The following is a 69320-nucleotide window of genomic DNA, read 5'->3' as shown; positions in this document are numbered from 1 at the left end:
GTCGTCGATGAAAATGATGGCAGACACGTCCAGAAACTCCTGAAAAACGTTGTTCATCAATCTCATAAATGCTGCTGGCGCGTTAGTCAAACCAAACGGCATCACCACAAACTCATAATGCCCATACCTCGTCCTGAATGCAGTCTTCCTCACATCTGCCTTATCTATCAGAATCTGATGATATCCCGACGCTAGATCTATCTTGGAGAACCAAGTAGCACCTCTCAACTTATCCAACAACTCATCGATCTTGGGAAGAGGGTACTTGTTCTCCACAATGACCCGGTTCAAACCCCGATAATAAATACACAAGCGGAAACTCTCATCCTTCTTCTTAACAAATAACACCGGCGCTCCCCACGGTGACACATTAGGACGGATTGTTCAACAAATCCTCTAACTGCTTCTTCAGCTCTGCCAACTCTGATGGAGCCATCTTGTAATGAGCCTTAGATAACGGCGTCATCCCCGGTTCCAGTTCAATCGTGAAAGGATCATACCGAGATGGTGGTAACCCCTGTAACAACTGGAACACATCCTCAAACTCCTCAACCACCTGAATACCGCTAACAGTAGACTATCCCACTGACTTTGGCATTGATATAGTAACCAAATAAGCCTCACGGCCCTTCTTGATCATCTTCCCATCCTGCATGGCCGAGATCACGAGACTCCCGGAAGTCGGTCTAATCCCCTGAAAAACCAACTTCCCTCCTAGACGCTCAAACTCCACTCTACCCCGATGGCAATCAAGGTGTACCATATGCCGATGTAACCAATCCATCCCAAGAATAACATCATACAACTCCACTAGACTGATAAGCAAGTCCACTGGCTACGACTCTCCCGCGATTTGAATATCAACACCCCTCGCTCGTCCAATGACTCTCAGAAACTTGCCTCCAGCAACTCTGACAACGCTCGCTCGCTCCTCGGGATCTTCTTTGATATCAGCACTCTCTGCGCACTCTGAAGTAATGAAGCTATGAGTAGCTCCAGAATCAAACATAACGTGGGACTTAAACCTGCCCATCAACAAGGTCCCTACACAAACCTTATGTGTTGAGAACTTAACACTTTAACACAAGCAAAAGATAAAATCTGAACCTACTGAAATTCACAAGTTCAGTACCAAAAATTATACATGTGATCGCCCCGGCACTGGTTCCACCAGTCTCGACAGTCGTGTAAACTCGTGGCGCCTGCTCAAGTCGTGTAAACTCGTGGCACTCTAGGCTGCACCACATGTTGCACCCCTCACTGCCATATGCTGCAACTTGGGGCACTGGGGCTTGATGTGCCCAGGTTTCCTGCAATGATAGCATACACGAACCGCTGCCTGAGCCACCGGCGCTGCACTCCTATGGGGACAGCTAGCTGCCATGTGCTCCAAACTACTACACTTGTAGCACCCTGCACCACTCGGTTTCTGCGTAGCTTCCCACTTCCTCTTGGTTCCCTGCGCAGGCTTGCCGCCCTTGCCAGAACCCCCATTGTTATGAGCCTTCTTAGGCTGCACCGCAGGACTAACCATCACTGCCTGTGCCCGGATGTTCTCCTCAATCTCTGCCGCAGTCTCAACCAGCTCTGCACGCGTAGCATAACCTCGACCTCTATAGTGAACCCTCAAGTCGTCACGTAGGGCCCTCATAAACCTCCTGATCTGAGCATCCTTAGACTCCATCGCCCGACCCCCATACATCAGAAGTCGACTGAACACCAAGTCAAGCTCCCGCACTGACCGAGTCACCTAAGATAACTGAAGGAGCTGCACCTCCAACCAATCTAGTGCCTCTCTAGGAAAATACTTGCGGTTGAACTTCAAGACGAAGTATGCCCAAGACATCTCCCTCTACACTCTCCTAACAGCCACTGCTCTCCACCACAACTGAGCATCACTAACCAGGTTGTGGACCGTTATATCCACCCAAAACTCCTCAGGACATTTGAGAGACTGGAAGTTATGTTCCACTCTCGTCCTCCACGCATCAGCTACAATAGGATAAGTACCTCCCGAAAACCGCTCGGTACCAATATAGTTCATCTCCCTCAGCATTCTGACATAACGAGAATGAACCCCTACTTCCACAGTCACTGGCTGCTGCACCCCCGCCGCGCTGGTGGTACTACATGTGCGTGAGCCGGACCCACTCCCGGTATCCGCTCCAACAGCTGTGTCAACAAGCCCGCCAGGTCAACACCTCCTACAAAGACTCCACCCGCTGGGACTCCCACATCCGGAACCCTAGCATCACCGGCCACTCGAGGACCAACACTGCCCCCACCGGTCACACTCGTGGATCCCTCTTGAAGAGCCTGTGACTCGCAAACACCCTCAGCTTTCACACTTTGGTCCACAATGTCACTAACTGCTGGGATTCTGCCCCTACCACGACCACGATCGCGTCCACGACCACAACCACGTCCTCGACCACGAGCAGCAACAGAATCCTCTCTAACAATCTGCACTACCATGAACAGAAGGCTAAGCACGCAATTAAGCATAACACAAAAACATAAACTCACTATGGAATCACATTGTAGGCTCGAAGAGGATGTTCTAGGACTCTATACCACATACAATTGATTAACTCACATAATTAATCAAGACATGCAAATCCCAAACATCTACGGCACAAAGCCTAGTGAACCCAAACCTAGAACCGTAAGGGTTCTGATACCAAACTGAACCGACCCGACCCGTTTTTTTTTAATAAATAATAAATACTCTAAACTAGTGTTCCAATATCCACTAGCTACCTAACCACAACCAACCCAAACAGCAGAAAATAATCAACACCAATATTCAATAAATAGCCAATATTCAAATATCCAATACTAAAAGATAACAAATATCCAATAACCAAACAATATGAAACATAGAACCAGCAACCTAGCAATGTTCTAATGACCCAATTCTAACAACCTAGCAATGCCAGACAATAACCAATGCCAGACAACAACCGTTCGAGTCCCAAGAACAACCTCCTCTTCATTGCCTTGATTCCACGATCACACTTTGCCTTTACCTGCACCTGCACCACAAACACAAATTGAGATGCATGAGTATTTTATAAACACTCAGTGAGGCAATCCTCCCATCTACTGGGCTATACACACAATCAACTGAGATTCCTATTTCCAAAACAATCAACAAACAAAACATACAAACTAGGAAGCAAGTATTGTCTCGCTAGAAGGGAGGTGTCGACCAACACCAACCAAGTGTCGACCGACACTGGCACTTGGTGTCGACCGAAACTACCAAACAGTGTCGATCGATGCTGCTCACTTGTTTTGATAACAGGATTTTTCACCCAGGGTATCAATTCCCTATGCAGTTGTAGTACAAAGGGTTATCAATCCAAATGGTTGTTATGCTAGCAGATAAGATATGATCAGAAGCAAACAAGTCAAGCCAAGCAATAATTGGGGTTTAATCTAACAATCCTAAAATAATCAAAAGAAAATAAAAAGGCAAGAACCACACGACCTAAGCACTCGATGCAAGCATTCGAGTATAGGATCGGGTGGAGTGATCGGATTGAGAAGTCAAGGATGAACAGCTCGAAGGTGTACACTAAGCTGGTGATCGGGTACCAGTTCGGGTAAGGGATCAAGTTATAGAATAAAGTTAAACAACAGATATAAGAAAGCTCCTAAGGATGGGGTAATCGATTCATATAAGAAATCTTCAAACCATTGATGGTCTTACCATGCCACTTGTTCCACTTTTGGAGAAGTGTCACCCTCTTGGCTGTTTCTCTCACTCCTCTACTATCTCTTGGTTGGGGCTCATATTCTTCAAAGTAGAACTGCTCCTCTCCTTCTGTCATCTCCACATCTTCAGCTTGGTTATCTCCAAATAGAGCTGTTCCATCAAACAATAACTCAGCTGCTGGCCAGAAATCAATGTTAAGCCCATCTCTTATGGCTGTTGCTTCTTCATTGGGAATAACAAACTGAGCTTTTCCCACTGTTGGGTGATCAAAGTTGAAGAGATGTCTCACTTGGTGCTTCTCTTTGGCTAGGATTAGGGCAGTGGTGAGGTATGACACATCAATCAACCTTGGCTTGGTCTTCTCAGATTAGAGTGGTACATTGGCAGCTACAAGGATTGGAGTGATGATACCTCCAATGCATAGAACTCCAGATGAGCCCTTCTTGTACAACTTGCTAACTCAGCTTCTATAATATGTCATTTGGTTAATGAGGACCATGGCAAAGTCAGTTGGTAGTCTACTTCCACAAATTGTAACCCCATCTCTTGTTTGGTTCATGACACCATAGAGTACCATGTCTATCACTTTGAGCTCTCCCTCATTCAAATTTCCAGTCTCTTTCCTAGCAAAAAGAGTGTTTGCTAGAGCTTTGTGAAAGTACCTTAGGACTGGGCTTCTAATCTTGGAGCTCTTCATCTTGGAGGATTAGTATGGCCTATCCTCACCAATAGTTTGCCATAGAGAATGAAGCTCTTCCTTTGGTATCACAATGTTGAACTCAGTTTCTGTTTCAAACTCATAGAGTGATGCTAACTTCAAGAGTGACAGCTCATAGTTCTTGCCCTTGATGGTGAAAGTGATGAAGCCAGCTCCTCTCTCTAGATCAACCATATCTGTAAAGTAATGCATTTGGAGAGTGGCTAAGAACTCACAGCTTTATTCTCTATAACCCTCCATATTCATACCCATGAACTTGCTTAGGATGCAATTTTCAAAGAGGAGCTCCACATATTCAGCAATACCAAACTTCTCCATGGTTTCCTTGTATGGATATCTCGTCCCTTGGAACTTCATGGTCATGAAAGCTTCATAGAGCTGGCTTGGTGTTAAAACACCAGAATCTGCCTCATCTTCACTTTCACTTTCTTCTTGTTGAACATCAGCTACTGGCCTCTTTCCACTTGCTATGTTCCTCCTATGCTCTTCATAGTCAACCTCCATCTCTTCATCACTTTCAGTTCTCTCCAAATCTTCCTCAACAGGTTGGTTCTTCCTCTTCGGCTTGCCACTCGACCTAGCACTCGACCGTTTACGTGGTCGAGTGGCCTCTGAACCTTGGTTTTCTTCTATTCCAGCCTTTGTCTGCTTCACTGGTTGCACTCTATCCCTCTTCAGCTCATTTACATGCTCCTTGGTGTCCAAATCACCTGTTTAAACATGAAACAATGCAAATACAATGCAATCCTACGCTAATGCACAAACATGGCTTAAACTACAAAATAATGACAATACTAGCTAGTAAACCATGCAAAAGATGTAAATAAACTATGGTGAAACATGGTAAAATATATGCATATCAGTGGCCTTTGTGGTGGTCTTTTGAGACATTTGTGTGGCCTTTGTGATTGTATTTTGACACATTTATGTGGCCTTTGTGGCGGTCTTTAGAGACATTTGTGTGGCTTTTGTGGCGGTCCTTCGGGATGCGTGTTATGGGCTTAGTGTCGTTGTATCTTACTTTTCATTATGTATTTTTGTTAAGGATGTAACGATTATGACATTTTATGATTAATAAGATGAGTATTTTTTTAATTAGACTTGTGATGTCTTGGAAGAGGGATTAGCTCGGGGTTCCTATAAATGGAAAGTTTTATGGGAATTAGAACTTTGAAACATATCTTTTTTGGGTGTTAGTGTGAATGATACTTATGCAATGTGGAATGATCAGGTGGAATGCAAGAGGTTTCAATTACTCTTATGTTGTTGTAATATAAGAGATGTCAATCCATAATGAGTAAGATGCAAGCAATCAGGATGTGAATACTTATTTAAGTTAAGCCAAGTATGAAAATGGTTTTATTCTAACAACCTAGTGATAATGATAAAATGCAGAATGTAAAATTACTAAGATAAGAGACCAAATGCAATAATTGAAACAAGATTTATGTTGTGGTGTGAATGATGATGTATGCAATGGTGAAATATGAATGGAATGATGGATGGGTGTTTCAATTCCCCTTATGCTATTGCAGTACAAGAGATATCAATCCTAAATGAGTGTTTGTGAACAATTAAGATATGCATATGAATCTAAGTTAAGACAAATGTAAAGATTGTTTGTCACTAACAATCCTAGGAAGAAAATGTAAAATGCAGAAAATAAACTACAAGAACTAACAACTAGATGCAAATGAAACTGAATGATTGAAACAGTGATAAAGCAAGAACAGAAACAGAGACTACTACTAATGAACTAATGCAAGATAAGTATTGAACTGAAAACTAAATGTATGCAACTAGAATGAAACAGGAATGAAACAAGACAAACACAAATCATAGACACAGAGTTCTGGGGATGAACTCGAGCAGCACTCGACCGAGTGTAGGTCGAGTGGGTGGTCGAGCTAGACCAGACGCAGAAACAGAGCAATGCAATAAAAACAGAGTAATGCTAAATCCAATCAAACAACAAGCAAGCAACAGGATTAAGACTAAGATTTCAATAAACAAAGAAGGTCCTGAGGATGGATTCATGGGATGGACTAATCATTGTGGTTATCTAACTTGGTCAACAAATCTCAAGCAAACTTTGAGCTAACCTCTAGACATATTAATCTAAGACAAGTTTCTCCCACTCTCATGGTCAAGAAACAATCAAACCTATGCAATTCTAGACTTGTTCTCACACAGTAAAGAATCTACACAAGCAGGCATTAAGCAATACATCTCAAACCAAACAAGACCTCTAATCTCTTAGCAAGCCTAATGGTAAGCTCTAGATCTAGCCTTATCTATGCTTCCTAAACATTGGTGTGATGCTAAGAAGCTTGAAATCAGACTCTACCCTCTCAGATATAGAATCAGCATTAAGATCATCTACCCTAGAAGAGATCTACAACAATCAAGCTTGACCAAGTCACACAAACCACAAGATCAATCCATCCTAACCCATCCTCAAGATCCTAAGGAAACTACTCACAACAATACATGATGATCAAAGTCAAAAACCCAGAAAATATTGAAACTTGCATTATTAGAAAGATTAAACAAAGATCTTCAATATTGATGAAAGGATGAAACTCAAATTCTCAATATCTTGAAAGTTATAGAACCAACAAAATATAAGAATCTAGTCTTCTTTTTAAGGAAGTACAAGTTCTTAAAAATAAAAATGCAAAAGGAATAAAACTAAAAAAGGTAAAAACTAGGTTTAGGGAATATCTAAAAAGTTGCACACTTTGGTGGCTGCAGGTAAAAGGTCTTATATAGGTGAGGAGGTGGAAGCCCTAAAAATAGAAAAAGTCAAAGTAGTCAACGGCTCGGTCAACTCGACCAGTGCTCGGTCGAGGCCATGGTCGAGCTGGCTTCTCTCGTGCACACTCCACTCGGTCGAGTCCATCTACCCACTCGGTCGAGTCCATCTACCCACTCGGTCGAGTGCTTGGTCGAGTTGGACTCTGGACCTTGATTCTTCAGCCTTAACTCTCTTGCTTTCCCTTCAAGATTGCTTCACTTCTCCTCAGGATTGTTTCCATGCTCCTTAAGCTCCAAAATCACCTGTTTATGCATGAAAAGATGCAAATGCAATGCAACTAAACTCTAATGCATGATTAGTCCTAAAGCTACACAATAATGATGAAAATGGCTAGCAAAAGATGCAAAAGATGTGAATAAACTAAGGGAAAACATGGTAAAATATATGAACATCAACACCCCCAAACTTAGTCTTTGCTTGCCCTCAAGCAAATAAACAAGACATAAGAAGGTAGATGAGGTTTGAAAGTGGGATCTCAGCTCCTAAAGCTTGCAAATAGACCATCTAGAATCAATGTCCAAGTTACTAGTACTATGATGCAAGTTGAATGAGCTATACTTAAAGACTTTAGACAAGCATATCACAACCTTCACTGATTTGAGCCTTAGACATCCACATGCATTCAAATCAACCATTTCCTTTAACATTCATTAATCAAGAACATGAATCAATTCTATGCAATGCTTAAACTCATTTGGCTTGGCAGTAAAAGGTTTAGAGACAATGATGGTCTCTTTTTAGAGTAGGGCTTATCAATATCAAGGTTCTCTCACAAAAAATGGATTGAGCTTTAGAAGAATGCTAAAGGTAAGAACACTTAGACACATACAAGAATAAAGCCTTGTCTACCCAAAGGTACCCAAAGTGTTTATCCTATCAATCTAAACCCAAATGATCCTAGTGCTACCCTTTAACTTCTTTTCTTCTTTTTCACCCTTTTCTCTTTTGGTTTTAAAGTCTTAGGAGAGGTTTCTTAATTGATCTTTCTAGTGGAATGGGAATTTTTTTTTTTTTTTTTTTTTTCTTATTGCTATGGTTCTCTTTTCTTCTTATTCTTAAGACATATAAGCTTTTTGCTAAACTTCACTTTGCTTTCTTTTCTTTTCTTTAACTAGAACCATCTTAGATAACCTTATTCTTCCCATTCTTTCACTAGACTTTAAATTTACTTAAACACATTCCCCTCCTAAAGACTCTAACCTTTTCTTTCTCTTTTTCCTCTTTCCTTTTCATGACAGCCAAGTCCCAAACCCAACAAGTGAACCACCTAGTCCTATCTAGTTTGAAAAATGCAAACTAGAACTACACAAGGTTTTACTCTTGTCAGTTCAAACCTAACACTTTCTACCAAGCTCAATCCCAAAAATAGGCCTCACACACACAAGAATAAACATGGCTTGAAAGAAGGTTTGGTTAGGGGTAGGGAAACTGATTTAAAAGTGAAATCAGCTACTTGGATCAACAAGAGTGGTAAAAAGGAAGAATATGATCCAAATATGTATATGGTATCCATGAGTTTAAAGCAATGCACACATTGATAATTGAAAGTCAATATTAGGTTCTTATAGATAGGAAATGGCATCAAATCACAACATGCTTCAGTTAAGACCAAATGCAATTCAGGAATTCAAGGCTTGGTTCAATCTTATGCTTCTAACCACTCAACTAGCATCAAAGTACTATTAACTTGGGCATTGATCCTAGTCTAGTGAATTAAGCAAGCTAACAAGGAAAAACTCATCATAGATCCCTAATGCAAACAGTCCTATATGATAAACAAAATACTTAATTATGCAATGCAAACTACATGAACACTCTTTTTTTATAAAGATTTTTGCAAAAAAATTTCAAATTTTTATGGTTTTCCTATGCCTTAGATGATTATGCAAGTGCTAACATGATGATGATAAAAATTTGAAATAAGAAAACAAAACACAACATCAAATGCTATCTCAAACCCTCCCCCAAACTTAAATCACACAGTCCCTTGTGTGAAAGAAATTTGCTTGAGGATTCAAGACTTAAAACAAAACACAACATATGAAATGCTATGGTATGTACAATGGTAAGGTGATAATGTTACCTCAAGGATTGGAGAAGAAGCTGTCCACATCCTCCTGCATACTATCAAAGTTGTAGCTGGGGTCCTGCTGGTGACTGGAGGAAGGTGATTCGGGCAGCTCGACAATGCCAATCGACCGTGACTCGGTCGAGTGCATGTCCGAGTGGGGTGGTCGAGCTGGACCGCGAGTCTCCATATCTTGAGTCTGGTACTGCTGGTACTGATGGTATTGTGCTGGATCCATAAAGTAGTGGGGTGGTATGGGGGGGTAACCTGGATAGCCTGGATAAGCAGCTGGAGGTGGGAAGCCAAATGGTGGTCTAGGCTGGAACTCGGTCGAGTGGCTCCAAGGTGCTCGGTCGAGTGGGTGCTCGAGTGACCCGGTCGAGTGCCTCGAAAACTGTTGTTCTCGGGTACTTGAGCTCCTCTTCCTCTGATTTGGCTCATACATTGAAGCCCTAGCTGGTTCCACAGGGTTTGCAACTCTTGAAAGTGCTCTAGTTGAGCCACTCCTCCTCAAAGGGCTTGATGGAGTTGGTGAAGAGTTTCCACTCTTCAAGTCAGCAACTTCCTTCTTCAGGCCTCTAATGGACTTAGCCATGTTGGTCACCTTCTTCTTGAGCTTGTCAAACCTCTTCCCATGCCATTTGTTCCACTTTTGCAGCAATGTCAACCTCTTGCTATGCTCTCTCACTCCTCTACTATCCCTTGGATTGGGCTCATAGTTCTCAAAGTAGAACTGCTCCTCTCCATCACCCATTTCTACATCTCCAGCTGCATCAACTCTATGATGTACTACTCCATCAAATAAGTACTCATCAGCTGGCCAAAAATCAATGTTGGCTCCTTCTTGAATGGTAGTAAGCTCTTTGTTTGGTAGGATCACTTGTTTCTTCCCAACTGTTGGCAGCTCAAAGTTAAAGATATGGTTTCCTTGATGCATCTCCTTGGCTAGGATGAGTGCAGAGGTTAGGTAGCTGGAATCAATCCATCTTGGTGAGACCCCTTCTCCTCTAAGTGGAATGTTAGCAGCTTGAAGAATTGGAGTAATGATGCCTCCAATGGTAAGTGCTCCTCTTGAACCTTTGTTCTCAAGCTTGCCTACCCAACTTCTCAAATATATCATATGGTCTATCAGCACCATTGCAAGATCAGTCTCCACAGTGCTACCAAGGATGATGGTTCCATTTCTTGCTTGAAGAAGAACTCCATTGAGAGCCAAGTCAATCATCTTTAGCTCTCCCTCATTGATGTTTCCAGTTTCCTTCCTAGCAAAGAAGGTGTTGGCAAGAGCTTTGTGGTAGTACCTCAAGACTGGGCTCCTAATCCTTGAGCTCTTGGAGTTGGAGGATGAGTAGAGCTTGTTATCCCCAATGGTTTCCCACACAGCATACAGTTCTTTTCTTGGAACCATCAAGCTCCTATTGCTCCCAACCTCAAAACCAAACACATCAGCCAGCTTCTTCATTGAGAGCTCATGCTTCTTCCCTTTGATTGTGAAAGAAATGTGACCAGCTCCTACTACAGCATCCTTCCTCACATATGTGTGCAGCTTGACAATGGCTAGGAACTCACAGCTTTCCTCTCTATACCCCTCCATACAAAGCCCCATGAACTTGGTAAGGCTGCTCTTCTCAAAGAGACACTCCACATCTTCATCAATGGCAAGCTTCTCCATGGTCTCCTTATGTGGATATCTGGTTCCCAAGAACTCCATCCTCATGAAAGCATCATAAAGCTGCTTCTTTGACAATCCACAAGACTCAGCTTCTCCATCATCCATTAGTTCTTCTTCCTCACTTTCTTCTTCCTCACTCTCACTTTCACTCCCCTCTTGTTCAACCTCAACAGCTGGCCTCTTTCCTTTGGCCCTTGCTCTCCTCATAAACTCATTGAGTGTTGGCTCCCTTTCCTCCTCTGATTCAGTTCTCTCAGGATCTTCCTCAACAGCTGGGTTTCTGGAACTCGCACGCTGGCTCGGTCGATCACTCGGACGGCCACTCGATCGAGTACATGCTCGAGTGGGACGTCGAGTGGACCTTCTAGCACCCTCTCTTGATTCTAAATCAACATCATGACGACCCTTAGAGATTGCAGCTGCTTGCTTGGACTTCTTAGTGATCTTGGAAGACATTTTTGAACAAAAACTGAGAGGAATAAACTCAAAGCTTAAGGTTAATAGGTTAGTGACCCAAAAACTAGAAAGAACTAAGCTTTGAGCAAAAGATGAACTTGAGAGAGACTTTAAAGCTTGAATTTAGATATTTTGAGCAAATGAGAGAGTGTGAGAGGTATGATCTCGTGCTAGGAGTATATAAAGAAGCTAAGGGGACAAGGAGACAAGGGTGGAGCGTCCATACCATTCAAAATTGAAATGGGAATCTTTGACCTGCTTTTTGGCTACCACTCGACCCCACACTCGACCAGCACGTGGTCGAGCTCCTTGACCAATTTGAAGTTTCAAAATTTTTCTTCCTTTTCTCCCTCCACTCGATCGTCCTAGAGGCTTTGGAAACCAAATGGGCCTTAATCCTTACCCAGCTCGATCGAGTACTTCTCGTGGCCTGGTCGAGTGGGCTTGCGAACCTCTTGCCCAAGTCCAAATCTCTTCTTACCCAACTACATTCTTAATAAAAAGCCTGTCCAACAAAAACATAAAAGAAAACACATCAAAACTACTAACAAATTAAACCTTATTTACAAAGGATACCTTAGGGACTTCCTCCCTAGTGAGCTTGTTTAAAGTCACTAAGCTTGACTTTGATTTCCTTCTTAGACTTGATCTAGATACCAAGGAGGTGATGAAATCCTCCCTGGAACCTCTTGGTCACTGTGAAGTTGATCCTTGATCACCTCACCCTTAGCACACAAACCATATTTCTTCTTGATTTTGAGCCTTGGTCTTGCTTTCCTCAAAGACCTCTTGTTCAGCTTTACTTGAAGATCCTCAACCATAATAGTCAACTCTTGAACTGACCTCTTAAGCTTTTCCACAGAATCCTCTTGAAGTGGGAGCTCAGCTTTTGGAGTTGCCTTATCACTTAACCCTTCTTGACCACCTTTGTCCTTGATAGTAAAAGGCTGGTCATCAATGGTGGGAAGGTTGGTTGGATTGTAGATATTGAACTTCATAACTACATCTTCAGCAATGTTCAAGGTCACAAGACCTTCCTTGACATCAATAACTGCTCCAACAGTAGCTAAGAATGGCCTCCCTAGTAAGATTGGATCTTCAGGCTCCTTGTCCATCTCTATCACCACAAAGTCAGTGTGGATCCTTGCTCTTCCTATCTTGATTGGGACATTCTCTAACCTCCCAACTACCTCTCTATTTGTCCCATCAGCTAGGCACACATGGAGTCTAGTAGATTTGAAGTCAGTTCTCCCAAGCTTTTGAGCTATGGAATATGGCATGACACTTGTTGAAGCTCCCAAATCACAAAGGCATTGGTTGTAGTGAAGATAGCTAAGTGTGCAAGGCAGATAGAATGGACCTGGATCCTTAAGCTTGATTGGAATGATAACTCCTCCAAGGTCCTCAAGATCCTTCTCATCTTGAGCTTCAGCCTTCTTCTTTGACAAGTCAAGCAAAAAGTCTTTGTAGAGAGGATATGGATCATACTGTTCCAAGGCAGGTCCTCTCTCTTCTTCTTGGTAAGCAATGGTGATCTCTTGTATGGCCAACACTTCCTCAACCACAGCTTCTTCCTTTAAAACCCTCTCTTCTTCTTGTTGCCTAGCCATCATCTCCTTTCTCTCAATGATTTCCCTAAGCTCCTTAATCTTTTGTGCTTTGAAACATCCTGGGAAAGGTAGTGGAGGCTTGTAGGCAGGAGGAATGTACTTGGCAGGTTTGTCAGCCTCGGACTGTCCAGCTCGATCGACCACTCGACCACGCACTCGGTCGAGTGGCTGCTCGAGTCCATGGTCGAGCTCAGGTGCGAGCTCCAATTGCTTGTTACAAACATCACTTGGGGCTTCAGTAACTAATGAATTCCCCCTAACTTGAACTGCACTGTCGTCAGTGGCTTCTTCCTCATGAACCTGAATGGCTTTGGCTGTGAACTCCCTTGGATTTTGGACAGCTTTTCCAGGGAGTTGGTTGGGTTTTGGAGCTGAAGAAGAGGCTATGTTACTCTCCATGTACTTGACTCTGGAATTCAGACCCTCAAACTTCATATTCAGATCATTGTATTGAGATGTGAGCCTTTGGTTTAGCTCAGCAAACTGTTTGGCTTCCTCTATCTTCCCTTGTGTTTGACCAATCAACAGCTGTTGTACCATGGCTCTAAGGTCTTGTTCCTGGCCTTGGTTAGTCTGAAACCCTGGTGGGGGACACAACTGGGGCTGGAACACCTGTTGTTGTTGTTTGGGGACATAGTTTTGGTGCTGTTGAGGCTGTTGAGGAGGGTAGACTTGATCTTGTGGGTTGGCCACATTTGTGCTCCTATAGGACAGATTATTGTTCCTAAACCCTCCTTGGTTATAACCCTTGAAACCTCCTTGGTTTTGCATATAGCATAACTCAGTAAACTCATTCTCTCCCTCTTGAGCTGGAGGCTCCTCTTCACTAACAAAGTGAATAGACTTTTGCTGACTTAGCAAGATCCTATCAAGCTTTTCATTCACCATTTTCAGATCCTTCTTGTACTTGTCTTCTTGATCAGTTGATGATGACCTTATGGTTCTGTCATAGTCCTCATTGTAGTTCCCATCAGACTGTGCAAGGTTCTCTACTAACTCCCAGCCTTCTTCCACATTCTTGTTGAGGAAGTTTCCATTGGAGGCTGTGTCAAGAAGCATTCTGAACTTGGGAAGCACTCCTCTATACAATGTGCTCAACAAAGACTCCACACTGAAACCATGGTGAGGACACTGAGTTTGGTATCCCTTGAATCTCTCCCAAGCTTCACAAAAGCTTTCATTACTCCGTTGAGCAAATCCAGAGATCTCATTCCTTAGTCTTGCTGTCCTAGCATTGGAGAAAAACTTGGCCAAGAAAGCCTTCTTGCATGCATCCCAAGTAGTGATTGCACCAGTAGGGAGAGTCTTTTCCCATAAATGAGCCTTGTCCCCAAGTGAGAAAGGGAACAACCTCAGCTTGAAACCATCTTCACTTACTCCATTGATCTTGGTAAGACCACAGATTCTGTCAAACTCATCAAGATGATCTAGTGGATCCTCCATAGGCAATCCATGGAATTTATTGGCCTGAATCATTGAGATCAATCCACTCTTGATCTCAAAGTTGTTGTTGGCAACAGTTGGTGGCACAATGCCAGCTCTTTGGTTGTGAGTGTTGGGTGCATCTCCAGCACCAATGTTCCTTGGTCTCTGAATCTGATCCTGGTGATCCATAGCTACTATAACCTCTTGTTGTTGCTGAACAACTCTCCTTTGCTTAGCTCCTAAACTCTTGGTCTTGTTGTTGATGTTGTCAATAGGCCTAAGAAGATTGTCCTTTCCTTTAGACCTTGTGTGCATTAACAGACACAAACGATTTTTGCTAGGCAAGCGACTGAGCACAGGCTCAAGTAGGAGGTCAAGTCGACTGGAAAATGATGGTTATAGAGATCCGGCTTCTGGCTCGAGCAAGTGCTCGATCACGACTCGGTCGAGTGGTGGTCGAGTGACTGGTCGAGTGGTACCTGAAATGGAACTTCAACCCAGAAACAGAAGATTCGAGTACAGCAACCTCACAAGCGTATAAAAGAACTTAATCTTAGACTAATATGGATCCTAAATGTCACAAAAACACACTCAAATGGGCAACGGCGCCAAATTGAAACAAGATTTATGTTGTGGTGTGAATGATGATGTATGCAATGGTGAGATATGAATGGAATGATGGATGGGTGTTTCAATTCCCCTTATGCTATTGCAGTACAAGAGGTATCAATCCTAAATGAGTGTTTGTGAACAATTAAGATATGCATATGAATCTAAGTTAAGACAAATGTAAAGATTGTTTGTCACTAACAATCCTAGGAAGAAAATGTAAAATGCAGAAAATAAACTACAAGAACTAACAACTAGATGCAAATGAAACTGAATGATTGAAACAGTGATAAAGCAAGAACAGAAACAGAGACTACTACTAATGAACTAATGCAAGATAAGTATTGAACTGAAAACTAAATGTATGCAACTAGAATGAAACAGGAATGAAACAAGACAAACACAAATCATAGACACAGAGTTCTGGGGATGAACTCGAGCAGCACTCGACCGAGTGTAGGTCGAGTGGGTGGTCGAGCTAGACCAGACGCAGAAACAGAGCAATGCAATAAAAACAGAGTAATGCTAAATCCAATCAAACAACAAGCAAGCAACAGGATTAAGACTAAGATTTCAATAAACAAAGAAGGTCCTGAGGATGGATTCATGGGATGGACTAATCATTGTGGTTATCTAACTTGGTCAACAAATCTCAAGCAAACTTTGAGCTAACCTCTAGACATATTAATCTAAGACAAGTTTCTCCCACTCTCATGGTCAAGAAACAATCAAACCTATGCAATTCTAGACTTGTTCTCACACAGTAAAGAATCTACACAAGCAGGCATTAAGCAATACATCTCAAACCAAACAAGACCTCTAATCTCTTAGCAAGCCTAATGGTAAGCTCTAGATCTAGCCTTATCTATGCTTCCTAAACATTGGTGTGATGCTAAGAAGCTTGAAATCAGACTCTACCCTCTCAGATATAGAATCAGCATTAAGATCATCTACCCTAGAAGAGATCTAAAACAATCAAGCTTGACCAAGTCACACAAACCACAAGATCAATCCATCCTAACCCATCCTCAAGATCCTAAGGAAACTACTCACAACAATACATGATGATCAAAGTCAAAAACCCAGAAAATATTGAAACTTGCATTATTAGAAAGATTAAACAAAGATCTTCAATATTGATGAAAGGATGAAACTCAAATTCTCAATATCTTGAAAGTTATAGAACCAACAAAATATAAGAATCTAGTCTTCTTTTTAAGGAAGTACAAGATCTTAAAAATAAAAATGCAAAAGGAATAAAACTAAAAAAGGTAAAAACTAGGTTTAGGGAATATCTAAAAAGTTGCACACTTTGGTGGCTGCAGGTACAAGGCCTTATATAGGTGAGGAGGTGGAAGCCCTAAAAATAGAAAAAGTCAAAGTAGTCAACGGCTCGGTCAACTCGACCAGTGCTCGGTCGAGTCCATGGTCGAGCTGGCTTCTCTCGTGCACACTCCACTCGGTCGAGTCCATCTACCCACTCGGTCGAGTCCATCTACCCACTCGGTCGAGTGCTTGGTCGAGTTGGACTCTGGACCTTGATTCTTCAGCCTTAACTCTCTTGCTTTCCCTTCAAGATTGCTTCACTTCTCCTCAGGATTGTTTCCATGCTCCTTAAGCTCCAAAATCACCTGTTTATGCATGAAAAGATGCAAATGCAATGCAACTAAACTCTAATGCATGATTAGTCCTAAAGCTACACAATAATGATGAAAATGGCTAGCAAAAGATGCAAAAGATGTGAATAAACTAAGGGAAAACATGGTAAAATATATGAACATCAATAATCAAATAGAGAAATCAATAAACAAAGAAGGCTCCTAGGGATAGATTTATGGGTTGGACTCAAGCTATAATTACCTAAACAGATCAACAAATCTCAATCAACAGTGCGTTGTCACTAGACAATGATCTTCTAATACTTGTTAATCCATTCTCATGACAATAACAATCAAGCTTAGATACTCCTAGACCTAGTTCTCACTACCTAAGACATATAAAAGCAGGCATTAAAGATTCAGATCATCAATGTCAAAAATCACCTTAAACATCCAATCTCTCAGGTTAAGTATGATAATCTCTAGCATTAGCTTTATATAACAACTTAAACATTGGTGTGATGCTAAGAAGCTTAAGATCTATCCTTACCCTCTCAGATATAAGAATAGCATAGAGCATATCTAATCTAGAAGAGATATTTAAACAATCAATCTTGATCAGTCTAAGCAACCATAACTCTTATCCAGCCTTATCCATCCCTAAGATCCTAACATACTACTCAGAATCACTAAACATGATGAACAAAATCATAAATCCAGAAATTAATGAAACTTGCATGATTGGAAAGATAAGACAAAGATCTACAATATTGAACAAGGAAGCAAACTCAAATTCTTAATACTTTGAATGTTATGGAACCAACAAGTATCAAAAATCTAGAGAAAAACATAAGAAAAAGGTGGCTGATGATGTAAAAAAAAAGCATAAATTCCCAAAAGGGTAAAAAACTAGGTTTCAGATATTTTTCTCCCTAAAAGTGGCTTCTGGGCGGCCATAGAGTACAATAGGTTTATATAGGAAGGAAGGGAAGCCCTAAAATGGCTAGAAGACAAAATAGAGAGGCGGCTCGGTCAACTTGACCATGTGCTCGGTCGAGTGCATGGTCGAGTGACCTCTTCTTCTGCTTCTTCCAACGGTCGATTCCCTCTCCTCACACGGTCGAGTGTCTGGTCGAGTGTGGTAGTCTAGTGGACTTCCGGACGTTGGTTCTCTTTTGCTCTAGCTCCTTTGTCTGCTTCACTTGATGGCTCCACTCTCCTTCAGCACTTCTCCATGTTCCTTTGGGTCCTAAATCACCTGATTATGCAAGAAAAAATGCAATGCAATGCAAACCTACTCTAATGCATAAACAGTCTTAAAATTACTCAATAATGGCTAAACAAGCAAGTAAATCATGCAAAAGGTGTAAATAACTAAGGTAAAACAAGGTGAAATATATGAACATCAACACCCCCAAACTTAGTCTTTGCTTGCCCTCAAGCAAAAACAAGACATAAGTAGGGAAGTGAGGTTTAAAAGTGGGATCTCAGAACCTAAAAACTTGCTAATAAACTAGCTAGAATCAATATCCCCCAAATACTATGAACTTACTAATACTATGATGCAAGTTGAATGAGTTGTACTTAAAAAAATTTAGACAAGCCTATCACAACCTTAACTGATTTAAGCCTTAGACATCCACATGCATACAAATCAACCATTTTCTTTAACATTCATTAAACAAGAACATGAATCAACTTATGCAATGCTTAAACTCATTTGGCTTAGTAGCAAAAGGTTTAGAAACAATGATGGTCTCTCTTTAGAGTGGGGCTTATCAATATCAAGGTTCTCTCATAAAAAATGGATTGAGCTTTAGAAGAAGGCTAAAGATAAGAACACTTAAACGCATACAAGAACAAAACCCTGTCTACCCAAAGGCACCCAAAGTGTTTGCTCCTAACATTTTAACCCCATAATGTTCTAGTTCTACCCTTTAACTTCATCTTTTCCCTTTTGCCCTTTTTCTCTTTTGCTTTTCGGTCCTAGGAGAGGTTTCTTAATTGATTTCTCTAGTGGAATGGGGGTTACTTTCTTAATTGCTAAGGCTTTTTTTTTCTTATTTGTTTCCCAAGTTATAAATTTTTTTACTAGACTCTTCTTTTCTTTCTTTCTTTTCTTTGACCAAAACCTTAATTAAAACTTTTACAATACCCCATCCTTTCACTTAGAGCTTGAATTTACTGAAAAACACTTCCCTCCAAAAGACTTTATCCTTTTTCTTTTTCTTTTCCCTCTTTTCTTTTTATTTTTCAAACACACCAAGTCCCAAACCCATAATTTAAATCCTACTCCTATCTAGTTTGAAAAATGCAAACTAGAAGTACACAAGGCTTAATTCTTGTCAATTCAAACCTAACACTTTCTACCAAGCTCAATCCCAAAATAGGCCTCACACACTCAAGAATAAACATGGCTTGAAAGAAAGGTTGGTTAAGGGTAGGGAAAACTGATTTAAAAGTGAAATCAGCTACTTTGATCAACAAGAGTGTTAAAAAAGGGAAAAGATGATCCAAATATGTATAAAGTATCCATGAGTTTAAAAAAATGCCCAAACTGATAATTAATAATCAATATTAGATTCTTATAAATAGGAAATGGCATCATATCACAACATGCTTCAATTTAGACCAAAATGCAATGTAGGAATTTAAGGTTTTGGTCAATCTTATGTTTCTTGCTACTCAACTAGCATCAAAGTACTATTAACTCGGGCATTGATCCTAGTATAGTGAATTTAAACAAGCTAACAAGGCAAAACTCATCATTAATCCCTAATGCAAATTATGAAACAGTCCTACATGAAACATTCTAACAAGATCCTAATATGAAATGTAAACTACATGAACACTCTGTTTTTTAAAGATTTTTGTGAAAATTTTCAAAAACATTTTGTTTTTTCTATGCCTTAGATGCAATGCAAGTACTAATATGATTAATGCTAAAAATTAAAATAAGAAAATAGAAAACAGTGTTAGATGTTGTCTTAAACTCTCCCCCAAACTTAAATTACACAGTCTCTTGTGTAATAAAATTTTGAAAGAGAATTTAAGAACTTAAACAAATAAATCATGCAACTAAATGGTATAAACAATGGATAAGGTGATGTTGGTACCTCAAGGGTTGTGGAAGAAGATATCCACATCATCAGACATGCTGTCATATGTGTAGCTTGAGCCTGGGGCTTGATTTTGGCTTGCTGATGGAGAGGGAGGCAACTCGACTATGGCTCCGGACATGCACTCGATCGAGTGCTCGGTCGAGTGACTCGGTAGAGTGGGTGCTGATGGATAGAATTGTTTTCCTTGTTGTCCATAGTATTGTTGTAGGAGTGCAGGGTCCATGAAGTACTGAGGTGGGAAGGGAGGGTAAACCTGACCATAGGGGTAAGGTGGATAACCCTGTGGAGCTGGAAAACCATAAGGAGGTCTGGGCTGGTACTCGATCGAGTGCTCCGGATGTGCTCGGTCGAGTGGTGGCACGAGTGAACCGGTCGAGTGGTGGCACGAGTGAACCGGTCGAGTGCCTCAGAATTTGCTGTTCTGCGCGAATTGAACCTCTTCTCCTCTTTGATGGCTCAAATGATGAAGCTCTTGAAGGTTCCTAAGGGTTTTCAGCTCTAGACAATACTCTGGTTGAGCTACTCCTCCTCAAATGCTCAGTTGGTGTTGGGGGTGAGTTTCCATTCTTAAGCTCAGCAATCTCTCTCTTCATACCTTTGATGGACTTGGACATCTTCACCATCTTCTTCTTCAGCTTTTCCACAGTCTTACCATGCCACTTGTTCCACTTTTGGAGTAGTGTCACCCTCTTGGCTGTCTCTCTAACTCCTCTACTATATCTTCAAAATAGAACTGCTCTTCCCCATCAGTCATCTCCACATCTTCAGCTTGGTCTTCTCTCATTTGGGTTGTACCATCAAACAACAATTCAGCAGATGGCCAAAAGTCAATGTTTAGCCCTTCTCTTATGGTGGTGATTGCTTGATTAGGTAGAACAAGCTGAGTCTTCCCCACTGTTGGATGCTCAAAGTTGAAAAGATGCTTCCCATGGTGCATCTCCTTGGCTAGAATGAGAGTGGAGGTGAGGTATTGGGTGTCAATCCATCTTGGTTTGGGCTTCACTCCACTAGGATTGGAGTGATGATGCCTCCAATGGTTAGAACTCCAGTTGAGTTCCTCTTGTGTAGTTTGCTCACCCAGCTTCTATAATAGGTATATTGGTCAATAAGGACCATAGACAAATCTGTTTCCACACTACTCCCAAGAATGATGGTCCCATCTCTTGCTTGTGTGATGATGCCATAGAGTGCTGCATCAATCATCTTAAGCTCTCCCTCATTCAAGATTCCAGTTTCCTTCCTAGCAAAGAATTTGTTTGCCAAGGCCTTGTGGAAGTACCTTAGGACTGGGCTCCTAATCTTTGAGCTCTTGGTCCTGGAAGAAGAATAGAGCTTGTTATCTCCAATTGTTTCCCAAACAGCAAAGAGTTCTTCTTTTGGTATGACCATGTTCTCTTCACTTCCAACTTCAAATCCATAGAGTGTAGCTAGCTGCTTAAGTGACAACTCATACTTCTTGCCCTTGATGGTAAAATCAGTGTAACCATCTCCCATCTCTTGATCCATCCTTGTGAAGAAATGCAACTTGATGGTGGCTAAGAACTCACAGCTTTCTTCTCTATACCCATCCATGTGCATTACTGAAACTGACTTTCTTTGTGGTGTGGTGAATGAATGATGTATGGAATGATGATGTATGGAATGAATAGAAGTCAGGGTGTTTCAATTCCCCTTATGCAATTGTAGTATAAGAGGTGTCAATCCAATCTGAGTGTTTGTGAACAATCAAGATGTGCATATGAGTCTAAGTCAAGCCAATTGTAAAGATTGTTTGTCACTAACAATCCTATAATGAGATATAAAATGCAGAAAGTAAAGACAACTAGAATAAGATACTAAATGCAAACAGAATAGACAAATTAAAGCTATAATGAAACTAGAACAGAAGTAGACACTATGCTGATGAACTAATGCAAGACAAGTAATGAACAGAAAACTAAGTGAATGCAATGGAAATGAAACAGGAATGAAACAAGACAATCACAAATCATAAACACAAGTTCTGGGGATGAACTCGAGCAGCACTCGACCGAGTGTAGGTCGAGTACAGGGTCGAGCTAGACTAAACGTGAAAACAGAGCACCACAAGAAAAACAGAGCAGTGCAAAAACTAATCAAACAACAAGCAAGCAATGATATTTAGACTAAGATATTAATAAACAAGGAAGGCCTTGAGGAGGGATTCATGGGCTGAGCTAATCATTGTGGTTATCTAACTTGGTCAACAAATCTCAAGCAAACTTTGAGCTGATCTCTAGACATACTATTCTAAGACATGTTTAATCCACTCTCATGGCAAGAAACAATCAAACCTATGCATTTCTAGACTTGTTCTCACAAAGTAAAGAATCTACACAAGCAGGCATTAAGCAATACATCTCAAACCAAACAAGACTTCTAATCTCTTAGCAAGCCTAATGGTAAGCTCTAGATCTAGCCTTATCTATGCTCCTTAGACATTGGTGTGATGCTAAGATGCTTGAAATCAAACCCTACCTTCTCAGATATAGGATCAGCATTAAGAACATCTAGCCTAGAAGAGATCTACAACAATCAAGCTTGACCAAATCAAATAAACCACAAGATCAACCCAGCCTAACCCATCCTCAAGGTCCTAAGCAAAATACTCACAAGAACACATGGTGAAATATGTCAAAAACCCAGAAAATATTGAAACTTGCATCATTAGAAAGATGAAACAGAGATCTGCAATATTGATGAAGAAATAAAACTCGAAATCTTAATATTTTGAAAGTTATGAAACAAACAAAATACAAGAATCTAGTCTTTCTTTCTTAAACAAGTACAAAATCTAAAATAAAAGAAAGTGCAAAAGGAATAAAATCTAAAAAAGGTAAAAACTAGGTTTTAGACTCTCTAAAAAGCTGGACTCTTTGGTGGCTGCAGGTACAAGGGCCTTATATAGGAGGTGAGGTGGAAGCCCTAAAAATACAAAAAGTCAAAGCAGTCAACGGCTCGGTCAACTCGACCAGTGCTCGGTCGAGTGGCTGGTCGAGCTGGCTTCTCTCGTGCATTCTCCACACGGTCGAGTCCTTCTCAGCACACGGTCGAGTGGTGGTCGATTGTGCGGTCGAGTTGGACTCCGGACCTTGATTCTACAGCCTTAACTCTCTTGTTTTCTCCTCAGGATTGCTTCACTTCTCCTCAGCATTGCTTCCATGCTCCTTAAGCTCCAAAATCACCTGTTTATGCATGAAAAGATGCAAATGCAATGCAACTATACTCTAATGCATGATTAGTCCTAAAGCTACACAATAATGGCCTAAATGGATAGCAAAAGATGCAAAAGTTGTGAATAAACTAAGGGAAAACAAGGTAAAATATATGAACGCGGGAGCAACGTATCAGCACTTGGTAAACCGGATGTTTGCAAGTCAACTTGGGCGGACCATAGAAGTTTACATTGATGACATGCTCGTCAAGTCGGCTCAAGCAGCAGACCACGTCTCACACCTGAAACAATATTTTGATATTATGAACAAGTACAACATGAAACTAAACTGAACAAGTACAATATTTTGGTAAAATGTATGAACATCAACACCCCCAAACTTAGTCTTTGCTTGCCCTCAAGCAAATAATCAAGACAAAAGAAGGTAGGTGAGGTTTGAAAGTGGGATCTCAGCTCCTAAAGCTTGCAAATAGGCTATCTAGAATCAATGTCCAAGTTACTAGTACTATGATGCAAGTTGAATGAGCTATACTTGAAGACTTTAGACAAGCATATCACAACCTTTACTGATTTGAGCCTTAGACATCCACATGCATTCAAATCAACCATTTCCTTTAACATTCATTAATCAAGAACATGAATCAATTCTATGCAATGCTTAAACTCAATTGGCTTGGAAATAAAGGCCTTGAGACAATGATGGTCTCTTTTTAGAGTAGGGCTTATCAAAATCAAGGTTCTCTCATGAAAATGGATTGAGCTTTAGAAGAATGCTAAAGGTAAGAACACCTAGACACATACAAGAATAAAACCTTGTCTACCCAAAGGCTCCCAAAGTGTTTTATCCTAGCAATCTAAACCCAAATGATCCTAGTTCTACCCTTTAACTTCTTCTTTTCTTTTTCACCCTTTTCTCTTTTGGTTTTCAAGTCTTAGGAGATGTTTCTTATTTGATCTTTCTAGTGGGATGGGGGATTCTTACTTATTTTCTATGATTCTCTTTTCTTCTTATTCTTAAGACATATAAGCATTTTGCTAGACTTTCCTTTTCTTTCTTTTCTTTTCTTTAATTAGAACCATTCTCAACATTTTTTACTTCCCATCCTTTCACTAGACTTTTATTTAAACAAATTCTCCTCTTAAAGACTCTACCTTCTTTTCTTTCTCTTTTTCCTCTTTTCTTTTCATAACAGCCAAGTCCCAAACCCAACAAGTGAACCACCTAGTCCTATCTAGTTTGAAAAATGCAAACTAGAACTACACAAGGCTTTACTCTTGTCAGTTCAAACCTAACACTTTCTACCAAGCTCAATCCCAAAAAGGCCTCACACACACAAGAATAAACATGGCTTGAAAGAATGTTTGGTTTAGGGGTAGGAGAACTGATTCTTAATGAGGAAATCAGCTACTTGGATCAACAAGAGTGGTAAAAAGGAAGAAGATGATCCAAATATGTATATGGTATCCATGAGTTTAAAGCAATGCACACATTGATAATTGAAAGTCAATATTAGGTTCTTATAAATAGGAAATGGTTTCAAATCTTAACATGCTTCAATTTAGACCAAATGCAATGTAGGAATTCAAGGCTTGGTTCAATCTTATGCTTCTAACCACTCAACCAGCATCAAAGTACTATTAACTTGGGCATTGATCCTAGTCTAGTGAATAAACAAGCTAACAAGGGAATACTCATCATAGATTCCTAATGCAAATACTATACAATCCTACATGAAACATGCTAAACAAGATCCTAATGCATAGTGCAAACTACATGAACACTCTTTTTTTTTTTTTTTTAATAAAGATTTTTTCAAAATTTTCAAATTTTTAGGGTTTTTCTATGCCTTAGATGCTATGCAAGTATTAACATGATGATGCTAAAAATTTGAAATAAGAAAACAAAACACAACATCAAATGCTATCTCAAACCCTCCCCCAAACTTAAATCACACAGTCCCTGTGTGAAAGAAATTTGATTGAGGATTCAAGATTAAAAACAAAATAACAAAACACAACATCAAATGCAATGATATTTACAAGTGAAGGTGATAGTGGTACCTTAGGGATTGTGGAAGTAGTTGTCCACATCCATCTGCATGCTGTCATAGGAGTAGTTGGGGTCTTGCTGATGACTTGGAGGTGGAGTTTGGGGCAGCTCGACGATGGGAATCGACCGGCACTCGGTCGAGTATGTGCTCGAGTGGGGGGTCGAGCTGGACCGCGAGTCTCCCTTTCTTCTTCTATTTGGCCTCCCTTGCTTCCCTGATCATGAAAATACCAAAACTAAAATCAAAATACCAAAAACCTTAAACAATATGTACATGGATACCTTAGGGACTTCCTCCCTAGTGAGCTTGTTTAGAGTCACTAAGCTTGACTTTTGATTGCCTTCTTAGGCGTTGTTTAGATACCAAGGAGGTGATGAAATCCCCCCTGGTTCGACTTGGTAACCTTGGTGTTCCTTCTTGATCATTACTTCCTTAACACTTGAACTTTGTTTCTTCTTAAACTTGAGTCTTGGTCTTGCCTTCTTCAAAGACCTCTTGTTGAGCTGAACTTGAAGATCTTGAACTGATTCCTCATGAGATGTGACCTTAGCTGTTGAAGTCTCTTCTTCTCTCAAAACCCCAAAATCAGCCTTATCTTCAATCTTAAATGGTTGACCTCCAATGGTTGGTAGGTTAGATGGATTTGTAATATCAAAGTCCATAGTCAAACCTTCAGATATGTTCAACCTTATCAGCCCCTCCTTAACATCAATGATTGCTCCTGCTGTGGCAAGGAATGGTCTCCCAAGCAAGATTGGATCCTCTACCTCCTTATCCATCTTTATTATGATGAAATCAGTGGGAATTCTTGCCTTGCCTATCTTGACTAGGAGGCTCTCCAATTTACCAACTACATCTTTGTGTGAACCATCAGCTAGACTTATGTAGAGATTGCTTGGCTTGAATTCAGTGTGTCCAAGCTTTTCTGCTATAGAGTAGGGCATGACACTAACAGATGCTCCAAGATCACACAAGCATTTGTTGAAGTGAAGGTAGCTGATGGAGCAAGGTAGATTGAATGGACCTGGATCTTCAAGTTTTGTTGGTACAACAGCTGTCCCAATCTCTTCTTGATCTCTTCTGTTTTGATTATGAGCTTTCTGCTTGGATATGTCAAGTGACATGCCTTTGTAGAGAGGATATGGGGCATATTGTTCCAAAGCTGGTCCTCTCTCTGCTTCCTTCTCTTCAATGACAACCTCCTGTTGAATGGCCCTCACTTCCTTCTTTTCAATCACAACCTCTTCCTTCAAAGCCATGACTTCTTCCTTCTCAATGACTTCCCCTTGTTGTAAAGCTAACTCCTTCTCTTGTTGCAAAGCCAACTGTTCCCTTTTCTCAATAATTTCTCTGAGTTCTTTCAGCTTTTGTGCTTTGAAACGTCCTGGGAATGGTAGTGGAGGCTTGTAAGCAGGAGGAATGTACTTAGCAGGTTTGACAGCTTCGGAGTCTCCAGCTCGATCGACCACTCGAGCATGCACTCGGTCGAGTGGCTGCTCGAGTTCCTGGTCGAGTGCAATGTCGACCTCCTTTTGCTTTGCACAAATGTCACTTGGGGCTTTAGTAACTGATGAATTCCCCCAAACTTGGACTTCACTGTCCTCAGTGACAACTGCCTCATTGAGATGAATGGCCTTAGCAGTGCATTCCCTTGGGTGTTGAAGTTGGTTTGGTGTAGGAGAGGAAGTAGAAGCCATGCAACTCTCCATGTTCGTGATTGTAGAGCTCAGTCTCTCCAACTGGTTATTCAGTCCAGTAGAATAAGAATTCAACGTTTGGTGCAGCTCAGCAAACTGCCTTGCTTCCTCAATCTGCTTAGTAGCTTGCCCAAGCAACAGTTGTTGCATCATAGCTCTTAAGTCAGGTTCTTGAGCTTGTGAGGTCTGGAACCATGGAGAGGGATACAATTCAGTCTGGTAGACTGGTTGATGTTGCATGGGTATGTAATTGAACATACTGTTGTGGTACATCATTACTGACTCGAACAGGTACTCGGTCGAGCGCAGGCTCGAGTGGGTGGTCGAGTCGACTGGGAAGTAATGGCTATTTGGATCCAGCTTCTGGCTTGATCAAGTGCTCGATCACAGCTCGGTCGAGTGGTGGTCGAGTGGGTGGTCGAGTGGGTGGTCGAGTGGGTACCTGAAACTCAAGACAACCAAGCAAAGGAAGATTCGAGTTCAGTAACGTCACAAGTATTTAAACGAACTTAATCTTAGACTAATAATGATCCTAAATGTCACAAAACAAACTCAAATGGGCAACGGCGCCAAATTGAAACTGACTTTCTTTGTGGTGTGGTTAATGAATGATGTATGGAATGAATAGAAGTCAGGGTGTTTCAATTCCCCTTATGCAATTGTAGTATAAGAGGTGTCAATCTAATCTGAGTGTTTGTGAACAATCAAGATGTGCATATGAGTCTAAGTCAAGCCAATTGTAAAGATTGTTTGTCACTAACAATCCTATAATGAGATATGAAATGCAGAAAGTAAAGACAACTAGAAAAAGATACTAAATGCAAACAGAACAGACAAATTAAAGCTATAATGAAACTAGAACAGAAGTAGACACTATGCTGATGAACTAATGCAAGACAAGTAATGAACAGAAAACTAAGTGAATGCAATGGAAATGAAACAGGAATGAAACAAGACAATCACAAATCATAAACACAAGTTCTGGGGATGAACTCGAGCAGCACTCGACCGAGTGTAGGTCGAGTACAGGGTCGAGCTAGACTAAACATGAAAACAGAGCAACACAAGAAAAACAGAGCAATGCAAAAACTAATCAAACAACAAGCAAGCAATGATATTTAGACTAAGATATTAATAAACAAGGAAGGCCTTGAGGAGGGATTCATGGGCTGAGCTAATCATTGTGGTTATCTAACTTGGTCAACAAATCTCAAGCAAACTTTGAGCTGATCTCTAGACATACTATTCTAAGACATGTTTAATCCACTCTCATGGCAAGAAACAATCAAACCTATGCATTTCTTGACTTGTTCTCACAAAGTAAAGAATCTACACAAGCAGGCATTAAGCAATACATCTCAAACCAAACAAGACTTCTAATCTCTTAGCAAGCCTAATGGTAAGCTCTAGATCTAGCCTTATCTATGCTCCTTAGACATTGGTGTGATGCTAAGATGCTTGAAATCAAACCCTACCTTCTCAGATATAGGATCAGCATTAAGAACATCTAGCCTAGAAGAGATCTACAACAATCAAGCTTGACCAAATCAAATAAACCACAAGATCAACCCAGCCTAACCCATCCTCAAGGTCCTAAGCAAAATACTCACAAGAACACATGGTGAAATATGTCAAAAACCCAGAAAATATTGAAACTTGCATCATTAGAAAGATGAAACAGAGATCTGCAATATTGATGAAGAAATACAACTCGAAATCTTAATATTTTGAAAGTTATGAAACAAACAAAATACAAGAATCTAGTCTTTCTTTCTTAAACAAGTACAAAATCTAAAATAAAAGAAAGTGCAAAAGGAATAAAATCTAAAAAAGGTAAAAACTAGGTTTTAGACTCTCTAAAAAGCTGGACTCTTTGGTGGCTGCAGGTACAAGGGCCTTATATAGGAGGTGAGGTGGAAGCCCTAAAAATACAAAAAGTCAAAGCAGTCAACGGCTCGGTCAACTCGACCAGTGCTCGGTCGAGTGGCTGGTCGAGCTGGCTTCTCTCGTGCATTCTCCACACGGTCGAGTCCTTCTCAGCACACGGTCGAGTGGTGGTCGAGTGTGCGGTCGAGTTGGACTCCGGACCTTGATTCTACAGCCTTAACTCTCTTGTTTTCTCCTCAGGATTGCTTCACTTCTCCTCAGCATTGCTTCCATGCTCCTTAAGCTCCAAAATCACCTGTTTATGCATGAAAAGATGCAAATGCAATGCAACTATACTCTAATGCATGATTAGTCCTAAAGCTACACAATAATGACCTAAATGGATAGCAAAAGATGCAAAAGTTGTGAATAAACTAAGGGAAAACAAGGTAAAATGTATGAACATCAATTCCCATGAACTTGCTTAGGTTACACTTTTCAAAAAGAAACTCCACATCTTCAGCAATGCCCAGCTTCTTCATCGTCTCCTTGTATGGATATCTTGTTCCTTGGAAACTCATCTTCATGAAGGCTTCATAGAGCTGTCTTGGTGTTCTTCTTCTTCTTCTTCTTCTTCTTCTGCTTCTTCTTCTTCTTCTTCTTCTTCTTCTTCTTCACTCTCATTCTATTCTTGTTGCACTTCAGCTGCTGGCCTCTTCCCTTTCGCCTTGTTCCTTCTCATGTGCTCTTCAAAAGTAAACTCCATCTCCTCATCACTCTCAGTTCTCTCTGGATCTTCCTCAGCAGGTTGATATTTCTCCTTCGACACGCCACTCGACCCCCTACTCGAACTAGCACTCGGTCGTTTACCCCCTCGAGTGCGTGGTCGAGTGTGCTCACCAATCTCTCTTTTTGAGACCAACAGTGCATCATGATGATCCGTGACATGATCAGCGGCTTCCTTGGCATCAGCTTCGCTAATAGCAGCTTGTTGTGGTGTTTTTTGGATTTGGAAGATATTTCAAAAGAAAACTGAAAGGAATAGACTCAAAGCTCAAATTTAATAGGTTAGTAACCCAAAAACCAAAAGAACTAAGCTTGAGCAAGAAAATGAATCTTGAGAGAGATTTTCTAGCTAGATTTTAAGTATTTAAGGAAATGAGAGAGTGTGAGGAGATTAGAATCGAGTTTACCTCTATATAAAGAGGCTACGGGACAAAGAGACAAGGGTGGAGCGTCCATACCATTCAAAATTTGAATTTGGAATCTTTGACTCACTTTTGCTGCCACTCGACCCCACCACTTGACCCCACATGGTTTAGTGCTTGACCAAAATTTGAATTTCGAAATTGTCTCTCCCTCCACTCGATCGTGCAAGAGAAATTTGAACCGAGTGGGCTTGGGCTTCCATGTCACTCGATCGAGTACCACTCGTGGGCTGGTCGAGTGGCCTCAAAACCCCATTTCTACAAGTCCAATTCTTCTCAAACCCATCTATACTCTCTTAAAAAGCCTGCCCAACATAAAAGAAAAAGATCAAAACTACAAGGAAAATTAAACTTATGTATAATGATACCTTAGGGACTTCCTCCCTATTGAGCTTGTTTAAAGTCTTTAAGCTTGAATTCTGGTGCCTTTTCAGGCTTGGTTTGGAGACCAAGGAGGTGATGAGATCCTCCCTGGTTCAACTTGATCACCATGAAGCTGATTCTTGGTCACTTCACCCAGAAAACTTAAACTTTGTCTCCTCTTAAGCTTGAACCTTGGCCTTGCTTTCTTCAAAGACCTCTTGTTGAATTGCACTTTAAGATCCTTCACCAGATCAGTCAACTCTTGAGTGATACCCTTGAGGTTTTGAACTGATTCCTCATGAGATGAGCCCTTAGCTTTTGAAGTTTCTACTTCACTTAAGACCTCATAATCAGCCCTATCTTCAGTGGCAAAAAGTGGACCTCCAATGGTGGGCAAGTTGGTTGGATTTTTTATATCAAACCTTCAGCTAAGTTCAAGCTTATCAGCCCTTCTTTAACATCAATAACAGCTCCTGCAGTGGGTAGAAATGGTCTCCCTAGAATGATAGGGTCTTCTAGCTCCTTATCCATCTCTATGATGAGAAAATCAGTAGGAATTCTGGCTTTGCCTATCTTGACTGGGAAACTCTCCAATTTACCAATCACATCCTTATGTGATCCATCAGCTAAACTTATGTAGAGGTTGTTGGGCTTGAATTCATTATGCCCAAGCTTTTGTGTTATAGAGTAGGGCATTACACTGATAGATGCCCCTAGATCACACAAGCATTTGTTGAAGTGTACGTAGCTGAGAGAGCAAGGCAGATTAAATGGACATGGGTCTTCAAGTTTTGTTGAAATAATAGCTTTCTCAATCTCCTCCAGATCCCTCTTGTCCTGATTCTGAGCTTTCTTCTTGGATATTTCAAGTAACATGCCTTTGTATAGAGGATATGGAGCATAATGTTCCAAATCAGGTCCTCTCTCTTCTTCTTTCTCTTCAATGACAGCCTCTTGTTTCAAAGCCATCACTTCTTTTTTTTCAATTCTTTCACTGAGTTCCTTCAGCTTTTGTTCTTTGAAACGTCCTGAGAATGGCAGAGGTGGTTTGTAAGCAAGGGGAATGTATCTGACAGGTTTAAAAACTTCTGCGGGAACAACTCGATCAGTCACTCGATCATGTGCTCGATCGTGTGTGTGGTCGAGTACATGGTCGAGTGGTTTATCTACTTTAATCTGTTGAGTAAAACCTTCACTCTGAGCTTCATCTTTTGACAAATCCTCCCCATCTTGAACCTCACTGTCCTCAGTGACAGCTTCCTCATAGAAATGGATGGCTTTAGCTGTAAACTCCCTTGGATTTTGAATAGCTTTTCCAGGCAGCTGGTTTGACTTAGTAGCTGATGTAGAGGCTATATTTCTCTCCATGAACTTGACTTTAGAATTTAGGCTCTCAAACTTTATATTGGGGTCATTATAAGAAGAATCCATCCTTTGGTTCATCTCAGCAAACTTCTTTGATGTCTCAAGCTGCCCATTTGCTTGTCCAAGTAGCAATTGCTGCATCATAGCTATTAAGTCTGGTTCCTGGGCTTGGTTGGTCTGAAACCCTGGTGGGGGACACATTTGACCCTAGTAACCTTGGTTCTGTTGTTTAGGCACATAAGTGTTGTGTTGCTGAGGTGGTTGAGGAGGGTAGACTTGATCGTGAGGGTTTACTACATTGGTGCTTCTATAGGAGAGGTTGTTGTTTTTGAACTGATTATAACCCTTGAAGCCTCCTTGGTTCTGCATATAGAAAATCTCAGCAAATTCATTCTCCCCATCTTGAGTTGGAGTCTCTTCTTCACCAAGAAAATGGATATTCTTTTGTTGGCTTAGTAGAATCTTGTCCAACTTCTCATGAACAAACTTTAAATCTTTCTTATACTTTTCATCATGATCATAAGTGATAAATCTCACAGTTCTGTCATAGTCCTCATTGTAGTTCCCATCAGATTGTGCCAAGTTCTCCACTAGCTCCCATCCTTCTTCTACATTCTTGTTGAGGAAGTTTCCATTAGAGGCTGTATCCAGAAGCATTCTGATTTTTGGCAAGACTCCTCTATATAGTGTGGAGAGTAGAGACTCATTGCTAAACCCATTATGTGGACATTGTGTTTGGTAGCCTTTGAATCTCTCCCATGCTTCACAAAATATCTCATTGTTCTTCTGAGCAAAACCAGAAGTCTCATTCCTCAACCTTGCAGTTCTAGCATTAGAGAAGAATTTAGTTAGAAAGGCCTTCTTACAAGCATCCCATGTAGTAATAGCACCAGTTGGAAGTGTCTTCTCCCATAGGTGTGCTTTGTCTCCAAGTGAGAAGGGAAACAATCTGAGGTTGAAGCCATCCTCACTAACACCATTGATCTTGGTGAGGCCACAAAGTCTGTCAAATTCATCCAAATGATCCTCCATTGGCAGACCATGGAATTTGTTTGCGTGAATCATAGTGATTAGCCCACTTTTAATTTCAAAATTGTTGTTGGCTACTACAGGAGGTATTATGCCAGCTCTATGGTTGTGTGTATTTGGAGCATCTCCTGCACCAATGTGCCTTGTCCTTTGATCTTGGTTGTTTTGTTGATCCATCAGCAACTGTTCTTCCTGTTCCTGAAGGATTCTGGTTTTCTGTTGCCTCAAGTCTCTTGGTAAGCGGTTGATATGATCAAGGTACCATTGAAGGTTCTTGCTTCCTTTGGATTTAGTCTGCATCAACTGACTCGATCACTATCTCAAACTGACACTCGGTCGAGCACAGGCTCGAGTTGATGACTGAGTCGGACTGAGACGAGAAGACTGACTGAATCTCAGTTGGTTGCTCGATCTCTCACTCTATCGTGCAGACGGTCGAGTGCTGGGTCGAGTTGGTACCTGTGATTCAAAACAACCAAGCAGATGAAGAAGCTAATCAGTAGTGATCAATTTGAACAATATAACTTAATCTTAAACTTGTGTAAATCCTGAATGTCACAAACAATTACTCAAATGGCATCGGCGCCAAATTGAAACATATCTTTTTTGGGTGTTAGTGTGAATGATACTTATGCAATGTGGAATGATCAGGTGGAATGCAAGAAGTTTCAATTACTCTTATGTTGTTGTAATATAAGAGATGTCAATCCATAATGAGTAAGATGCAAGCAATCAGGATGTGAACACTTATTTAAGTTAAGCCAAGTATGAAAATAGTTTTCTTCTAAAAACCTAGTGATAATGATGAAATGTAGAATGTAAAATTACTAAGATAAGAGACCAAATGCAAAGTGAACAGTGTAAATAAAGAAGAAATGATACTAACAAGAGCAAGAACTACACTAATGCAAGACAGTAAATGCAACAGGATTAAACAATGGTGAATGCAATGAAATAGGAATGAAACTAGAAAGATGCAGAACAAGAACTCTGGAAGGAGCTCGAGCAAGCACTCGATCGTATGCTCGATCGAGTACCAGGTCGAGTGGGTTGATACGAAGAACAGAAACGAAATCAGCAATCAAAACAGAGCAAAATGAAAGCAAATCAAACAGGAAGCGAATAACAATAATCAAATAGAGAAATCAATAAACAAAGAAAACTCCTAGGGATAGATTCATGGTGTGATGCTATCTCTAGACAATGATAGAGAAATCAATAAACAAAGAAGGCTCTCAATCAATAGTGAGCTATCTCTAGACAATGATCTTCTAATGCTTGTTAATCCATTCTCATGACAATAACAACCAAGCTTAGATACTCCTAGACCTAGTTCTCATTAGCTAAGACATATAAAAGCAGGCATTAAAGATCCAAATCATCAATGTCAAAAATCACCTTAAACATCCAATCTCTCAGGTTAAGTATGATAATCTCTAGCATTAGCTTTATCTAACAACTTAAACATTGGTGTGATGCTAAGAACCTTAAGATCTATCATTACCCTCTCAGATATAAGAACAGCATAGAGCATATCTAATCTAGAAGAGATATTTAAACAATCAATTTTGATCAGTCTAAGCAACCATAACTCTTATCCAGCCTTATCCATCCCTAAGATCCTAACACACTACTCAGAATCACTAAACATGATGAACAAAATCATAAACCCAGAAATTAATGAAACTTGCATTATTGGAACGATAAGACAAAGATCTAGAATATTGAACAAGGAAGCAAATTCAAATTCTTAATAATTTGAAAGTTATGGAACCAACAAGTATCAAAAATCTAGAAAAAAATACAAGAAAAAGGTGGTTGATGATGTAAACAAAAAGCATAAATTCCCAAAAGGGTAAAAAACTAGGTTTCAGATATTTTTCTCCCTAAAAGTGGCTTTTGGGCGGCCATAGAGTACAATAGGTTTATATAGGAAGGAAGGGAAGCCCTAAAATGGCTAGAAGACAAAATAGAGAGGCGGCTCGGTCAGCTCGACCATTTGCTCGGTCGAGTGCATGGTCGAGTGACCTCTTCTTCTGCTTCTTCCAACGGTCGATTCCCTCTCCTCACACCGCCGAGTGTGGTGGTCGAGTGGACTTCCGGACCTTGGTTCTTTTCTGCTCTAGCTCCTTTGTCTGCTTCACTTGGTGACTCCACTCTCCTTGAGCACTTCTCCATGCTCCTTTGGGTCCTAAATCACCTGATTATGCAAGAAACAATGCAATGCAATACAAACCTACTCTAATGCATAAACAGTTCTAAAATTACTCATAATGGCTAAACAAGCTAATAAAACATGCAAAAGGTGTAAATAAACTAAGGTAAAACAACGTGAAATATATGAACATCAACTTTGCTATTTTTGGAAAGTGTGGTTATCTTTGTGATGATCCTGCGGGATGTTTTCCTGGGTGGCGGTCTTGGTGACGTTTTGTATCATGGTATTGAGTGGTCTTTGTGACGCTTGTGCTTTAATAGAAGTCTTAGTTACGTTTTATACCCTGACAGTAGTCTTGGTGACAGAGGTCTTTGGGACACTTGTCAGTGGTAGTGTTCTTAGTGATATTTTGTACCGTAATGGTGGTCTTTCTAACAAAGATCTTGGTGACGCTTGTCAGTGGTAGTGGTCTTAGTGATGTTTTGTACCCTGATGGTGGTCTTGGCGACAGAGTTCTTGGAGACGCTTGTCAGTGGTAGTAGTCTTGGGATGCTAGATACCTTGGTGGTGGTCTTAGTGACGTTGGATACCATGGTGCTGGTCCCGTTGACATTGATTGGGCTTGATGGTGGTCCTGCGGGACATTTATGTGGTCTTTGTGATATTTTTATGATATGTGTGACATTTTGTGGCCTTAGTGGCGGACCTTGTGGCCATTGTTGGCTGTAGGACATTGTAAATTTTCTACGTGAGCCATAGAGATATGAGATCTCGAACAACTCATGAGGGGACGCTTAGATTCCTGTGTACTGTTATCTCGATGTTCTTTGTGGCCTGAGAGTATAATTGGTATATCGACTTCGGGTGACGATCCAAAGGCGTGCTGCAGGGTGATAGCCCGAGAGCAAGATTGGACTTCCTGGATCTGTAGCTTGAGGGCTCAGACCCGATAGCAAGCCGGCAAAACTCGTAGGTTGATACCTGAGAGCGGGGGAGATGCATGAGTTGAGAGCGAATAATATCAGAGGCGCGGGTTATTGGCCTGATAGAGTCCTCATAGTTAGTCAGAGGATGTGCACGCCATAGAGTTGGATGCCTAGGAGATCCTTGACAGATGGTCGGTATTGCTAGATTCGAGGATTTTGGTAAGCTTGTCAACGGAAGCGAGTCAAGAGGCTTAAGTTGGCGGCTCGCAAAGCGTTCGACACAATGAGTTGGAATATGCGGACATATGGTACTTGTCTATTTTATTACGCTCATAGGGACGATTCCCTATGAGCAACTGTTAAGCGGAAAGCTATCTTGGGTTTAGCCGTCTTGATGAAGTTTCCCTAAAAGCTAGTTTTTCTCTTGCGTCTTGTTTTGGTTGTATGGTTGGGTCTGTGTTCCATTAGGGACGAGTGTGTGGTCAGAGTACCACGGTTGAGTATATTAGGAGTTCATATACGAATCAGGAGGGGGTCTGAGGGTGAGGCCGATGGGGCAACAATGTAACTGATAAGTGAGCCAGTATAGAGGCTGTCGGTTGGACAACAAGTTTTTGCTCAGGCCCAAGATGATTTGTTTGCGGAATTGCTGACAAGGCTACTCGTGAGGATTGTTGACTTATTTGTGGTCATGAATGAGATGATATTCCAGAGCTGGAATATGGGTTGACATGTATGACATTGCGATGTCGTAATCAGATCATGGAAGGTAGATCTGGTCGGGAGATGCTTATAGACGTTAAGACGTGTTTTCTCTAAGAACATGTGGTCCTGAACAACTCATAAGTAGATGATTGGTTCTCCTGAGGGGATGGTGGTTTCCCTGGATACCAATAGCCTGAAGAGCTGTGGCCCTAAGAGTGGCAGAGGAGATGATTAGTCCTCCTGAGGGGATGAATAGTTTCCCTGGTACCGAGATCTCAAGGATTGCGACCTGAGAGTGAGACGGTATGACTTAAAGATGGTGGTGTAAGAGTGAAATCGATATGGTTCGAAGGTTGCAACCTGAGAGTGGACGAGTTGGGAGAAAATATTGTCTAAAACAAGACTATAAGAATAGTGACTAGATGTAAGTCTCAGAGGTTTTTGGTTTTCAATCTTGTGATTTGTTTTGTGGACCGTTGTGACCGTGGAAACTTTTTACAGTCAGGTTGTTGTACTGTCAGATTCGAGGACAAATCTATTGTTAGTGGGGGAGAATTGTAACGCCCGTAACCCAGAAATTGTTTGTGTGCTTGGTGTCGAGCGAGACCAAGGAGATGTCGGTCAACACTAGCAACGTTTTGGGTTACACGGTTAGTTTCATATCCGGTTTTTGGGCGGTTTTGGGGCGGTTTAGTGTGGTTTAAAGGGAACCCTAAACATTCCCTATAAAAGGAGAACATCTCTCTTTCTTTAGGGGTTTTGATCCCCAGTCGATTCCTGCCCTTGAAGGAGAATAGAGAGAAAGTTGGTTGTATCTCTTAGAAGGAAAGAAAAATGAGATGGTTTTAGGGGTGGACAGGAGAAGGAAAGAGGTTGTGATGTGTTGCTTAGGCATGGAGGAAGAAAGGGAAGCACCATTGGTTGTGTGGTGTTGTTTTTAGCCCACATTCGTCCCTAATCCCAGGTAAGTAGGTGATTTGGTGCTCATCTATGGGATTGAGATGTGTGAGATGAATTGTGATGGGGTAAGATGGATTGCAAAGAATCAGTGTGCTGTTTTTCTATGGCTTTAGTCTCTGTGAATGCATGGTTTATGTGCTAAATCGTTAGGATCGAGTATTGGTTGTTGAATTGGGTTTTTGTGGCCAATATGAGTCTGAATTCGACTTCAGGTCGTGTTTCTGGGTTGGTGTCGCTCGACACCAATGACCGACACAAACACCTGCAGATGGACTGCACGAACTGGTTAGAAATAGCTATAAAATTCATATCCATCGGTGGGTTTGTGAAATGGACGGTTGATTTGTGATTTAATCAAGTGTTTTTATTATGGTCTGGCATAGACTGTCTTGTGGTAAGGTTGGGGTGTCGAGCAACACCATAGTGGTGTCGGTCGACACCAGCATGTTGTTGTGTGTTTGGATCGTAGGAGAACAGCTAGGGTTTGGTGTATTTTTGGAAGTGTTTGTAAGGAGCGATTTCTACGCCGGTTGTCTCGTCGAAATTATGGGTTTCCAGTGAGATTATTTTCCGTGGATCCTGTGCGAGGATTGGGAATCCGGGTGTGGTTGTTTCAACGGAGACATAGTAGACTATACATACTTTAAAGTAGAAAAAAATTATATATGTGAACATAAGTTTTCTTTTGTCAAACAGTTGAGATTAAATGTAATATTTGATGTTATAATATGATGTTTAAGGATAAAAAAGAGTCCAATTATGGATTCATTACTAGAAAGTAAAATTTACGTGTAGTACAATACTGTTAAAAAAATTTGCGACAAAGAGTAGGTAAATTCTGTAAGATTTTTTTACGTATACTTTTTAGTAAGTAATGATAACTCAACCGATAAAAAAAAAGTATTGAAAGATGAAAAATTTGAAAAATAATTATGAATTTATACAAATAAATTTGATATCTACAGAGATTTATATTTTTTATATTGATTAATTATAATTATATTCAACGGTGTGTATTCATAATAAAAGAAATTATAGTCGCGGGTTATAAATCTACTAGTATATAAAAGAAAAAAGATGGCTAGCTAAAAGAATATATGAGAATACTTGGTCATACATACCAAATACGCTATTGTATCCTTAATTACACAAAGTATATGTATTACATGACCACATGCATGAACTATATGACGTTATGTGGTCAACACCATAGACATAAAATCTGGTACACCGGTCGACTGAATCCAGCAAAAACCGACGTTGACTCCAGCGATGACTAAAATAATATATTCTAAACTTTTTTATTAAAAAAAGAATAGTATATTAAATTATTAATGGTTTTCCATGATAAAAGAAAATATATCCAATTCAATATCTAAATATTTTTATATATTTCTAATTTATTCATTCTTATAATTAGTTAAATTTTATTTTTAAAGCTAAACTAATAGTTAAATAAAAATCATTGATAATTATTTTTAAGATGTAATATAAAAGTATTTGCAAAAATACTCTTATTTTATACCTTTTGTAAACATACCCTTAAATCAAATATATCGTTTTGCTAAAATCAATTATTTGTATCTTTATTTTTTATATATTAGAAGTAAATATTGTGAATTTTGGTGTTGTTGTTTACATGTTATTAAGGGTATGTAAATTTTATAGTAAAAAGTATCTAAAATTTGTACAACATTTACCATGTAAACTTTAGAGAAAAGAGTCATATACTCAATCTTTTGCATATTTTTTTTTATGAAAGTAGTTGAATTTGATTTTATTGATTTTGTAGTATTTAAGTAATCTGATTAGTGATTTTTATTTAACCATTAGTTTAGCTTAAGAATGAATACATTAGAGATATATATATATATATATAATTTAGATATTGAACTGAATATTTTTTTTAATCATGAAAAACCAAAAATATTTAAATATAATATTTATTATTTTTAATTTTTAATAAAAAAAATTAGAATATATTTTTTTTGGTCAACACTGGACTCAACGTTGGTCTTCGTCGGAATCAGTCAACCGGTGTACCGGATTGTATGTCTATGGTGTTGACCACATAACGTCATATTGATGGAGTATCATGCGACATATGTTTCAGTGCCTTGTTCGAGAACATGTAGCTCAACTTTAGCTGATGGCTTAACGCGTTCAATCCGTAGTCAACGAGAACAAGCTCACAAGCTTGTCATGCGTTGTTTCTGCATCTATCTGAACAACTCTACACCCTCTATCGTTGGTTTTAAACACATATTTGTGTTTCTTTATCCAATTACCGGTACTAAACACATGAAAAAAGTTGAAGAAGAATGAGGAAAATTAAGTGGTGAAGAACAATGTAAAAAACATGTAAATCCTTCACTTTTGAACCAGGTGAAGAACAAGAGTAAACAAAAATATGTTTCGTATTTTCTTAGAAGATGATGACATAGAATGATGACATGGATGATGTGTCCGAAGTAGCAAGTCAGCCACCAAACGAACATATAAATCAGCCTAATTAGATCAGTCATCAAACAAAATTATAAGTCAGCCGCAACATGAATATTATTATAGTAATTAAAAACTAAAAAATGGCTGCCAAACTCAGCCGCTTAATGTCATAACTCAACTTAAAATCTATAACTCAACCTTATCGTTTAATAAGTCAGCCGTAACTGAATGATATTCTAGTAATTAATATTTTGCTAATAAGTCAGCCATAAAATGGTTGAGTTGTCCGATAAGTCAGCTTATAGCGGTTGAGTTATAGTGCTTAACCATAACTCAGCCGTAACGACATCTCATAAGTCAGTCGTTGAACGAGCTTTATGCACCAGGACACAAGTTTCAATCAGTTTTATTCCGCATAGAGCTAGTAAGGGATGGGGAAGACCAAGCAGATGAACCTTTAGAAGAAGAAGATTTGAAGCTTTCTATAAATGCCATGAAAGGGGAACAAACTGAAAGTATGTTTCAAGTCAATGCAGATATTTCGGGAGCAACATGATGGATTTTATTGGACACAGGCAGCACTCACAACTTCATTAAAAGTAGTGTGGCTGCAAAATTGGGTGTTCCAATGATACGGAAACCCGGAAGGGTTGTAGCCTTGAACGATGGTGGGAAATGTCAGGTGGATGGGTTATGTATAGGACTTACAACGATGGTGCAAGGACATCAGTTTGTCAAAGATTGCTTTGCAATTCCATTAAGCGGATTTGACGTGGTCCTCGGAATATGCTGGTTAAACGCTCTCGGTCGAGTTATTTGGGATGGTCTGGCAAGGACTATAGAGTTTGTCCACGAAGATTCATTGGTTAAATGGTGTGGGAAAGCTGATGTTAGGGAGGATAAGGGAGCAACTCTTAATACAATCAGTAGCAATGGCCCTTTAGAGAAATTGATTGGAGACGAAGAGGAGATTTTTACAACAATGAGTGAGAGTGAATCTGAATCTGTTTCTCACAAGCCGGGTAGAGAGTTTGTGGTACACGCACTGACAACGCAAGCTACCCCAACATTAATTGATGCACTACTATTTGAATTTGAATAATTGTTTGATAAGCCAACAGGACTACCTCCGCTGAGAACTTTAGATCACAAGATTCTATTGATAGGCGGAGTAGATCCGGTGGCAGTGAGACCTTATCGTTACCCACATTTGTTGAAAGATGAGATTGAGAGACAATGTGAGGAAATGCTTCGGAATGGGGTCATAAGACCAAGTTCTTCACCATTCTCCTCTCCGGTTTTGTTGGTGAAAAGAGTGAATACATGGAGATTTTGCATTGATTTCGAAGAACTTAATAAGGTAACAGTGAAAGACAAATTTCCAATTCCAGTAGTGGATGAGCTCTTAGAGGAGTTACACGCGGTGTTACTTTACTAAGCTTGATCTAATCTCGGGTTATCATTGTAACGCCCCGCCCGCCACCTCTTAGTGGGCCCCATATCCAATTCCAGTCCATGGGCCCACCTTCTTTAATGGGTCTCACGTCCTCTCACTAGGCTTGTGAGCCCATCCATATCCGACGGTCGGTTTGCTATGTCCGTGAGGCTTTAAAGACTTGTTACCATCCCTACAAATCACCACATGATCTTTCCCTGTGTTTTGTTCTCACTCGCACAGTTCCGACAGTCACATCCCGGAAGGTCACTCATCCTAAGACTACTCCAGCTCAAGCACGCTTAACTCTGGAGTTTTCTCAGGACCATTGACCGAAAAGATAAGTGCACTTTGGTGACATAGGTGGCCAAATCAATTCCTTTAAACCTCTCCGCAAGTCTCTAAAATCGGGATATCACAATTCACCCCCATTAACAGATCGCAACGTCTTTGTTGCGCACCAAGACCGTCATCCCCAACGGTGTGAGTCGACTCAACTCCACACTCGTTTGTGTTCAGCTCTGATACCAATTGTAACACTTAGTGGGCCCCATGTCCAATCCCAGTCCATGGGCCCACCTTCCTTAATGAGCCTCACGTCCTCTCACTAGGTCCGTGAGCCCATCCATATCTGACGGTCGGTTTGCTACGTCTGGGAGATTTTAAAGACTTGTTATCGTCCCTACAAATCACCACATGATCTTTCTCTGTGTTTTGTCCTCACTCGCATAGTTCTGACAGTCACTTCCCGGAAAATCACCCATCCTGAGATTACTCCAGCTCAAGCACCCTTAACTCTGGTGTTTTCTCAGTACCCTTGACCGAAAAGATAAGTGCACTTTGGTGACATAGGTGGCTAAATCAATTCCTTTAAACATCTCCGCAAGTTTCTTAAATCGGGGTGTCACAATCACCAAGTGAGAATGTTTGACGAAGACTTTGAGAAAACAGCTTTTCGAACTCACCATGGTCATTATAAGTTTCTAGTTATGCCATTTGGCCTCGTAAATGCACTATCAACGTTTCAAAGTCTCATGAATTCAGTGTTCCAAGGCATACTCCGGAAATTTGTTCACGTTGTTTTTTTATGATGTTCTAGTTTACATCTCGACATGGGAAGAACATCTGGTTCATATGATGACAGTTTTTGAACTTTTTCGAGCTCATAAACTCTTTTTAAAACATTCCAAGTGTTTTTTTAGAAGGAGGAAATGGGATATCTTGGACATGTTATTTCCCGTTCTGGAGTAAAGGTGGATGAGTCGAAGGTATCAACGATCACAGATTGGCCGAGACCCATGTCTTCACGTGCTGTTCATGGATTTTTAGGGTTATTCGGATATTATCGCAAGTTTATATGAGACTATGGCATTCTCGCAGCTCCATTAACGAGTGTTTTGAAGAAAACAGAGTTTTGTGGACTAAAGAGGCTGAAGCAGCATTTACAACTCTCAAAAGAGCATTGTCCGAGGTTCTAGTTTTGGCACTACCAGATTTCTCTAAAGAGTTTGTTGTCAAGTGTGATGCTTTGGGCAGTGGGATTGGAGCAGTTCTTCACCAAAAGGAGCATCTGATAGCATTCTTTAGTAGGAAACTTGCAAAGCGACACCACAAGCTTGCAGCTTATGACAGAGAACTCATTGGATTAGCAAAGGCGGTGTTGCATTGGAGGTCGTATTTATGGGGTCGTCAATTCTTAATTCGGACAGATCATTATAGTTTGAAATTTATATTGGAACAACAGCTTTCCACGTCTCCACAAATACATTGGATCAGCAAGCTGTTGGGATTTAGTTTTACTGTTGAATTTCGTTGGGGCAAGTCTAATAGGGTGGCTGACGCCTTGTCTCGTCGAGATGAGGAAGAAAAGGAGGGAAAATGTGCTTTGTATGCGTTATGAGGATCTAATACAGGAATTTTTGCAAGGTTACGTGTTGAAGTGGAAAACCAAATCAACATGGCGGAAGTACGAGATAAGATTATTCGTGGAGAGATGTCTCACGAATGGGAGGTTCATGATGGATTAATATTTTTCAAAGGTCAAGCCTATCTAGATGTTGAATCTACAATGGTAAGAGAGGTCATTTCTGCATTTGACAACTTTGGCCATGAAGGGGTACAGAAAACAATGGAGCGGATACGTCGGGATTTCTATTGAAAGGGCTGGAAGAAGGCGGTTCAAGAATTTGTTAAGAAATGTCAGGTTTGCTAGAAGAACAAGTGGGAAACATTACAACCTGGTGGTTTTCTCCAACCACTTCCAGTCCCAACTCAAGTTTGGTCAGACATATCAATGGAATTTGTCGAGGCCTTGCTGAAAGTATCTAGGAAAATGGTGATTCCAGTAGTGGTTGATCGTTTTTCTAAGTATGCTCACTTCATTGCTTTAAGCCATCCTTACACAGCCGGTTCAATCTCTCAAGCATTCTTCCGCGATATCGACCGTTTACATGGCATTCCTGAGACCATAGTTACGGATCGAGACAACATCTTTCGCAGTTTGTTTTGGCAGGAGTTGTTTTGATTGGTGGGGACAGAATTGTGTTACACTACCGCTTACCTACCTCAGACAGATGGGCAAACTGAAGTCGTTAACCGAACGCTTGAAATGTATCTACGGTGTTTAACGGGAGATAATCCAACGTAGTGGTTGCGCTAGCTTCCGTGGGTGGAGTATTGTTACAACACATCGTTTCATTTTGGTCTTAAAGCAACACCATTTCAAGTGGTGTATGGGAGGGAGCCGCCTATGCTGCTGGATTATGCGGGAGGAAGTACTAAGGTAAAAGCATTGGATGTCGCGTTGGAAGGGTGAGATGAGTTTCTGATCACAGCTCAAGAACGACTTTTAGAGGCTCAAAAATGGATGAAGCTTGCATATTATAAAAATCATAGGTGTGTGGAATTTAAGATCGGAGATTGGGTGTGGCTCAAGCTCCAGCCCTATCGGCAGTTGACTGTGACGAAGAAAGCTTTCACAAAACTATCTCCTAAGTTTTACGGACCATTTGAGATATTGGATATAGTTGGTGCAGTTTCATATCGTCTACGTCTTCCAGATGGATGCAAGATACATAATGTGTTTCATGTTTTACTACTTAAAGGTCATAAGGGATCTCGCTCTCAAGAAGAGCCAACATTACCGCCAGTTCTACAGGGTCGATTGGTGCCAGAGAAACCACTCACTATGTTGAAAGCAAGAATGCGAGGAGGCAAGAGACAAGTGTTGGTCAAATGGACAAAAGATGCAGAGGATGAATCGACTTGGAAGATGCAGACAAGCTCTTAAAAGCTTATCCAGAGTTGGAGCTTGAGGACAAGCTCTTAGTCGAGGAGGGGAGTAATGATACACGCTTTGGTATTAAGTATCATAGAAAGAAGAGGAAGGATTGAGAAGCTTCTAGTTCTTTTAAAAGTGTTATGTTTCCTTTTCTATTTAGAACTTTGTTTTGGTATTTTTAATTTTAGTTAAGGTGTTAAGTCGGTTGTATGGAATCTATAAATAGGTTCCTAAATATCAATAATAATTACCTTCCAACATTAACCTAATTCTCTAGCAATAGACTTGGGTTAAAGGAAGCTTAAGCTTTAGGCTCCTCTGTTTTCTAGCTAATTAACGACGTGTCCTATTACTAGATTTGTAACAAAGGCTAAGCTCATAACAGAATTACACAAATCACAACCACAATGTTAACATTATTTCCTATGGGACATCTATTTTAAAACAAGAGATCATCTTTCCTAAGATGTCCATATAGTTTTGACTTATGGAGGTGGTGTGTTTCTAAGCTACAGAATCATTTTATGGGATTTAACTCTTGGGACAGGTACTCCTTGTTTGGCTTAAATCCCCATCAAATGAAACGCCAATGGATTCACTTAGACTTATTGCAGCTCAAGCAATAGTCTATGTAATATAGCAAGAAAGAAATGCCAATGCACAATCTCTAACTATGGTTGGAGCATGTCACGAAAGAAGTGTCAGTGCACAATGCACAATTTCATGACATGCTCAACTATGGTTTTGAGACTCCTATCTCTAACTCTATATGTAAGTTTTGTAATCTTATTATTGTTCTTGTACCGGGCTTGTTTACCCCGGATTCATTGTCGTTGTGATACTTAATCTTTATTTTTTTTCTTATGTAATTGCTTTTATCAAAGTTTATAAAACCAGAAATTTCAGAAAAAAAAAATGTTAAAGATTATTGGAAATCATGTGTTTTCATGTATGGAAGTGTGCACGTCATGCATGCATGTGAGTCTCCTACAATGAAACCCTAAAGAAAACAAACAAAAAGAACTAAAAAAAGATATATCAAAATGCATGTGATTATAAATTTTAATAATTGAGAATTAAATGGCAGCTCATTTTGGTTATATTTCCACATGTGGCTAGACGTAACGCTCCCATTACATTACATCCACCCGCCTTTCTTTAAGTATAACAACGTACGTACTTTTTACATCTCAATAATTGTGGAATCTTAAATCTTTTAGATAAAAATATAACGCCAATTGCCATTTGCTACCAAAACCGATAATTATATTCGGTGTATAAAATGTTGGTAATCTAGTGTATCTAGAAGATGTAAAAAGGTATTAGCAATTCATATAAAATAATAATAATAACTTAAAAGTCGTTATAGAATTTTATAGATTTTTTTTTATATATAAAAAATGAGAGTGACAACTTCTTTTTTAATTTCCAGAAAAGGAGGGAGTCATGTTTGGCTGGATCTCACCTAAATCTCACATTCCCATACCTTACTTCTTCCTCTTCTTACGCACATGATTCTCTCTTTTGTTTTTCATTTATACTTTTCTCACTTTTATAGATATGTGATAGCATCTGTCTCCCAAACCAATTCTTGTCTTCTTCTTTTATTTTTTATTTTTTTATCAAATAATATCTTTGATTTGCCTTTAAGACCATATTCATAAATGTTTTTATCAAGACACGGATATGTCTATATTTGTTTCAGATAATGTGATAGTATGAATATGAATGTATGATGAATAAATAAAAATATCTATCATATTCGTATTATAAATTAGGTAAAGTCAATTATTTTTGGTACACAGTATGGTTATAATGATAGATTCCGCCACCTACCTGCCTAAAACATGTCACATGTCTCCTCCCTTATCTCATTCCCCTTTATATATTACTTTATATATCTCTTTCAGTCAGCTGCTTCTGTTACATTCTTTTTCATGTTTGCGTCCTTTACTCCATACGTTTACTTATATAATTAATTTAGTTGACATCGAATTACTTAATAAGCAAATTGTCCATAAGTGAAAGCAAAAGAGTAATGTTATAAAAAAAAAAAAAAAAAAGAGCTTGAAAATGATTAGTTTCTTTTATTAAAATTACAATTATCATGGATTATGGAATATGCTGAATAAACCACACCAAAAAGTTATGAAATAAATATTTAACATAGTGAACGAGATATTTATCGTAACTTGCTAGTTGCTATTGCTAGTTGCTACTATATGGTCCCCATTAACCTTTTTTTTTTCTTTTTTTTTTTTGGGTCAAATTTCCCCATTAACCTAATTCAAGTTTCTAGAAACCTTTGCATAAAAAAATACAATATCATATTTATAACCTATCTACATGTAAAAATGGATAACGGTTGATCCATAAGATTCCAAAAAGACCAAAACCATGTTCACGTTTCACTCCTGCTTGGATTATATTTATATCTTATAGAAAAATATTTTCAAAAATACCACTCAACTAATTTTTTTCCATTAATATGATCACACTAAGTTTTCTTTTCAAAAATACTATTACAAACTTTTTTACTCCAAAAATACCACAAACCTTCAAATTAATTTTTAAGAGTTATGATTTTAAATTTTTGATTCTTGTTTAGTATTTTGGATTTAGGGTTTAGTTTCTAGGATTTAGTATTTATTATTTACGTTTTTAGAGTTTATGAATTTTATGGTAATTTTAAAAATATATATTTAAATTATATTTGTAGAAAAATACTAATATTAGTACTTTTGAAACAAAAACCTATTTAATGGTATTTTTAAAATTGCGCATATTATATTATATTATTTGAAAATCAAATTAGTTCATTTTCACTCCTTGTGGTGGAATACTCATGTATTTTGTTGAAAAAACAAGAGAATTTGTTAAAAATACCATTTTTAGGATATTCCTTTTCAAAAATATCTTTTTTTTTTAACATTTTTATTTTTATGATCTTTTACATAATTTCAAAATGTTAAATTAATTTTTAGAATTTTTTTTTTAGGTTTGGGTTCTCATTTTACATTTAGAATATAGTTTTGAGGGGTAAAGATTTAGTATTTGGAGTTTAGGATTTAAAATTTAGTGATTTTATTCATAGAAAAGAGGTATTTTTGAAAATAACCAACATAAAATAATATTTTTAAAAGTGACATAAGAAAAAGGATATTTTTGAAAATTCCCAAAAAACAGTTATATATATCATAATATTTTTTCTTCAAAAGATAAAGATATATGAACAAAACCAAAACAAAATACCAAAGAAACTGAAGTAAATAATTTCTATAATTATCCAAAACGACCAACAGAAATAAAAATATATAATAAAAAAAAAATCTAAAAAAACCCAATTTTTGGTTTTTTTGTGCCGGTTTGGTAAATTCTTACAACAGTGACAAACGCGCCGCCATCAACTGATCCCGCCACGGCTTTGAATCAGCCAATAACCCGGCTCCAACTACCCGACCCGAACCCGATCCAAACCCGAGAGTTAAATCCAAATTCAGCTCTATACGTTCTGAATTATCACCACTGTAATAACACTCCCCGTTCTGCCGGAGATCCTCATCAGTCGTCGTGCCACTAGTGGAAGCTCCGGAGGAATTTTCCTGTTTAACAGCTAAGTTGGAGAGAGAGTACTCAACGGCGTCGTTTTGATTCGGACCAACAACAACGATCTGAGACGGCACCGTTTTGGTATCGTTGATCGGCCGATGAGTTTGTGGATCAATCCCATGACTAAGAAGCTTCATTTTGATATGAGTGTTCCAATAATTCTTGATTTCGTTATCTGTTCTTCCTGGTAATCTCCCAGCTATCAATGACCATCTGAAACGAAAACAAAAAAAATCAAACTTAGTAAAACTAAAGAACAAAAACAGAGGAAAGAAGGACTCTGTTTTTATTTTCTCTCTGTTTCCTAGAAAGTTCAAAAAAAAATTCCTGGGAAAGTTAAAATCAGAAGAGATGAGGAGAAGAAAAAAGGAAACCCAGTTTCTATTTCCTGGAAAGTTCAAAAAAATTTTCCCCGGGAAAGATAAAAGAAGAAGAGAAGTACTCTGTTTTTTCTATGTTCTCTCTGTTTTCCATAAAAAAAAAAGAAGAAGAGGGAGAGAGAGGAGAAAAAGTTTCGTACTTGTTCCCGAGTAAGCTATGGAGTTTGATGATGATTTGATCTTCTTCATTAGTAAAGTTACCACGTTTAAGATCAGGACGAAGGTAATTAATCCATCTCAATCTACAACTTTTACCACAACGCAACAATCCAGCGGATTTAGGAAGAGAACGCCAACAACCTTCACCATGATTACGGATGTGATCGATGAGACGTTGGTCTTCTTCTTTAGTCCAAGCTCCTTTGTTTGTGTGAGCTTTTTCGCAACAAGGAGATCTTCCCATGGTGAAGGGACGAAGATGTTGTTAAGAGAAGAGAGGGAAAGAGAGATCAAAAGATGTCAAGAGTTTGGGTTATATAGAAAAAAGGAGGTGACTTTGACCAAGTTTGGTACATACATGTGACTATGTGAGATAAAGTGAGGCTGTGCTTTGCTGTGTAGTGTGTTGTGTGGGGATTAGGTAGGTAAGCAACCTTCTTCTTTTCTTTTTTTCTTGTCTCTTCCATACTTTTTCTTCTTGGATTTTGCTTTTTGGTTTTTTTTTGGTTCTCTTCCCTCTCTTTCTACTTATAATTTAGTTGGGAGTTGAGACAACTACAAAGGAAAAATATTGTAAATTTCACTTGAATATTATTTGAAATCTGATATTTTGTTCTCTATTTTAAAGTTTCTCCTTTTTATACAAACAATACAAAAGTAACTATAACACACTAACACACACATATTTTTAGTACTTACATATACTTTGGGAGTTAATTGTTTGAGAGTGTAGCTATGGACTTTGTAATCTTGACTGCAAGAAATTTGGTTGTAGATTATTATGGCTTTTATTTTTGATTAGCAAAATTTGTTACGTTGGTTGTGAGTAGGTGAAATATTTTAGGGGAGCTTTTAGAGTTGTAAAAGTTTGTGGAAAAGAAAATGACTTTTATGACTTGAAAAATAAATAAAAGCTGCTTGTGAATGGAACAGGTCCGTGAGGAGTATTAGAAATGGAAATCCCAACACACGCTTCTGTGGTTGAGGTTAGAGTAATCGCCAACCTCCTAGACATCGGGCTGAGTGGTTAAATGACATGGGAAATGCCTAGAAATTCAGTGGACGAAAGCAATCTCGGATGAGGAAGATATAGCCATACAGGCATGTGGAGAAGCAAAGGTGACTCGTACAAACCTGTGTTTGACTCGAGAAACACATGGCTGAACATTTGAATGGCATCAAATCGAGTTGAATGGCGCACAAAGGGGGTGTGGTTCTCATACAAGTATACAACCCCTAAGTATTCATTTTGTACATGGCTATCAAAGTTGGGTTTGGAGATGGGCCTTCGGAGTAGTAAAGTCCAAACAATTGCTCTAATTTGTAATCATGAATAAAATCACGGATTATGATAATTTAGTATTATGGATTATATGATTAATTTACGTACCTTACCAGTTAATTACCACTTTGAACTTTGAAGTGGATTGTTAATTGAATGTACAGTAAAAAAATTTACATATTGACCAAACAGAGCCAATGTAGTTTTTTTGTTATTCCTATGGATACTACTAGATAGGACAATAAAGATATAAAAAAAATTCAGACCACACATATCATGAGGCCGTAAGACAAGTTTCTGAGGTGTAACAGCAACCAAAAACATGAAGGAAAAAGAGAAGAAAGACCAAACCATCTTCAACACAAATCCATGGCTTCTGCAACTTCGACATATGCTCGAACGGCCTGTATTCTCCTACCCAAAATCCATAACGCCACGCAGTTCAGAGACGAAACTAGAGCACTTAGAAGGATAACAGCAAGAAGAGTGATACGTATTTACGCGTCACAAGGCCCGACAAAACCGCCAAAACCATCTCCCGGAGTAGACACAAGAATCCACTGGGAAAGCCTGGATGAAGGCTGGATCGGAGGAGGATCCAACTCGACCAAATCCGTTGAAGAGGACAAAACCAATCTCTTCAGTGATGAAAAATTTGCAGAACTAATCAAAGACTCTTTTGATTCTCATTATCAGTTGAGCAAAACCAAAAGATACTCATTACTACAACATGCCTTTGCTTTTTTTCATGATCATAATTTGTAATTTTTATCATTTTTCAGATTCTTAGGTGTCTCAACAGATGCTGATCTAGAAGAGATAAAATCTGCGTACCGGAGATTATCCAAAGAGTATCATCCAGACACAACTTCATTACCACTAAAAACCGCTTCAGACAAGTTCATGAAACTAAGAGAAGTCTACAATGTTTTGAGCGATGTGGAGACACGGAGGTTTTATGACTGGACATTGGCACAAGAGGTAGCGAGTCGCCAAGCTGAGAAGATGAGGATGAAGCTTGAGGATCCGAAAGAGCAAGAGTTTAGAAGCTATGAATCAATACCTGATATGGTTGACCGGTTAGGTGGAAAGAACATGGACCTTAGTGATCAAGCCATGACTGCTCTCACGTTCGATATTTTCATCATATTATTCGCTGTTTGTTGTATAGTGTTTGTGATTGTTTTCAAAGATCCTTCTTACTAGGTAAGGATATGTGTATATACATGGAAAATTCATATAGTTATACATCTAGATGAACAATTACAAGTCATTAGATAATATGGATCAAAGGTCTAGTGGTAATGAACTAACAACAAAAGTCTATCTCAAGTCTCAACTAGTAATAGGAGATTGGAAATAAATAGAGTGTGGCCTAATAATTCTGGTTGTTGGCCGATCTCTTCTTCGCCATCTGTAGTTGCTCGTCTCTCACTCTAGCCAGAGAGATCACGTCCGTCAAGGATTGAGGGCGAAACATTCGAATACTATCAGAAATTGATGAGTGAAGACCTCCCATGAATGTTCCCGTCAAGGCTTTTTGTGTCCAACCGTCGACTTTACGTAAAAGACGTTCGAACTCCCGTAAGTAATCTTCAAGGCTGCCCTTTTGTTTAATCTTGCATAACGCTTCATGGAAATCTTCGATCGGACTAATACGTTCCAAGTGATGACCGTATTATCTTCTTTAATTGTCTTGGCCATTGCCAGCCACCAATGGTATGCTTCTTCTTCGAGATGGTAAGATGCATATTGCACGCGAAAATGATCCTCAGGTATATCTTGATACTCAAAAAAATGATTGGCCTTACTCAGCCAAGCTGTTGGGTCTCCTCTAGAGAATTTAGGAAACTCCAACGTTGTGAACATGGCTTGTGTCGTCATAGTCTCGATTAGCTTTTTCAAGGAGGCTTCAATGTGAGCAAATTTCTCATTGGCTTCTATTTGCATTTTCACGAGCTCCTCTTGGACGTTTCTCAAGCTGACTTCGAGTAGATCAAGTCTGTCTTTGTTACTTGCAACCATGCTATGATTTTGTGTTGCTGCTGATACCAAATGAAAATTTGATAAAAACAGTAGTTTTTTTTTGTGTACAGAAACTATGTGCTTATTGGTTTTTCTTGTCATTGATCCTTTATTAAATAAGAGATACAGTTCAACGTGGAAGTGTATATGGTGGAATCATGGATTCCTACAAAACAGGAGACTGGGGAATGTGGTTCCTACTTCAATCCGCCAGACTCAATAGTAATATAGACCCAGAGCAAAAATAAAAATTTTGGACCTTTTACCCATGTAAAACTTTTTTTTAACAAAATTTGGATCCTAAATGTTAATTAAAAAATCCAAAAAATTAATGGACCCTGTGCATATGCACACCCAGCACATGCACAGAACCGGGTTTGACTTCAAAAAAAAAAAACACACAAAAAAAAACAATAAATGAAAACATTAATCGAAATACTTTTGGTTTGAAATAAAATAATTTATGTGTTAGTTAAAATACCATTCATTACTTATAAAGGGATTTTTTTGTTTAAAATAAATAATTCGAATCACAATCAAAACTGAACTAAAATTCTTCCATAATTAGAATTTAGCATTTGTTTAAAATACCATTCTTTATAAACTGAATTTTAAGAAAACCAAACAATTTGAATCAAAGTCGAACATAAAACTAGATTGACCATATAAACATGCTTTTATTAGTTAAAGATATAAAACATACTTCTGTACAGACTAGAGAGTAGAGACTATTTTATATATTCTTTAAACGATTATTCTTATTTATATTTTCTTATAACATCCGGAAAATCAATCTAAACCCAAATTGAAACGAAAAAACAAAATTTTATTTTAAAATCACATTAAAAAAAAAAAAGTAATAAATATAGTTGACAAAAATCCAAAACCATAATAATTGTTTTTCGTAACTTTAACTCGAAAACCACGGTTTAAAATCAATTTTTTTGGAAAACCAAACCGAAAGAACATATATTTGAAAAAAACAAAAAAAAATTCGTACAACAATAATGTTGTTTCTATAACCTACGAATCAGAAATTTTCTAGGGTTTTCCTCCAATTCGATTTGAATGAACAATTCTTACTTCGTTCACAAATTCCGTCACTCTTCTAAACCATACTACGCGATGGAAGATGAAGAAGAAGGAGAAGAAGAATCACCGACGGAGCTAAACACGATCAACGGTTTAAGCAATTTTGTAATCATCTCTCCCGATAAGCTTTCTCTCAAATACACTGGCGTCGCCCAACACGGTCACGACGTCGGCGTCGTTCAGTCTAATAAGCCTGCTCCGTGTAAGCGTCTCGCTTACTACTTCGAGATTTTTGTCAAAGATGCTGGTGTTAAAGGACGTGTCGCCATTGGTTTCACTACCGATAGCTTCAGAATCGCGAGACAGCCTGGGTATGGTTTGATTAGGTTTAGGACAATCTGAAATTTTTGGTTTCAATTGTGTGAGTTTTGTTTAGATTTGATTAGGTTATGAAGGAAAATCTCAAATTTGGTTCAATTGAGTGAGTTCTGTTTAGGTTTGATTAGTAGGTTCAGGACAGTTCTGAAGTTTGGTTCAATTGTGTGAGTTCTATTTTGATTTGATTAGGTTCAGGAAGATCTGAAATTTAATCATAATCATATGTATATGCTCTGTTTTATGCTCATATGAATCACTATATCGGATATATTCAGAATTGCGAGCCAGCCTTGGTACTTTTGATTTTTCGGTTTCAATTTGTGTTTAGATTATCATGTAGACTCGAGCTTCTTTGATGAAGTAATTTGAATTTTTGTTCAGTTCAGGCCTGTTTCTGAGAGGAAGTTATGCTTTGATTAGGAAGTTTGGTTCAATCATGTTTAAATCGCGTTAGTTTTTTTGAAGTTGGATTTGGTTCAGGAACCTTTGAAGTTTGGTTGGATAGTGTTCAGTAGTGTTAGTTCTATTTTAAGTTAAGTAGGTTCCGAAAGATCTGATATTTGGTTCGATCGCGTGAGTTCTGGTTATGCAAGAAGAGGTATCATCTATATTTTTGTTGTTTTTCATTCAAATTGAACTTAGCACGTGTGGCTATGTCTTCTGTAATGTTGGCTAGATGGGAAGTCAACACTTGTGGCTATCATGGTGAGGATGGACTTATATATCTTGGAAAAAGACAAGGTGAAGCTTTTGGTCCGACTTTTACAACCGGTGATACAGTCGGTGGCGGTATAAACTATGATTCGCAGGAGTTCTTTTTCACGTATGTTAGAAATGTTTTGCTATCAATTGAAAATAGATATCTAGTTCCGATTTAATTTCATGTTGCTATTTTGACATATCGTCGTTGATGTGATGCCAGGGTAAATGGAACTCTCGTAGGGACTGTCTCCAAGTACATCAAGGGTCCTCTATTTCCTACTGTAGCTGTGCATAGCCAAAATGAGGAGTATGCTCTTATTCTTATCTTTTTTTTTTAATAATACTGATGTTAGCGTAAATTATCTCAGTTTCTTGCATGTGCTTTACATTTCTGTTCTGAATCTTGGTAGGGTTACTGTCAAATTTGGGCAAGAGAAGTTTGCTTTTGATTTTAAGGTAAGATTCTCAAATTTGTTTACATACGACTAGAGTTGCTAGTTCTTAGCTTGAGTGATTTGGACATGGGATATTGTGAAACTCAATATTAGAAATTATGCATCTTTTCCAGATGGTAAAAACATATAATGTGGCAGATGTTTTCCATGTAAAAAATTTCGTCCATAATTGCTGGTTTCATGCATGCTTTGATATTCTCTTTTGAGCAAGCATGACCTGTTAGACTAAACGATTAAGATTTATATAGGTAAGAACTTGTTCTTCCCTTTCTGCCTTAGTTATGTGTTTGAGTTATGGATTAGATATGTGTTTACGTAATCGTTTGACTCAGCTGTTACCCTTTTATGTTAGGGATATGAAGCATCGGAGAGGAATAAGCAACAAATAGAATTTGATATGATGTCCATACCTCCAAACATTTGTCATGGGTGAGTGCACTCGTTTTCTGTAGTAATTGAGGTGCAGTTTTTTTCTTCATTTGTGTTGTCAGATTGGTGATAATCTATCCGCATAGCTAAAAGCTTCATCTTTGGTCATTAGGCTTGTGAAGAACTACTTGCTTCACTACGGGTACGAAGATACTCTTCATGCTTTTGACTTGGCTACTAAAAGCATAGTTTGTCCTATCAATGGAGGTGTAGAAGATAATATTGATGTGCAAGATACATCGTATGCATTGCATGAAAGGAAAATTTTTAGACAGGTATTATTGATCTATTTTGCGCCTTTTTACTTCTTGTCCCAAATTCGTTAGTATTGTACTGATCCATGCTTCTGTTGGTAAAGCTTATAGGGAAGGGTGACATTGATGCTGCTCTTGCTAAACTCCGGGATTGCTATCCCCAACTTGTACAGGTAGATTGAGGAACAAGTCATACTGTTACATTGAAATATGAACTCTTACCCCAACTGTATCATCTGCAGAATGATAAATCAGAAGTATGCTTCCTACTTCACTGTCAAAAGTTCATTGAATTAGTACGGGTATGCTTTTCATTCCTTATATGTGAATTACACATCAGATCCACTGCGGTTAGACTGTCTCTCTAAGTAAATACTCTGGAAAAATGTGGGATACTTAAGATTGGAGCACTAGAAGAAGCTGTGAAATATGGAAGAGTGGAGTTAGCAAAATTCATTGGTTTAACTGCATTCAAAGACATTATAGAGGTATTGATGCTTCTCCAACCTTAAACCTTTGTGATGGATTGGAAACTTTATCGATATTACTGATTTCAAAGTCATAATTGAGTGACTTGTTATATCTATTTCAGGACTGCTTTGCCCTGCTTGTATACGAACGCCCTCAAGAATCGACTGTAGGATATTTCCTAGCAGAGTCCCAAAGAGAAGTAGTGGCAGACGCAGTGAATGCGGCAATTTTATCTACAAGTCCAAACACCAAAGATCAGTCGTCGCATTCTCGTCTGGAGACACTTCTCCGACAACTCACGGCTGGCGGTCTGGAAATGCGGTCACTTAACGATGGTCAAGGAGAAGTGTTCTCGCTTCACCAGCTTCTTATGAACAACAGCAATCGGAAGAGGACAAAAAAAACTGGTTAGCTTTAGCTGTCCATCTTTGTACTTGACGGTGGTCGAGTCTGAACTGTTTCTTACGGTCAGATGAAGTAGGCAGGCTAAAATAAGCGGTCAACGTAGATGGTTGAGATCGGGTTAAGTTTGAACCTGTAGCCGTTGGATTTTTTCGATGTAAGACTTGAAGAACTAAAAATTGTAAAATTTATTTATTTATCTAAATTAAGCTCGAGATCATTTTATAAAGGTTTGCTTTTTTATTCAATAGACAAATAGAAACATTCATACAAAGTACTCTAATGTGGAACACAGATTCTCTCTTACCATATTCCTTGTCCCCTGCAAGTTTTGTTAGCCATCAATTTTGACAAATAGCATATCAAACATCGGGTGGGAACGGGAACAACACAACTTCCTCTAAAGTGTTCAGTGGAATAAGGCAATTTTTGACAGCATCTCAGACACTAACAAGATTATAAGATTACTAATAAGAACGAATTATGTAATCAAACCCTAAGATGAGCAAAACAAAAGGGAAAGATTTGGTGAAGTTTAGAGTTTGTAAACTGTTCAAGATAATTTTGTAAATAACCTGCCATTAGGAGGATTAGTTGCATTCATATGTAACTATGCAAGCAATGTAGAGAAGGAGAATCAAATTCAACTTAAAATATAGGAGTCATCACAAAAGCAAGAAATGTCGGGAACATAGAAAACACACTACTGAAAAAAGCAACAGATCATTCATGATTCATAGACCCAAGGGTGAACGCTGCTCTGCCAGTTGACAGGTCCATCAGGGAACCACAATGCAATCTCCTTCTGTGCACTCTCGACAGCGTCACTTCCATGGATCACGTTCCTTCCAATGTCAATTGCATAGTCCCCACGGATAGTTCCAGACTCAGCAGCTGCGGGGTTTGTAGCTCCAATGATCTTACGTCCGGTCAAGACAACATTCTTTCCTTCCCAGATCATGGCAACAACAGGTCCGGACACAATGTAGTCAACAAGTCCATTGAAGAAAGGCTTTGAAGACAAGTCGGCGTAGTGCTTCTCAGCAAAAGAGCGCTCTACACTGATCATCTTCAGACCTACACACAACACAAATCTTAAGACACATACCATAACCCAAAATCTATTACACAACACAGGTATGATCTTTTATCTTCCAAATCAAGTATAACAAAATGTCCAGAAACTAGACCAACCATAACCACAGACATGTCTATAACACATTCTTAGGCACAGATACTAAAATCTAAAATCTATCAGACAACACATGCATAATCTTTGTCAAGCCAAGCAAGGTCTAGAGTAGAGACATCTCTTCCAAATTATATAATCCTCAATTTCTGTTATCTGATTATGGAAGTGACACTATGACCTCAATCTTCGATCTAAGAAATCTCTAATCTTAAAATCTTGTACGAGAATCATTACCTTTCAAAGTGAAACCCTTCTTCTCAAACCTAGAGATGATTTCACCGATCTGAAAGAAAAAAAAAAACACACAACTTTATTAAGTCTCGATTTTTTCAAGAAGAAGCAATTCAAGGAAGTAAAGAACATAACCAAAGTTACATCAAGTTAGTATTGAGTGAGAAAGAGAAGCTTACGAGTCCTCTCTGGACGCCGTCAGGCTTGATCATGATGAAAGTTTGCTCCATTGTTGATGCTTACTTGTGGCTCGTTGGAGGCAAAAGAGAGTTATATATAGAGTCTCACACCAATTTGTAACCCTAATCCGAGGTGAAAGAACATTCTAGGGCTATAGAATATTCGTTCTATCTTTGACGTTATTGGGCCTACATGTATTATAAGTTAAGGCCCAATTTTACGAAACAATTATACAAAGGTTTGATCCAAATTTGTGTTGAAGATATTTTATATATTGGCAACTCTTAAGATTTATCATTTATGTAAAATATTTATTTTCTAAACTTATTTAAAGTATGATGCCAATAATCATATATAAAAAGGATATATATCTTTAAAGTATCGATCTCCATTTTTAATAGCATATATGATATTTAGTATCAGAATAAAATATAAACTAGGGAGTATACGCGCTTATAAAGCGCGGTATTAAAATTTTAATAACAACTATTTTTAAATTTTATGATATATTGCTTTTATGACTTAATATGTATTAATTGACATATTTAAATATAGTGTTTTATTTATTGAAAAAGTTTTAAATGTTTTATTAGATTGTCAAGAAGTTTTTGTATTTGCATATATATAGAAATGTTATTTTAACGTATATAAATAACACTCTCAAATATGTTTATTTTATGACTTAATATGTATTAATTGACATATTTAAATATAGTGTTTTTATCTATTGAAAAAGTTTTAAATGTTTGATTGGATTGTCAAGAAATTTTTGTATTTGCATATATAGAGAAATGTTCTTTTACCAAATATAAATAATACTCTCAATGTGAAATATTAATTGAGTCTTTAAAATATCTACTAAACTGTAGAAAAAAGATACTGGAATTCAATAAGTAGATTCCAAATTTTGAAAAGCGTAAGCAATTTTCAATAGTTCAAAATTATATATTATAATGTATTATCTCAGCTACAAAATACAGATGAGAGTAATACAAAGTTGGATTTCAAGTTCCGGTTAATACAAACATACTAAATTTTTTAGACATTCTTAAAGAAAAAATTAACGGCCAACGCCCCATTCTTTACACTTGAGTTCCTGAGCTTTCACCTTGTTGCTTGATCACATGGTTTATGTAATAACGTCCAGCAAATTCAGTCCTGTAAATATATAAGTGTTTTAAGGAATTTTACTTTAACATCATATAATTTGATTTCATATACATAATTACATCTTACATAGCCTGGTGATGCTCCAGTCCTTCGAATTCTGGTTTTATGAAGATCTTCGAAGAGTCCAAGGTGTTTTCAAGGCATGGTGCACCTATGGAGATTTAGAATTTTAGGTGAATTTATTGATTACATTATGATGATTATATCAGAAAAACTTATGTTACATACCTTCATATTCACCAACCCTCATAAACCGCATTACACAAAACACAGGTTCGGATTTGTATATGAGATGGCACCCGCTTGATTGCCATATGGTCCTGAATTGAGAAGCGTAGTTGTCTTTGAGACGACACTTCACAGTCTCACACCTACATGTTCATCAAATCAATAAAAATCTTAACAGGGACAACTTTAAATTGTAACAGTCATAAAGGTAGAGTAAATATCTTTTACCTGCCATTCAACACCATGAGACCAACTTCATTAATATCAATGATACTCGCAGGCCTTCTTCTATCTTCCACATCCATTATACACGCAAAAACATCTAATTTGGGAAAAAGACAGAATTTAGTTTTACAAAATGTTTCTAATCTGTTTTTGGTAAAGTGTTAGTCGTTCTTTTTTATGTGAAGGACCAATACACAAAGTTCCATAAATCCTAAAAAGAATCTAATTTTCCAAACACAAAGATACACATCTATTATATTAAATGTGAAGTGAAAACGTCCCACATTCAATCTCAGCAAACTTTTACCATTTTACCATTAATGAAATTGACCCTGACGTTGAAATATTTTGCCCTTGAACGTAATTTTACCTATTTCTCGCATTAAAATAATTCAAAAAAATCGACAGAAATAATCTAATTGCATAAAAAGTTATTTGCAAAACTAGAATTTGCTAAATTAATCCCTAATTTTATGAAAAAATACTCTTTGATGTTTAATTTGAGAATACATGACCATAATATAAAACGCATAAAACGAAGATTGGGTAATTAATGGGCTTAGATTAGATTGTTTTAAGATCGACGTAAATTTAAATTTATGGGTTCCTGCATGAAAAAAGCCCGATGTCAAAACATCTTCTAACTGGAAACCCTAAAAACCTAAAAACCCTAAAAACCTAAAAACCCTAAAAAGATAGGTCTTTTACATCTATAAATACAATGATATCGTATGCTTTCACCATTACAAAAAAAAAAAAAAAAAAAAAAAAAACTCTTCTCTTGAATTTTTATAATTCTTTTATCATGTTCTCAAATTTATATTTATATTCCGATCTTGCTGTTTTTAATGATTCATTGACTGTTCTTTTTTATTTTCCTGTTAATATAGTGGTTTTTTGGAAAGCAAGATCCACAAATCTTAAAGCTTTGGTTGTTGTTGGTTCATCTTCTAATAAAGGTATAATATCATGCTTTTTAAGGTTCATATTCTCAATTTTCAATTTGTATTCTGATTTTACTGTTTCTTATGATTCACCGACTGAACCTTTTTATTTTCCTGATCGTGTAGTTGTTACTTGGAAAGCAAATTTTCTGATCTTTCCTAATCGACTAATGTTATATGTTTTCCTGTTCGTGTAGTTATTTCTTGGGAAGGAAGATTCGAAACTCATCTAGCTTTGGATATTGTTGGTTCACTTTTTAAAAAAGGTATAATATTTTACTTTTTTGGTTGATCGACAGATTAATTGTATTTACATGCTTGTATGGTGGTTTCATATATAATAATATAATAATAATAAAATAATTATTATTATTTGATGTAGGTATTATAGAGCAGATTAAACGATACACGAATTTGATTCTAAATAATATCAGGTATTATTTCTTATAATTAGAATGCTTATAACGATTGTATTTCCTTTTTAAATTGATTTATAATTTATAATAGATAATAGTTTTGTCTAAACTTGGATTGCCATATTTACAGAAATACTATGATCGTAGTTACCCATGGATTCGATTTACGGGTATTTCATCACGAAACTGTTTTAAATAATCATGTTATATAATTATTCAGAAATTGATAATAATTCCATGTTTGATAATAATTATTTTTTAAATAAAATATTGAACAGATTACACCTAAAGAATGCTACAATGAAGATGGTCCTGAGAATAATGTTATGATTCGTTCGACGACTACGATAACTAAATTCTCGGATTGGATTATATTTGGTGACAAAGAAACGATATTTACTAACTAACCCATACATTTCCCTTATTTATAAAAAAACATAGAAATTGATATCTGGGGGAAATAATATCTAAACGAATTCAATTGTTTCGGTTTATATATTAGCGGTTCAATCGAAACCTGTTTTTATCTAAAACCAATAAAATTGTCTCGGTTTATTAGCGGTTCGATCGAAACCTGGTTATAAACAAGGGGGAAAGATTGAGTTTTTTGTGTTTCGTTTACAAAAAGGCAAAAGAAAGAAAGAAATTAGAAGTTCGCTCCAAAGCATCAGTCTCCAACATTTTCTCGGAAAATTCTACAGGTATTTTCTCGGGAAAACGAAAATTAGTTGGAATCTTGCTTTACCTTTGCGTCCTTATTGTGAATTGTGCATCCGGAAGTCGAACTTTGGCTGACGACCTTAAAAGCTAGCTAATTTCTTGTGTAGTTTGTTAGGAATTGCTAAATTTGGGGGAAGAGAAGAGAACGAAGAAGATACTATGGTAATATCTTCACGGATCGTGTTGTTCATCGTGTCCTGTGGTATCAGCGATGATGTAAAATTGGACGAATTGGTTACTTTTTTGTTCTCCTTCAGGAAACATCGAAGGTGGTACTTACGCGTGAAGTTTGGGAATCGAATCTGGAGGAGATACAACTCTCGGTAGAAGACGTTAGCATGCTCGTGATGGATCTTCTTGTTGCTGAAGGATTTGGAGAAGCAGCTGAGATATTTCAAGAGGAATCTAGAACTCAAGGTATCCTTTTGATTTTTGATGATGATGATGATGATGATGATGATGATGATGATGATGATGATGATGTTGTTGTTGTTGTTGATGATGTTGTTGATGATGTGTGTTTAATCTTGTAATATATGTAACAGCAGTAGTAGATCTTGCGAGTATGAATGAACGACTGGGTTTGTCAGGGCTATTGAATCCAGAGATCTCGAGGATGCTGTTGAGAAATTGAATGCTTTAAACCCTGAGGTACAACAATGCTATGCAGAAAACACTTCAGTGAGATCCTTAAGAGAAGAATTGGTCTTTTTTTAACACATGAGAGCTATGTGTTTGCAGATACTGAAGGCGAGTTTTCATCTCCACCAGCAAATGTTGATAGAACTAATCCGCCAAGACAAGACCGAGGAGGCCATTACGTTTGCTGAGGATAAGCTTGCACCACTTGCTGAACAGAACGTAGGTCTTCATCCCTTGCTTCCTCTTCTCTGTGTCCTTCTGTTACTATTCTCACCTTTATACCATCCCTATGTTTGAATTGAAGCACCTATATAGTTTTAGTTTATATTGCTCGTTGAGTCCGTAAGTGTTTTGGTAATCCTTTTGAAATCATTGCAGGAGATGTTTCTAAGAGAATTGGAGCAAAGTTTCGGTACTCTCGCCGCTACCCAGAGACATCCAAACTGTCCGTGTAATGAGTTGTTTAGCGACTCACACTGGTTCAAGGTAGCCAGCCAAGTAAATGCAGCCATTTATACAAGCCAAACTTCAGTAAAAGGTAAAAAAATTAAAACAAAAATAATGAGCTTATCATGATGCTTAAAACGGTTTTCCAATGTGTGATGATGTTATGTTTATATGCAGGGCCCAAACTTGATCGCTTACTGAAGAAACTGATGTGGATTCAGAAACAACTGGATGAAAAGACTGTTTATGTGTATCCACACATGGATTTGTCCACTGCCCAGTTCACAGAATGAATGATCCTTCTCCTCTACCAGAGAGTGAGAATGAGAGTAAAGGCTGGCTGGCTCTACAAAAGGGAAGGGAACATATATAGTATAATTGATCTGCGTCTGTTGACAAAAAAAAAAAAAAAAAAAAAAACTGATCTGCGTCAAACAAACAAAAAAAAAACCCATGAGGAGATCATTGTGTGTATTTTGATTACGGTTCCTAGAAAGCTACGTAAGAAATGATTAGATAAGTAAACGTATATGTCATTATCTGTTCTGAACAAATATCTACTCATCTCTCTTCTAATAAATTTTCTCAAGCTCCCATAGATCAAAATGGTCAATAAATTATACAGTTAAGGACGACCTTTTCTTTTCTTCTTTTTAGAAATTTGGAAATTAGTTTACACAAAGATCAGTATCATAAAAAAAAAAAAACACGATTTTTTATAACCACTAAGATTCAAATTAACAAAAGCCTCTCTCTCATCAACAGCGGTAGAGGGCGCAGGTCGCTCCAACCTGTCTAAGAACTTGCTCAAGTGAAGTAGGATTGTACTGAGGATTAGTTGCTAAAACTGCTTCATTGATAAAGTCTGCTACTCTGGCTTTATGTGTCTCTCCTAAAAGATCCGCAGCATCAACAGTTTCACACTCAAGAAGAGCCTTGCAGCCCTGAAACAGAAAAAGCAAAACTATGAGTGAAATATCAAAATCCCAACCAAAGGTTTGAAGAATCACAGTACTAACATCGAAAAGCTTTTTTAATTGATATGAATCTCTTAAGTCTTCTAAGTTCTTCTCCTTTGCATATGTGTTAGCTTCTGCTCTTGCCCCTTTCTGCACAGGGAAATTTAATTAGAGACATACAACCATGGTCCATGGATCTGATGGGTAGTAAATATACAAGGATTAAAGAGCATACCCGTACTAATTCGATGATGTTTTGACAGACAAGGACGAAGTAAACTTCTGATCCAACCTGCAGATAATGTTGGAAGAGTTCATATCTCAAACTAACAACAATGTAAGTGACTCGAAAAGTTAACTAGTTCCTCAACCCACCTCGATAAGTTGGGGAAATCTATTCTCGAGTTCAGCAGAAGCAGCATCAATCTCAGCAGTCATTATAAGCTTTAACAAACCGGAATGCATGGATCAGTTCGATATGAAACAACAAAGAATCAAAGAGGAAAGTAGTAGCAATGTAGTATGTTTTTGTTTTTCATACCTCCAAACAAAAAAACAACAACAGCAAGATAATGATGATAGCAGTGAGAAGTACCTCTCTGAGATGTTTCCGTAGATGCAATTCATACTCATCAAAACCAGCTTCTTGTGCAACATCAGTAGGAGGAACTTTACTTGCAGCCAGGGTAAAAGCTCTAAAGGAATCTTCATAACCATAATGATGGAGGTAGGTTTTGACAAGCCTGAAAAGAAAAAGAAAAAAAGAGGGGAAGCTTGAGCACAAATAAAAACAAGAGAACCGGCAGAAATGAAGATGCTCACCCCTGACTAATGCTTCGCGACAAGGAAATCTTTTCAATTTCCATATCTTTCTTATCCCTCAATGATGCTTCAAATTTCTAATATAGAAAGGTGATCAGATATGGAAGATTGTATCAGAAAAAAATATGTAAAGAGATGTATATCATCATCATCTTGTTTACTCTCAATAGTACTTACCTCAAAATCAAAAGAAAACCCCATCTGTCCGAAGTTGACAGAAACTTCTTCGTTTGGGTTATGCAAAGCTATGGTCGGGTACAGAGGATGACTCAATTGCCTGCGGATTGAACCTACCCTCTCCCCATTTTTGCTGACATGAAAATAAAAGGTAACTGATGACACTTTTCCAAACATAAAACAGTTTGATTGAGATAATCAGGAGGTACTTACGTGAAAAAATGTCATGAGAAACCCCATCGATCCCACATCCGACTATGTCATTAGTGGTAAAAGTTTGGCCAAATACAACATCTTGATCATCTTGTCCGTATATGACTCCAGTATTAGAAGTATAGCCATAGTGTTCCACCCTATGCATACACCATTACAGAAGAGAAATCAATATATATAAAAGATAAAAGAAAAGGTGTGTTGTGCTTTGCTTTGCTTTACTACTGAATTCTACCGACTTCCTTACACTTACCCTAAACGGACTTCCTTACTTACCCTAATTGAGCTTTGAATCTTTTAACCTTTGAAAGATTATCTTAGCCATATAAATCTATTCTAAGTGAGATAAGCTTTGAAGCTTTTTCCTTGGTATGAAAGGGAAAGAAAACAGTACCCTTTTTCACGACCGTGTTCTTTGGAGAAACCAATAGTAATCTCTCCTTTTTCACCAGCATGTTTGATCAAAGCTTCGAAGTTATAAGCAATACGGTTACGCGGCGCCGGATTTTCCGCCTGAAAAAATCTCTCGCCGTTATCAGGGCCGGTGTGCTTCACAGTGAGATAATCCCCTGCGATTTCATCTGAACGGCCGACTGCGAGAAGCTCCCCTGGCCGTTTTTCTTCCTCCATTGCACCTCCAATATCATAAAGCTCTAAATCTTCGGACTCCATTGAATCCAAATCGTCTCAATCCAAAATCCCTAGAATCGCAGAAAAAATTGATATGAAATGAAATGATGAATGAACAGGGAATACGATTAAACCAGAACAAAATTTAAGTTAAACCGGTTTTCAAAGAACCCGTATATCTTTTTATTAAGTAGATGAATTGATTTTTCTAGTCTTCTCCCCTTTGTTGTGTCTACGTTTTGACCGGAGTGTTTTGATTTGAGTTACTTTTTTTTACCAATATTTTTTTACTAGTCTTATTATTATTTTTTCTTTTTTTCAATACAATTCAGAGTTTGAGTTTACATGTTTTTCTTTTTAACATCCGCACAAAAGATTACATCTTCAAGAGTTTCCAAAAAATACATGTTTTTTTCATAAACATAAACTCGCATCACAATTCCTAAAAATCTTTATTTGGAAACACAATGAAAATTCCATTTTCGTTTTGGAAACACGAATGACACTTTTTTTAAGCTTAGAAATTTAATAAATAAAATGAGCATTTTCAAAAATACTCCTTTTTCCATGTCCTTATTATGAGAATACATTTCCATGTTGATCATTTTCAAAAATAACCCTCTTTATGTACAAAATAACTAAATTACCATTTTTTGAGAGACAACAAGAATGTAAAGTCATCAAAATCAAAAAAATTTCCCGTCAAAAAATAAAAAAAATTTCTTGCCAAAAATTATTTTTCCGTCAAAATAAAAAAAAAATCCGCCAAAATTGAAAAAGTTTTCCGTCAAAATTACGAAAATGGATTTTCCCGCCAAAATTTTAGAAATTTATACCTTATGAAAAATCTTGTAAACCTTTTTAAAAAACTTGTAAACCATTTTAAAAGGTTTTTTTAAAAGATTTACAAGGTTTTCTAAAAGTTTTTAAAAGGTTTTAGAAAAGGTTTACAAGGTTTTTAGAAATCTTTTAGAAAGGTTTACAAGATTTTTAAAAGTTGTAAAAGCGTTTACAAGGTTGGAAATCTTTTAAAAACCTTATAAAAATCTTGTAAATTTTCTTTTGCGGGAAAATTTTTGGCAAAAATTTTTTTTGTCGAAAACTTTTGTCAATTTTTTTGGTGGGATATTTTTTCTAAAATTTTTTGACGGGAAAATATATCGGAACTTTTTTTGGCGGGAAAATATTATCGGAATTTTAATAAGCTGATATTATTTTTCCATCAGAATCAATCTCTTCCAAGAAAATCTCAGTCCATGAAGTAAATTGATTTAGACTCGATATAAGTTTTTGAATGACTAATTTATTCTACATGAACATAAGGAATCAACAAAGATTAGGATTGGCTTTAACGTTGGATCTCGTCCGGATAGTACGTACCCATAGATAGACCATAGTGTTTTAGACACGCCGACGTTTTATTGTCCGCCAAGAACTGCTCATGGAGCTGTAAGACCTGCACATCCCGAACTTAAGTTGAAGAAAGTAATTGTATAGTACTATGATTGTTTCAAACACCAATTTCTGCGTATGGATGTACATGTGAAAAAAGTTCAAAAACAAATTCACTTTTAATAATAAAAGGCATTTTTCAAGATTCTCGCAAAGTATTGTTACGATATATGTAAATGCAAACGTGAAATACAAAATAATTCTTTTTATTTTCTATTTGAAAAATAGGTGTTTTACGGCTAACCAAAAATTAATTCTGAAAAACACTAAACATAGAGTAATTTGTTTATATAGAAAATATGTAAATTAGATTTGTTTCTTGATAAAAAAAAAAAAGATTAAAAAAACATGCCAACTGGTAATAAGCAATGGAGACCAGATATGGTAACAACTCATATTACTAATTTTTATATATACACTTACTTCCACCCTTGGTACCGCGAGCTACGGGTCAACCGCATCAACGGACGACCCCAACAATGTAACTGACATCATGACATTGACGAGAGCTGCGAGCTGCGGGGTTATGATAGAAATGAAATGAAATGATGAATGAATAGGGAATACGATTAAACCAGAACAAATTTAAGTTAAACCGGTTTTCAAAGAACCGTATTTTTTTTTTAAGTAGATGAATTGATTGATTTTTCTAGTCTTCTCCCCTTTGTGTGTAGGTTTTTTTTTTTTTTTTTTTTTACCAATATTTTTTTTCCTCTTTACGGCTTTTTTTTTTTTTAATACTATTCATAGTTTAGTTTACATGTTTTTCCTTTTAACATCCGCACAAAAGTTTACATCTTCAAGAGTTTCCAAAAAATAAAAAATGTAAAATATGTTTTTAATGCATTGTGATTGCGACAAAAATGTCAAATGTTATGTAAATTAATAATTTAAAATTTATTTTCCAAACTATAATTGATACTATTTAATAAACTGATACAAATGCTATATATAGTAATTAATTTGTTAAAAACTCTTTTTAGCTTAATGAAAAACGATGGGAACAAAGATTAATTGAATTTTTTCTTAATTAGTAACCACTTTGACAGTTTATAAAATAATATGTTAACTGAACGAGAAAGTGAAGACAAAGTTTAAAGAGTATAAAATAACATAATGCATAATGCATAAGTTTGAAGCATAGAAAATAGTTTTATAAAACTAGACAAAAAAAATGATTTCTAACTAGAGAATTTTCCATTGTATAAATTCATCACAAACTTTATTACTTACTATAAAGTATAAACACGTTTGTTTTAGAAGTTAGAACTGGAAGAAAAAAAATCAAAGAACCGTACTTATTTTTATTAAGTAGATGAATTAATTGATTGTTCTAGTCTTCTCCCATTTGTGTGTCTACGTTTTGACTGGAGTGTTTGAGTTACTTTTTTTTACCAATATTTTTTTAATTTTTTTTCAATTTTTAATTTACATGTTTTTCTTTTTAACATCCGCACAAAATATTACATCTTCAAGAGTTTCCAAAAACTAGAAAATGTAATAAATGTTTTAATGCATTGTGATTGCGACAAAAATGTCAAATGCTATGTAAATTAAATTTTTAAGATTATTTTCCACACTATAATTGATACTATTTAATAAACTGATACAAATGCTATATATAGTAATTAATTTACTTAAAGCTCTTTTTAGCTTAATGAAAAACGATACTAATTAATACAAATGATTGAAAAAAGAAAAAAAATTTAGTTTACATTTAGTCGGAGTCAAGTGGGATCTACATGTTGAAAACTGATGAAACACAAAATCAGTAAAGTTTCACTCTCTCTTTATTGGTCCATTAGTATTTAATTTATAAAAAAAAATAATATTTATTTATAATTAAATGAAAATGTAATAATGTATAATAATTTACACTTTAAATCCACACTTTACTACTAAATTGTAACTGAAATTACATAAATTATGAATTGACTATTTATTAATATTCATTTGCATTCAAACACACCATAAATTATAATTGTAACTTCTCTGATTAATCTATTTTAGAAATGTAACTTACACCCCTTGAAATCCTATAAATAACTATTCTCACATCATCATACATCATATCTCAAATTCTAAATATTTTGTTTGTTTTGTTTATGTTCTTGCATGAGTTCAAAATTCATGGTAAGAGTGTAGTTATATATATTTGTTAGATTTATCTTATATTATGTTCAATTTTATTTCTTTGTTTTTATGTATTTATTCCTTCTTTCTTTGTCTTCTTATTATTTAATTTTCAATTACATATGTATAATAATATATTTTAAAAATGTAACTTTCATCTCTTGAAATCCTAAAAATAACCATTCTCATATCATCATCCACCATACCTCAAATTCTAAATATTTTGTTTGTTTTGTTTAAGTTCTTGCATAAGTTCAAAACTCATGGTAAGAATGTGATTATATATTTTGTTAGATTTATCATATATTATGTATTCTTCATCCCTTCTTTGTCTTCTTATTACTTTTAATTTTCAATGACATATGTATAATAAATTTTTGGTGACTGTAAAAAATAATTATCAATGCAACAATACTAATTTCGATCAAAGCCCAATGAGGGAATCAAGCTAAAGAAATCATCT

At 37.8% G+C, this 69320-nt stretch overlaps 8 protein-coding genes and 2 non-coding genes across 15 annotated transcripts; 7 read left to right on the top strand and 3 right to left on the bottom strand.

The window, feature by feature from the left end:
• The first annotated feature begins 14177 nt into the window (after positions 1–14177).
• Positions 14178–14284, top strand: LOC147940128 (small nucleolar RNA R71). The gene has a single exon (XR_015564789.1). It is a non-coding gene; the product is annotated as a small nucleolar RNA R71 (small nucleolar RNA).
• Positions 14285–32272: 17988 nt separating this feature from the next.
• Positions 32273–32379, top strand: LOC147940127 (small nucleolar RNA R71). Its single transcript, XR_015564859.1, has one exon. It is a non-coding gene; the product is annotated as a small nucleolar RNA R71 (small nucleolar RNA).
• A 2787-nt stretch (positions 32380–35166) lies between these two features.
• On the top strand, positions 35167–41221 carry LOC147940126 (uncharacterized). The gene is made up of 4 exons (XM_087461158.1): positions 35167–35282; positions 40141–40298; positions 40359–40805; positions 40905–41221. The coding sequence occupies exons 1-4, from the start codon at positions 35167–35169 to the stop codon at positions 41219–41221; spliced, it is 1038 nt and encodes a 345-aa protein (XP_087317284.1).
• A 2329-nt stretch (positions 41222–43550) lies between these two features.
• On the top strand, positions 43551–44507 carry LOC147940125 (uncharacterized). Its single transcript, XM_087461157.1, has 3 exons — positions 43551–43716; positions 43930–44029; positions 44114–44507. Exons 1-3 carry the CDS (start codon positions 43551–43553, stop codon positions 44505–44507), a joined length of 660 nt encoding a protein of 219 aa, XP_087317283.1.
• Positions 44508–47660: 3153 nt separating this feature from the next.
• On the bottom strand, positions 47661–49111 carry LOC104707238 (transcription repressor MYB6). Its single transcript, XM_010423545.3, has 2 exons — positions 48628–49111; positions 47661–48320 (listed from the first exon to the last, which is right to left on the bottom strand). Exons 1-2 carry the CDS (start codon positions 48888–48890, stop codon positions 47876–47878), a joined length of 708 nt encoding a protein of 235 aa, XP_010421847.2. The 5' UTR covers positions 48891–49111; the 3' UTR covers positions 47661–47875.
• A 1080-nt stretch (positions 49112–50191) lies between these two features.
• LOC104707237 (NAD(P)H-quinone oxidoreductase subunit T, chloroplastic) lies at positions 50192–51201 on the top strand. Its single transcript, XM_010423544.3, has 2 exons — positions 50192–50623; positions 50711–51201. Exons 1-2 carry the CDS (start codon positions 50298–50300, stop codon positions 51132–51134), a joined length of 750 nt encoding a protein of 249 aa, XP_010421846.1. The 5' UTR covers positions 50192–50297; the 3' UTR covers positions 51135–51201.
• A 1689-nt stretch (positions 51202–52890) lies between these two features.
• On the top strand, positions 52891–56305 carry LOC104707236 (ran-binding protein M homolog). 5 transcript variants are annotated; one of them, XR_015563353.1, is made up of 11 exons: positions 52913–53356; positions 54040–54186; positions 54286–54372; positions 54476–54521; positions 54634–54768; positions 54873–54949; positions 55062–55224; positions 55315–55376; positions 55446–55505; positions 55605–55691; positions 55796–56305. XR_015563353.1 is itself a non-coding variant. In XM_010423542.3 (10 exons), the coding sequence occupies exons 1-10, from the start codon at positions 53022–53024 to the stop codon at positions 56084–56086; spliced, it is 1362 nt and encodes a 453-aa protein (XP_010421844.1). In that variant the 5' UTR covers positions 52891–53021; the 3' UTR covers positions 56087–56305. The 5 variants fall into 5 exon arrangements, 2 of the variants coding, with proteins under 2 accessions (XP_010421844.1, XP_087316828.1); XR_015563352.1 differs by having other exon boundaries at positions 55308–55376; XM_010423542.3 differs by lacking the exon at positions 54634–54768 and having other exon boundaries at positions 52891–53356; positions 55308–55376.
• A 395-nt stretch (positions 56306–56700) lies between these two features.
• On the bottom strand, positions 56701–57818 carry LOC104707235 (nucleoside diphosphate kinase 1). Its single transcript, XM_010423541.3, has 3 exons — positions 57679–57818; positions 57503–57551; positions 56701–57153 (listed from the first exon to the last, which is right to left on the bottom strand). The coding sequence occupies exons 1-3, from the start codon at positions 57727–57729 to the stop codon at positions 56804–56806; spliced, it is 450 nt and encodes a 149-aa protein (XP_010421843.1). The 5' UTR covers positions 57730–57818; the 3' UTR covers positions 56701–56803.
• Positions 57819–61277: 3459 nt separating this feature from the next.
• LOC104707234 (protein GID8 homolog) lies at positions 61278–63069 on the top strand. Its single transcript, XM_010423540.3, is given in 8 exon segments — positions 61278–61363; positions 61490–61544; positions 61640–61799; positions 61928–61966; positions 61969–62033; positions 62124–62243; positions 62403–62562; positions 62649–63069. Coding segments are annotated over 7 exon segments (663 nt in total). The 5' UTR covers positions 61278–61363; positions 61490–61541; the 3' UTR covers positions 62765–63069.
• Positions 63070–63088: 19 nt separating this feature from the next.
• Positions 63089–65418, bottom strand: LOC104707233 (ran-binding protein M homolog). 2 transcript variants are annotated; one of them, XM_019228556.2, is made up of 9 exons: positions 65037–65418; positions 64646–64782; positions 64430–64566; positions 64253–64329; positions 64026–64173; positions 63806–63874; positions 63666–63722; positions 63491–63580; positions 63089–63415 (listed from the first exon to the last, which is right to left on the bottom strand). In XM_019228556.2, exons 1-9 carry the CDS (start codon positions 65312–65314, stop codon positions 63230–63232), a joined length of 1179 nt encoding a protein of 392 aa, XP_019084101.1. In that variant the 5' UTR covers positions 65315–65418; the 3' UTR covers positions 63089–63229. The 2 variants fall into 2 exon arrangements, with proteins under 2 accessions (XP_019084101.1, XP_087316830.1); XM_087460704.1 differs by lacking the exon at positions 65037–65418 and having other exon boundaries at positions 64430–64562; positions 64643–64782.
• Between the last annotated feature and the right edge of the window lie 3902 nt (positions 65419–69320).

The sequence above is a fragment of the Camelina sativa genome, chromosome 8 (assembly GCF_030686135.1).
Source record: "Camelina sativa cultivar CO46 ecotype springtype chromosome 8, ASM3068613v1".
NCBI classification, from domain to species: domain Eukaryota; kingdom Viridiplantae; phylum Streptophyta; class Magnoliopsida; order Brassicales; family Brassicaceae; genus Camelina; species Camelina sativa.
The sequence above is the reverse complement of the archived record's forward strand: the minus strand, read 5'-3'. Positions and strand labels throughout refer to the sequence as shown.

Bases quoted from the DNA above. Each gene is read 5' to 3' on its own strand.
- LOC104707233 (XM_019228556.2), bottom strand. From the start codon at position 65,314: ATGGAGTCCGAAGATTTAGAGCTTTATGATATTGGAGGTGCAATGGAG. The intron at 63,723-63,805 runs GTGGGTTGAGGA...CATTATCTGCAG, and splicing joins GATTTCCCCAACTTATCGAG to GTTGGATCAGAAGTTTACTT. The intron at 63,581-63,665 runs GTATGCTCTTTA...TTCCCTGTGCAG, and splicing joins ACATCATCGAATTAGTACGG to AAAGGGGCAAGAGCAGAAGC.
- LOC104707238 (XM_010423545.3), bottom strand. From the start codon at position 48,890: ATGGGAAGATCTCCTTGTTGCGAAAAAGCTCACACAAACAAAGGAGCT. The intron at 48,321-48,627 runs GTACGAAACTTT...TTTTCGTTTCAG, and splicing joins CATAGCTTACTCGGGAACAA to ATGGTCATTGATAGCTGGGA.
- LOC147940125 (XM_087461157.1), top strand. From the start codon at position 43,551: ATGGTGATTCCAGTAGTGGTTGATCGTTTTTCTAAGTATGCTCACTTC. The intron at 43,717-43,929 runs GTTTGTTTTGGC...TTGGTCTTAAAG, and splicing joins TCGAGACAACATCTTTCGCA to CAACACCATTTCAAGTGGTG. The intron at 44,030-44,113 runs GTGAGATGAGTT...TAAAAATCATAG, and splicing joins TTGGATGTCGCGTTGGAAGG to GTGTGTGGAATTTAAGATCG.
- LOC104707235 (XM_010423541.3), bottom strand. From the start codon at position 57,729: ATGGAGCAAACTTTCATCATGATCAAGCCTGACGGCGTCCAGAGAGGA. The intron at 57,552-57,678 runs GTAAGCTTCTCT...TTTTTCTTTCAG, and splicing joins ACGGCGTCCAGAGAGGACTC to ATCGGTGAAATCATCTCTAG. The intron at 57,154-57,502 runs GTAATGATTCTC...TGTTGTGTGTAG, and splicing joins GAAGGGTTTCACTTTGAAAG to GTCTGAAGATGATCAGTGTA.
- LOC104707236 (XM_010423542.3), top strand. From the start codon at position 53,022: ATGAACAATTCTTACTTCGTTCACAAATTCCGTCACTCTTCTAAACCA. The intron at 54,187-54,285 runs GTATGTTAGAAA...ATGTGATGCCAG, and splicing joins TCGCAGGAGTTCTTTTTCAC to GGTAAATGGAACTCTCGTAG. The intron at 55,377-55,445 runs GTAGATTGAGGA...TATCATCTGCAG, and splicing joins GCTATCCCCAACTTGTACAG to AATGATAAATCAGAAGTATG.
- LOC147940126 (XM_087461158.1), top strand. From the start codon at position 35,167: ATGGTGGTCTTTCTAACAAAGATCTTGGTGACGCTTGTCAGTGGTAGT. The intron at 35,283-40,140 runs GTAGTAGTCTTG...ACATCTCATAAG, and splicing joins CTTGGAGACGCTTGTCAGTG to TCAGTCGTTGAACGAGCTTT. The intron at 40,806-40,904 runs GTAGAGAGTTTG...ATAAGCCAACAG, and splicing joins ATCTGTTTCTCACAAGCCGG to GACTACCTCCGCTGAGAACT.
- LOC104707237 (XM_010423544.3), top strand. From the start codon at position 50,298: ATGGCTTCTGCAACTTCGACATATGCTCGAACGGCCTGTATTCTCCTA. The intron at 50,624-50,710 runs GTTGAGCAAAAC...ATCATTTTTCAG, and splicing joins TCTTTTGATTCTCATTATCA to ATTCTTAGGTGTCTCAACAG.